Here is a 68,878-nt window from a genome sequence, read left to right on the forward strand (position 1 = left end):
ATGTTTTTATCCTGAATCTTAAGGAGCCTCTCTAGGATAGAATATTTCAAGTTAGAAATTTCTGAGTCATTTTTCAAAGAATGCTATGCCTAAGTATTGTATTTACACCATTTCCACTCTTCCCTCTCCTCCTCCAACTCCACTCACTTCACATGTCACCGCCAACCTCAAATCAAATCATTGACCTCTTCTTTTGATTAATATTATTATGCACACACACAATCTGCTAAGTCCATTTAATGGTGTTCATATGTCAGAGCTGACCACTGGGACTGAGTAACCTATCAGCTGACTGACTCGTCCACAGAGAAGACTGATGATCCCACTCTCAGTAGCTATTGATTGCCTGCAACTCTTCATCTGGTGTTAGGACTGTGCAAGATTTCCCCCATCCACATTGGCATGTCAGCTGGTGCCGCCATCATTTATGTCTTGTCCAGGCAACTATATTGTTGAGATTTCATGGGTGTATCTTGCCCGTCATAAATGGAAGACACAGTCTCACAGCAGATGCCCTGGTCCTCTGGCTCTTACAGTCTTTCTATCCCTCCTTCTGATGTTCTATGAGCCTTAGCCATAAGCGTTATCTTGTAGATATACCAATTGTGATTGGGCACCCCATGGCCTGGAGTTTTCTGAATCTTAACAAGTCTTCCTCCAGGATGGGCATGTTTCAGTTAAGAAGATATTCCTTCACAACAGCCCATCTGACTTATCTCTGTCCTCCAGAGCCAACGAGAGAAACTTCCAGTCTCCTCCTTACGGTGTCTTCCTTCCTGTGATGACAGATAGCCATGGAGCAGGATGCTGCTTTCCCTCACAGGTGATGCAAGGACTACCCCAGCTTGGACATCTTCCCCTAAATGCATATCCACCACAATTTATAGTTAATTCTCTTAATACATGAGACTTCTAAATAGTGACTGAAATAGTTGGTGCACAAAAAAAACTAGACAACTACAGCCCAGCCTGGCATTCTTTAGGGGTGACCCTCCTAGCCTACTGGAATATCCTAGACATGAAAAACACTGATGACGAGACACCTCTTAGATCCCTGGGCACACATCAAACAAGTTATGTTTTTCTTTAATCCAAACCAGGCCCAAATTGACAATGAATGATCAAGTGTATCTATTCCATCCTCCTTGCACCTGAAAAGTAGGGGTAGGAGAGAGATGCAAGGCAGGCATGTAAATATTCATCAAGTAGGGAATCAGTGGATAAACCCAGGTGGAACATGCTGTGGGGAAGATAACTGGGGAAAAGCTGATGATGTACCTCCAATTACATGAACCATCCCAAACACGATGATGCCATGTGTGTGTCTGAGGAAGGGGGCTGACAGCATAAGGAGCAGTGAGCGACCTGAATGCTTTTGAAATAAACTGAAGAAAGCATATGGCCATATCTACCTGTAAATGCCCGGATACCTGGAAAGGCCTGGAGGGCTTCCTGGTTTCCCTCTGAGGAGATAGAGAGAGGCAAGGCAGAGCATGAAGCAGGCTTTTGGTCTATTTTAGGTATGATCACTTCTGTATGGCTTGAGCAGTGAGTTCATGTGACTTTTGTAAGGACAAAAGCAGCTATGTATATTAGGGCTGAGGGAGATGGCTCAGTGATTGACTGTCTAACATGCACAAATAGGTAGGTTCAATCACCACTACTAGGAAGGGGGGAAAAAATAAGAAAATACATGCATTGGTTACTTTTCCCACAGCTGTAATTGGATAACTTCTAAGAAGCAGCTGAAGGAAAGAACTTATTTTAGTTCACACATCATGGCCAGGAAGACATGACATGGGCATAGCTCTCAGCTGTGGCGGCAGCAGGGTATAAGGCTGCTGGCTCACGTCTGGGTGGATCAGGAAACAGAAATAGAATAGGAAGCCTCCCTTCCTCCAGGCAGGACCCATCTCCTAAAGGTTTCCCAACTTCCCAAAAGAGTGCCACCCGTGGGCCCATGGGGACATTCACATTCAAACCATGACATCACGCACTCATAGGTACTTTACAGGCTAATGGGAGTTTTGAGAGTTCAGTGCCTATGCTGTGGGCTATCAGCATTTCCTGAACCTCCCAGCAGTTTCTGCATTGGGACTGCCACCACATCTCCCCAGCCAGGAAGGCAGAAGTACAGAGAAGCTCACCCAAGCCACACAGAGGAAAGGGGATGATTTGGAGCTGACATCCAAGGGCTCTAGTGGGGCCCAACCTCTGCTCCATGCATCCCAGGAATCCCTGTCTGCTGACAACCTCTTCAGCCTGAACTCAGGCAGCTTCCACTGAGTACAAGAGACTATCATAGGTCCAGCTAGCTACTGAAGGCCACTTCAGCCCATGAGGCCACTTCAGCCCTGCTCCCATGGGCACTCTGATTGTGGAGGGGCTCTCCATGCTCATGCCTGCTCACAGAACCTAGCACAGTGCCTGCCGGCAGAAGACTCGCAATAACCTCACGTTCCAGGATGTCTAGAATAAATCCCACACTGGCACAATGAGTTAAGCCTGGTGTTTGTGATTCCTGCTGCTCTCCAACCAGGACTTACAATTCCTCTGGCTTTGGTCAAGACTCTAATACCCTTGCTCTCTGTTTTCTGCTCAGCTGTGCATGGCTGATTATCCCTCACAAGACTGCCCTGAGGTCTGATTCACTCAAGACTGATTACTTGTCACAGAGAAAGACCCAGAATACCAGCGCCTACATATCCAACCTGAGTGTGTATTGTTATTGTTACAATCTCACCAAGGGCCAGAGAAGATATGGTGGTGGTGACAGGAGGAGCCGTCATTTGGAGACAGGTACAGATCTGTAGGCACTTCCCCAGAGCGGTGCCATGGGCAGACTGGTGGGACACAGTATATCATACACACCTGCACCTAACAAGCCACCAGAGCTCCAGGCCTAGAGACATTCCATTTAGAACCTTCTTCCTGTCGTTGAACTTGTTTCCAAATGCACATCAACCTGGGGAAGGATGCTCCTGTGGGAAGACCAGGGAAGCCTAACCTCTCCCCAGTGGAAGGGACGGTTGAGGGGATGAGAACCCTGACTCTGCTCCTCTCTCAGCTCTGCCTCCTACACTTCCCTGCTCAAACACCTTCCTTGGTAGATGGGAGCACCCTGCACAGAACACTCCCGTGCCTTTATAAATGCCACATCTGCCTTACTGAGTTAATTAACAGGATGAAAATGGTGAAAAAATAAACCAAAATGAGCTAATGCCACTCACCACAGCAGTGGAATGAAGAAAACCAAGCCATTCCAAATTCTGAGGAAGACAAGAAAGAGTGAACCCATTTATCAGTGTCTAATTAAATACCCCCCCCATTTCTTCAGAAAATAAATTTCCATAATTCTTTCCTCAATTAGACCAATAAACTGCTACTTAAGTGTTTTTCTCTTAAAAGTTTTCCTAATTCCTCACTCTCGGCTCTAGAAACCAAATGCTCACATTGAGCAGTGTGTGGAGGTAGGCAGGCTAGCGGTGCCATCTGCCTGTCTGTCTTCCACCTCTCCCTGTTCCCCCCATCTCTCCTGGCCCTGGTCTCTCCTCCACTGGCAAAGGGGCGAGTCTGTCTGTAGCTTGAAGTTTGAGGCAGCCTCCTGGAGGAAGGCCCGAGTGACAGTCCTTGTCCCTCACTGACCCGCTGGTATTGAGAGACGCTGCAGAACCTGAGTCCCTCAGGGAAACAGGACAGTGCCCCTTAGTTTTCCAAGAGGATCCAGGGAGATATAATGAAAAAAATGCCTAGATTATATGTCTTATAAGCACCCAAACTGTTCTTGGATCAGATACTCCACAGCTCCTACCTCCCATCACCACCCGGAGCTGGGATGCCTCAGCTCTAAGGGAAAACAGTTAACACTGGCTCAGATCCCTCCCAAGCATCACTCACCCAGACTCAACTCTCAGAATCATCATCACTTCCCATCTCCTTCAGTCTGGCTGCAAGGCTAACATGCACACATCTACTGCTGGCTTGACACCTGGATTGCTCAAGCCCTGGAGCAGCCCTGTGACTACCTCTATGCCTTGAAATATGCCAGGCAGCATGCTCCAGTCTCACAGAGAGGCAGAGCCAGCAGGCAGACTGGCCTCCTGAAGCCTCTCACCCTCAGCTGCCAGCTGAGAAAGACCTAGGAACCCATATTGATGCGGAGCCTTTAATTGCCAACCTTGATGCATCTTTCCAATATTCTAAAACCCTAATGAAGATGTGTGCAAGATTAACAGAAGCAATTAGAAAGAAAGGCCTTTTGTTTCATTCTGTGCAGACTCTGCTTCTTATTGCACTTATTTATAATACCTTCACATTCTCCAAGTCAGGGAACATGGAGATGGAACACAGCACACTCGAGCACATCCCAAGTAATTATCTTTGCAGGAAAATGAGGACAAAAGTACGGGATAAATCTCAGTGCCTATGAATGATAGAAAGCCACAAGAAACAGAAAAGTGCCTCTGGGCTTGTCTTCTCAGCCGCCACCCTTTGTGTTGGCTTCATGAACCGTTTGTGACCCTCAGGAAGGGGTTGTCTCCTGACCAGCACTTCTAACATGAAATAACAGTGTTTACAGATGGATACCAGACTCTCAGCATGTTTCCACAGCCTTGCTGTCTGGGTCAGAAGATGGGACAGCATGGAAGCCTACCACTGGGCACCTGTATCTACAAGGAGGATGGGCAAGAGCTCCCCATGCTCTCTTCCAGGGATTACAAGCAGCCCGTAATGGGCTTGGCTGCTAGCTGGCCACCAGGAGCAACTGATATGACTCCCCCTAGCCAGACTTTCAGGACTGCTCAACAAACTATGCCCATCAAAATCACTCAGCTTTGTGGAAGAGGCTTTTGCCCCATCTGCTGTCCACTACGGACAGAGTGCTGGGGGATGAGGCAACAGTCCAAAGACTAACAGGAAAACAAAGAACACTAGACTTCACACCCCTGCAAGTGGTCGGGGATATGTTAGACAACTAACAGTTCCTGATAAACCTAGGGGTACAGAATGTAGCCTTATTCCTGCCAAGGAGGACATTCCAGTACCAAGGGTCACTGACTAAACCCACGGCTGACCCTGACCTAGGATGAGCATGGGAAGACAACTGGGCACCTACTATCCAGTGCACAGATCACAGAGGGAACTCTGCTATTCGGAGCACAGAATGGGACAGCAGCATGTTGGTACCTGCTGCTGTGTTATCAGCCTGCAGCCTACAAGGCCTGAGTCACTAGAGAGGGAGAGTCTGGACAGACAGAGGAAGGAGAGGCAGAAAGAGGAAAGGGAGAATAGAGGGAGGGAAGGAAGGAAGGAGGGAGAGAGGGAGGGAGAGAGGGAGGGAGAGAGGGAGGGAGGGAGGGAAGGAGGGAAGGAAAGGAAGAAGGAAGGAAAGACAGAAAGAAGGGAGGGAGGGGAGGAAGAGAGGGAATTAATGGAGGAGAGAAGGAGACGTGGAAGGAAGGACAGAGAAAGGAAAGGAAATGGAGAAAGGGAGAGGTGGAAGCCCATGGCCAGTCTTTGAAACAGCCAGACAAGGAGAAAGGACAGCAGGAAGCTTGGGGTCTCTGCACAGACTGAAGGGCGGCCCTTAGAAAACCCTGGCAGGCTCAGCTGCTCCCCCTGTTTGCCCACGAAAACAAACCAAAGGGTCACCCATGTCTCTAAATAGAGCAGGTTGCCACCAAAGAACAATGGGCATTTACTCTCCCTTGCTGGCCCCAGGGGCCCAGGAATCACCCTGGCTAAAGGCTCACTGCAACCTTTGGGGGTGGGGGCTGCCACCTGGAGACTCATAAAGAGCCTGAATTTCTGTTGCCCAATTCTCCCTATAGCAGGACAGCAGCTGCTGGATTCCTGCCCCTCCACCCACCTGCTCCAGTCCTCTGGTTCCTCATTTGGGAAGCAGAAACACAAGTTGGCCTAAGTTCTGTGACATGAAACGAGACAGCACGGAAAATGCCCGGCTAAGCAGCCCAGGGTGGTGTCAGCCTAGTGCAGTGTTGGAGCTGAAAACAAGTGAGCCAACTCTGCAGGCCAAACCTTCTAGAAAAAATTTCCAATGAGATGGCCAGGAAATGCAGAGCAGGATATGCAAATAATCTTTAACTATGAATCTGAGTTCACAAGAAATTAACAGAAATCTGCAGGGGCAAAAACAAGAAGGCGCCACCTCTGTAATGGGTACTGATTAGTGGTCCAGCTCTAAATCCCTGTGGGAGTTAGCAAGCTGTTACAAGGTCAGTGCCTCAGCCTGCCTCAGCAGAGGGAGCTCAGTGGGAAACCCCACAGGTGGAAAATGCTTCCAACCTAGGCTTTCGACAAGGGAAACGCCCCCTGTAAAAATGCAGAGCCCTGGCCCTGTGGCAAGTCTGGGACTTAAATGAGCACTGTGGAGTCTGGGAAAACTCACATAGAAAGTTGATTCGAGTTGCCCCCATGTAGGGCAAGCCTCCCTGCCAGCCCCAGCTTCCAATCTAAAACCCTCACAAATAAAGCTGCCAAAATCCACAAGGAAACAAGACACAGTGAGGGAAGGAAGGTTCAAATTATAGGGTCTGTCTCCCAGAAATCCAAACTGTGCAATTGTAAACTACAGATGCAAAAGCCCTACAAGAAAGATCTTTAAACCAGTAAGAGATGCGTTGGAGGAGGGGCTTGGGCAGCAGGCCAGCAGGCACCCACAGGAGGGGGCAGCCGATGGTTTATGCCCTCTGGTCCCACACTCAGAGGTTCATCCTCAGGAGGTCAGGAAAGGGCTTACTCTCCTGCTCTCCTGCTTGTCATGTCTACGGTGACAATGACAATGGGCAGCCCAGCCTGGGGAGAGTCATGTAGCCCCCTGGAGACTCCACAGAAATTTCAAACCTACTCTTGTGAATCCATCTACCAGGGTGTCCTGATAAAGTAACCCTGAGCTTACAGGAAAACAAGGACATTCAAATAGTGGGTGTTTTTTGTGTCCATCACATAACAAGAACGTTGAACAGAACCTGAGGGAATACTTCAGACTTTCAAGAATCCCTCTTAAAAGGCTACTGAGTGAGAACTTCCTCACGGCAGGTTAACATAAGAGCTTCTCAAACATTACAAACCGATTCAGGAATGAATCAAATCGGGAATGAATAGTGAGTCTCTGCTCTCAATTGCAAAGAGGTTAATTGGGGAGTTGGGAGAAGGTCAGACTAGCTTTTTTTCTGAGATCCTTGGCATGTCAAAGGGCACTAGTATGCTAGTCATGAGAAATGGGGATTGCTTAGAGCTCTTGAAGGAGCTCACAAGACAAAACAGTATGAATACATGTAACACTAAAATTAGTGAAGACGGTGAATCTCATAATACACCTATTTTATCAAATATTAAAGATTTATTTTAAAAATATGTAGGTGCAGGCAATGGCCAAGAAGAGCTTCCTAGCTACTACCGACCAGCACCTTCTCAGTCAGATCCGGACTCCTCTCCTCAGATCAACTTCTCTCCTCACATCCATCTTTCTCCCTCAGATCAGCCTCCCTCCTCAGGTCCATTCTCTCCCCTCAGATTCATTCTCCCTCCTCAGATCCCCCTCTCCTCAAATCTACCTTATCTCCTCAGATCCATCCTCTTCTTAGATCAGTTTCCCACCTCAGACCCATTCTCCCTACTCAAATCCATCCTTGTCTCCACAAATCCACCATCCCAGCTCAGTACCCTACCTCAGATCTACCCTCCCTCCCTTAAGCCTACCCTCCTCCCCTCAAATCCACCCTCCCTCCCTCAGACCCACCCTCTCTCTTTTAGATCTACTCTCCCTTTCTCAGATCTACCCTCCCTCTCTCAGATCTACCCACTCTCCCTTAGATCTACCCTCCCTCTCTCAGATCTACCCTCCCTCTCTCAGATCTACCCTCTCTCCCTTAGACCTACCCTCTCTCCCTCAAATCTACCCTCTCTCCCTCAGATCTACCCTTCCTCTCTCAGATCTACCCACTCTCCCTTAGATCTACCTTCCTCAGATCTACCCTCCTAATCTCAGATTCACACTCTTCAGATCTGTCCTTACTTCCTTCCCTCACCAGTAGCTTACCATTTGTGCTAGTTTACTCATGACTCTCCTGCTGTGGAATATTCCTTTTCACTGTGTGAAGATGTGTCACTGTGATTGGTTTAATAAAAGAGCTGAATGGCCAATAGCTAGGTGGGAGATAAAGCAGGGACTTCGGGACAGAGAGAGCTCTGAAAAGAAGACAGGTGGGTCACCAGCCAGACACAGAGAGAAAGTAAGACATGCAGGAGGAGAGCTAAAAGCCACGAGTCATGTGGCAACAGGTAGATCAATAGAAATGGGTTAATTTAAGTTAGAAGAACTAGTGGGACACGCCTAAGCTATAGGCCAAACTTTCATAATTAATAGAAGGTCTCTGTGTCATTTTTTTGTGAGCTGGTAGCCCAAAGAAAAATCCATCTACATATGGCACTCAAATGTGGGGCTCAAATATCCAAACACTGGGCCTGAGAAAACTAAGACAAGTTCTGGACAAGGAGTGGGATGTGGCTTTCTAGTCCTGCAGTCTCTCAGGTGGGCCAGTGCTCCACATACAGAGACACCACTACCAGCCACTGCCTGAAGGCTGGAGTCAGCCACTAGCACCATGTACCAGCACCATGTGTTAAGCTGACCCTTGCAGCAGCTGATATATCAATTTCAGATTTGTCTCACTTGGCCAGAGAATGCTATAGGTACTCAGTAAAGACAGATCCAGACAGAAAAAAAACCTCTAAGCAGGTTACAGTGTGTTTAAAAACTGTGCATAGGCTTAAAAAAAAAAAGAAAAGAAAAGAAAATGAGTCTAAAGTCATAAAAATAGTTTATAAATAAGATAAAGTCTTTAAAGACAGAATAAAATATAAAAAGGATAAGCCACATAAAGATGCAAAATACACAGAAGGTCTGGTGCCTTGTTAACTGTGAATTTTTTTAATGCTAATAAACAGAGAAGGACAGATGCTCAGAGACACTGGATTGTGGAAGGGACTACTGAATTAAACCAGCCTAGATACTTTAGGGATAGCTTGGCTTCAAAATGGAAGTTGGACAATGTGTTGCATTATGGGAATGGTTATGCCTTTTTTCCACAGGAAACAAAAGTCATGGTTCTCTTCCAAATTAATAAAGATCGAATTTGATCAATGGAGACCATCTGAGGATCTTGGCTACATATATGAGGGGAAAAGCCAAGAAAGACTACAAGACATACGACATATATTTTACCTACTCAAACATAATACAGAAAAATCATCTTTGGCTGGCTTGTGCACAATGTATAGTCCATACTTGTGTTGATGCAAATAGGTATCTTACCTTTGAAAGTTTGTATGTTTTCAGGGGACTAGACACCAATGAAAACATGTAGCCCAGGTGATCCAGCCTCTCAGAATGCCCCTCTATTGCAGTTTCCTCAGAGTTCTATATCCAGAACATCTTCAAGGCTGCTGGTTGAGAAGATCCAGTCTCACAGACTACTCCACCCAGACTTCAGATGATAAGCCCTGCATTTTCCCGTCACACTGAGACTAGACATCAGCTAGCTCTCCCGACTTGAACATTATCTTAATTTTCTCAGGATCCCCTAAAGATGTTGTTGCCCCCAGACAACAGAAAGAAGTCTAGAGAACATGGCGCCCACATTCCCAAGAGGTGGGATGGATGGTTTTTGGTTGTTCGGTAGGTTATGGATGTTTGTCATCATTTAGGGGGGTTGTTTACAAGTTGTTACTGGTCATGATCAGAGAGAAAGCTGAACAAAGGAGATTAGATTCTGGGATCTCTTTCTGAAGGGACAAAAGGGGAAGATATAGTGTAGAAATTATGGGATAAAAGCATGGATAGTTGAATCCACTTTTGAACAACTAATGTCAAATATTTTACATTGGAATGGATTTTTGTATATTGACAGAAATTTAAGGTTACTTCTGCTATACAAATTTAAGGTTATTTTGTTATACACATATATGTTTTTATTCTTGTTTAAGGTATTGTACCTATGCAGCTCATTTAAAAACACAATGTAAAGTTTTAGTCCTTGAAAGCTCTTTAGGATAATACACAAAAACTACAAACTAGTAGTTAGTCATCTATCAAACTTATAGTCACGTTAGGTATGTTTTCAAGGTCATGCAGAGATATATTTTAGATAGATAGGTGATCTTCAAACACTTCAGATACCTACAGACTATGGAATTTAAAATGTTACATTACCATTAAGCTTTTCATGATTGTGAGACACATCTGCTCCTGACAGCACCAATCTACTTCAAAAAAAGATGATGGGCATCAAAGAACCTCCATATGGAGTTTGCTTTCTTTGTGGCAAAGGTAGCCACTGGGCAAAGACACTGCCCTTGCCTCAATTGCTGACAGCTACTGTCCAAATTAGACAAATAGGACACAAAGGAAAGTATCTGCCAAACTTTGTCAAGACAAAGTAGAACAGTCCTTCCAAATTCCTGCTTCACAGAAAAATCTGTCAGATATTCTAGGCCTGTAGGCTAAAGATGGATGCCCCAACACTGCAGAGGAGACTTGGGGTGACTATCCAGGCAGTCAGATGTCTGTCATTTCTATAGTTTTGGAAGTTGCTTGCTCTGCACTTCCTGTTTACTCAGGTAATATTATATTCTTCTTGGGTATTTGATGGGGTTGAAAACTAGGTAGTTATAGTTTTACAGTTTTCCTTGTTAACAAATTCAGAAAAGTAACTTACATAAGAGATATAAAATTTATAGGGTCAAGAGACATAAAAGCTTAAGTTGTTTATCTAAGAAAATGTTTTGAGGTCTAAAAAATAGTTTTAAGATGGTAATACAAGTTTTGATAGAAATGGTTTAGGTATAAAACTTTGGACTCATCAAGAAAGGATAGATTATGAATATTTTCTCTAAACTTGCCAAATATAATGCCAATGGACTGGGCATTGTAAATGTAATTCTTACCTGACAATTGTTTTTATTGTATATAGTTTTACTGTGTTAGAGTTAAAACCTTTCTTTTTTATTTAGACAAAAAAGGGGAAATGTTCTGGAATATTCCTTTACACTGTGTGAAGATGTGTCACTATAATTAGTTTCATAAAAAGCTAAACAACCAATAGCTAGGCAGAAGGTATAGGCAGGAAGAGAGAGCTCTGGGAAGAAGAAAGACAGGTAGCCAGACAGACACAGAGAGAGAGCAAGACATGCAGGAGGAGAGATAAAAGCCATGAGTCTCATGGCAACACGTAGATAAATAGAAATGGATTAATTTAAGTTATAAGAGCTAGTGGGGCAAGCCTAAACTATAAGCTGAGCTTTCATAATTAATAATAAGTCTCTGTGTCTTTTTTTTGTGAACTAGCAGCCCAAATAAAAATCCATCTACACTCTCCTAGCACTAAAAGCCCCAGGAGCTCCCCTAATCCCTAGAAAATGACAAAGCAGTTTTCCTCTTTCAAAAACTGGGCCTCTTTCTTCAAAATTACCCATCCTCAGCTCCCAATACCATCGAATCCCCTACCATACATCCCCAAGTCCCCGAGGCACTCATTTCCTGGTGTGAGCCGTATCTCAGTCACTGCCCACATATTCAAGCTTGGGTTCTATGATAGTTAGTATTAATTGTCAATTTAACAAAACTAGAGTCTTGATGAGGGACTGTCTAGATTAGACTGACCTGTGAGCATCTCTGTGGAGGATTATCTTGATTACATTAATCGAGATAGGAAGATATGCCCACCGTGTGTGGCACCATTTTCTAGGAAAAGGATTCTGAGCTGGGTAAGAATGAGAAGGCAAACCAAACCCCAGCACACCTGCATTAATTATTGCTTTATGCTCTTGACCTTGGATATAATGTGACCAGCAGCTTCAAGTTTCTTCTGCTTCAGCTTTCTTGAAATGATGGACTATAGCCTAGAAATGTAATTCAAAAAAAAACCCTTTCTCCCTTAGGTAGCTTTTATCAAGGTATTTAATCACAGCATTGAAGGCAGCAGGCAAAGGCACCTTGGCCTGAGTACTGCCATTTTGACTTCAGACTCCATTTTACCTGTAGAGTGAAATAAAGTACAGATTCCCAAGCCCTAGGGGAGCTGAGAACATCCCAACGGCTGACCAACCTCCTCCTTAGACGATAGAAACAATCTGTTAGGCCCCTTAGTTCTCTAAGACGTTATGTCTGTTCCCAACCACAGAAAGAACAAATGAATCTGATTGGCTGGACTGAAAGGCTTGCATTGTATGTCAGTTGACAGTGATGGAACACACAAGGAAAGTCCCCAATCTTTGATTCCTGATTGGGTGAAAATTGTAACTGTAACTTGGCAACAAATTTTGCGATTTTTGTGCTTATAAACTCCTGCTTGGGGCTGTCAGGAGAAAGAAGATTCCCAAGTCCTTGTCCTGCTGCCCTGATCGATCAGCGATGATTTATTAAAAAATATTTGGAACCCATAAGTGTTGTCTTTCTCCTTCCTCATGGTGCATAATGGGCTGGGTGTAACAGCATCAGGAAATGAAAGTGAGGCTCCCCTTGAGTGCAATGACAGTGCCTTTACCTTCTCAAGTCTTGGTGCTCCCAGCGAAAAAGAAAGGGACGTGTCCTCCCTTCTCCAAGACTCTGGGTGTGCTCCTCAGTGATAAAGCCGGCTCACAGGGCAGTGGCCCTCCCTTAGCCTCCATGGGCTGCTTTGAAAATACAGCTCCACAAGGAGACTCCCCAAGATCACATCTAAGACCAGGTCCCCTTTCAACCCTGAGTCCAGGAGGAAACAGGCTTGGGGGATATCATCTCCATTTTCCAGAAAATAGAGGCTGTTGCTCAAGGACCAATAGGGTAGCCTGAGAGAGAGCAGCATTTGCCTGAGCTAAGAGCTCTATAAACATCCACATTTGTAGGGAGGAAGGCGTATGGAGAAGCAGCTTCCAGTCCCAGCCAGGGGGCATGAGGCAGTCTGCCAGCACACAGCCTGGGGGACCATACACATCACTGTCAAGCCTTTCCTTCATAGCATTGTGGGTGCTGAGACATGGTTGCTTGAGATGTCCCTCTCACGTGAAGTCAGGTTTGGGGAAGAAAGAGTCCCTTGGCATCAGGGTCCCACTATGAGCATCCCCATCCTGCACAACAAAAGCTTTTATGGCTGGTGTCCAGCAGCTGTGACCTTCCCCTACTCACACAGCTGGCCTCCCCTTTTGGGTCCTTCCGTTATCTGTGAAGATCCCACTGGGAAGGATGTTACTTGGATTCTTCTCTCCATTCTTCTTTTCCTCTTCTCCCATGCCATTTACCCTTCTGAGGGCCCTGGCCCTAAAGAGCCTGACAGGGTGGCCCTCCTGGACAAAGACATTCCTGGGGAACAATGAAAGTTAGATACCTGTTGGACAAGTTAAGAGCAACACAGGGAAAGCAGCAATCACAGGACCCACAGCCATAGTGACATGACAACATTTTATCACCTGACATGACTCTCAGTAAAAGGAACTAAAAACACTTAGAGCAAAGTGTCCCAACCTCCCTTCACCTCCAGTAGCTCCTGTAAGACCCTCGAACATGTGTGTGACTTACAAAGCTCAATGGTCTCCCTTCTGAGCGACATCTAGGCTGAAGTCAGTGCCTCTAACACATGACAGTTCAAAAAATGAAGCCACTGCCAGCTCACTCCTGGTACAGCCCTGTAGAAGCAAAGGACTTCAGTAGCTACCTGACCCCACAGAGGGGCTGGCCAGGTAGGTCACTAGAACCACACAGAGCCAGGGCCCCCGGGACCACACAGAGCCAGGGCCACCGGGACCACACAGAGCCACAGCCTACCCAGGAGCACAGTCTTGTGGCAGCCCCACTTCATTAGAAGCTGGGCTTCGGGGAACAGGGGATTAAAAATGACAAGGTGCTTTCAGGAGTGATAAGATTGTTATATTTATGTTTATGAAAACGCATTCTGGAATGTCCCACAGTAAAAGAGCACTTCCATTAGCCCACTCAGGGCCTCCGGGTTCTGCCTACATCTGTAATGCACCAGACACTTAGAGGTAATGAAGCCAAACTGCCTTTGCAACATTCTGCAGTTCCAACTTCTCACTGAGAACCAGCGAGCTTTTTAGTGGAGCCTCGTCTTCCCAGGCACCTCTTTAAGAGGCTGCTCCAATAAATCCAGTGTGCCCCGAACCCTCCAGAAAGGAACAGCCCTTCCCTAGCACCTGGGGTCATCAGAGCTCCTCAGAAAGCACAAAGGCTAGCTCTCTAAGACTCGACGCCTTTCTCACAGTTTCTATTTTGAGCTACATCCAAAATCAATGACTCATATTTTTTGCAAGGTAACCAAAGATGCACCCAGCTCCATTTTCAATGAGCAACTTGCCCGGGTCATGGTTGACTCTCTGGTGCCTGGGGTGAGGGCTATACCACCATGCTTGATTTTAAAAGATAGCCAGAGATGGGTGTGGCTGCGGTGATGGGTGTGGCTGCAGTGGCATAAGCCTGTTTTCATAGTACTTGGGAGGTGGTCAGAAGGACTGAGAGTTCGAGGCCAGCCTGAATTACCAAAAACACAACAAAAAATAAAGAAAACAAAACCAGTCCTGAGACCTTCACCAAGTGATGCTGTTGCACCAGGTGACATGGCTCCCTGACTCCACACAGAACCTCAGGAGCCAGCTGGGAGAGGAATGGAAGGAAGTAGGGATGCAGGTCGAGGGGCAGCCACTGTCCTCTGAACTGTGACCTCTGTTCGGTGATAGCAGAGTGTTCAGAGGGACGGAAGGGACGGACCAAATATATAGGAGGGACAAGGGGAGAGAAAAACGGGGATCAAGATAGATACCAGCAAGCCGGGCGGTAGTGGCGCACGCTTTTAATCCCAGCACTCGGGAGGCAGAGGCAAGCGGATCTCTGTGAGTTCGAGGCCAGCCTGGTCTACAAAGCGAGATCCAGGAAAGGCACAAAGCTACACAGAGAAACTCTATCTCGGGAAAACCAAAAAAAAAAAAAAAAAAAAAAAAAAAGATAGATACCAGCAGAGAAAGTCAAACAGGAAGAGAGGCAGAGAGACAAAGAGAGGTCTTCGTAAGGAAGGGTGCAGCATAAGGGGACAGGAGTGTGAGAGGACAGCGGAGGAGGGGGCAGGCCACGCAGAAGCAGGCCAGGGTGCAGGGACAGAGGGCCAGCCATGTCTCAGGAGCCACATCTACCACTATCATGGACAGTCCTCTGGATGGAGCCTGGGAGGGGAAAGGAGAGTGGGGTTACCTGTGCCCTGGCCTGTGAGGTTAGGGGAGAGACTTCGTTACCATGGGCCAGAGCAGGGAGTCTCATAGATGCAGCCTGCTCTGTAATTGACTGAGAAAGCAGATGCATGAGCTACACACATGGTCCACATGTAAGTAAACATCATGCACAACAGATAATGATACACAGGACTGGCAAGTTCAAGTGAGGTTTGCAAGTCACATCTAAATGGGCGGTGAGCTGTGTTGCTGTGTTATGGGGTTTTAATTTGCAGGGCCGGGAATAAAATCCAGGGCCTTTGCACTGCGGAGCAAGTGCCCTACCACTGAGCTATGCATTCAGTTTTGTAAGACGCTCCTCTTGGGGAAAACTGGCTGAAAGTCACCATTTCCTTCTGGTCTCTGGGGAGCAACAACCATCTCAGAAAGTTCCTAGGCAGGTAGGGATGTAACTCGGTGGTAGCGTGCTTGTCAGGCTGTGGGTTTAATTCCTAGCATCGGGGGATGGAGTCAAATGTTCCCACAGTCCTCTTGGCTGGTACATGGAGTGTCTGGGCTTTTCTATGGCTGTGATACACACCATGACCCAAAGCAACCTGGGAAGGAAAGGCCTTATTACATCGTACAGGTTACAGTCCTCCATCGTAGAAAACCAGGTTAGGAGCTCAAGGCAGAGGCCACAGAGGAGGACTGCTAACTGGCTTGCTCACCCTAACTTACTCAGCCTGCTTTCTTACACACAGCAGGCCCAGCTCCCGAGAGACGGCTTCGCCCTCAGTAGGCTGACTCCTTCTCTATCCATCAGCCGTCACAAAAATGCCTCCTCACAGGTGTAACATGAACTTCTAAATGGTCTTTTAATCGTAAAAAGCCAGAGCCTGCTCTTGGGGTGAATGCTGAAAGATCAGAGAGACAAAGGAACAAGCCACAGCCACCTCTCACCTCTAGATCTCCTCAGCCTGAAAGGGCTCCAACCAAAAGGGCTTCAGCCTGAAAAGCCTCTAGTTCCTGTCTCCTCGCGCCTTATACACCTTTCTCTGCCCAGCCATCACTTCCTGGGATTAAAGGCCTGTGTGCTTCCCAGGACTGGGATTAAAGGTGTGTGCCACCACTGTCTGGCTCTGTTTTCTCTCCTAGACTGAATCAATCTCATGTTGTCCAGGGTGGCTTTGAACTCACAGAGATCCAAACGGATCTCTGCCTCCCGAGTGCTAGGATTAAAGGTGTGTGCCACCACTGCCTGGCCTCTATGTTTAATCTAGTGGCTTGCTCTGTCCTCTGATCTTCAGGCAAAGTTTATTAGGGTACACAATATATCACCACACACAGGCACACTCACAAGTCAGTCTGGTGTAGGCAATTCCTCTGCTGAGATTCCCTCCTCCCAGGTGTATGTAGGTTTGTGTCAAATTAACAAAAACTAACCCACACATGCAGAAAGCACAAGGCAGCTGAGAATAGCCATGTTGTGCCAGGCTGGGCCAGCGTGGAAAGGAAGCCACATGCCTGGAGAAGGGGTCAAGACCAGCTCAGGATCTATTGGCAATCTGGGGTAAAGAGTGACTTCCCAGAGTCGAGATGGACATAGCTTTGGGGGAGTCCACAGAGGAAGAGGGAAATGAGAAGAGCTCTCCCAAGGACGCCTGGTCCTGGGGCTCTGTCTCCTGCAGACTCTAGGGTGAATTCCCCCAAACAGTGAGGCTGATGTGGAAATTAACCAAACTTATAACTTTGACAGGTCACTTGAGTTAGGGACTAAGCTAGTTTGCCAAAATGATTCTTTCCTCTTTAATTAAAATCCTTTGTTAACTGCCAAGCTAACACCTTCCTCCAAGACAGACAAGATTAGCTTGCAACCATGCCCATCTGAGGAGGCTAGGGTGTGCCCCAAGAGAGCAGAGCCAGCTCCCAACAAAGGACACTCACTGGCACTTTAGATCTTTAGATGAGGCTCCAAGCGCCTAGCAATCAGATGAGAAGGTCTCTACAGGACACCCAGAAGCCCCTGTCTGTGTCAGCGCTACTGGGAGCCAGTACAAGGCATTGAGTATGTGCCCAGTGGGGACCTCACTTGAGAAGGGAAAGATTTGATCAGCTCAGCAAGGGCACTGGCTGGGGCTGATAGGGGAGGCCAACAGGAGACACACCTGTGTTCCAGAAACTCTTGACATGACCACAGCCATTAGAACAGAGAGAGAAGCCGGGCGGTGGTGGCGCACGCCTTTAATCCCAGCACTCGGGAGGCAGAGCCAGGCGGATCTCTGTGAGTTCGAGGCCAGCCTGGGCTACCAAGTGAGTTCCAGGAAAGGCACAAAGCTACACAGAGAAACCCTGTCTCGAAAAACCAAAAAAAAGAAAAAAAAAAAAAACAGAGAGAGAGCAGGGCCAGGACCAGGGACAAATAAAGCCATAACAACCACGCCATCCAGGTCCAGCCCTTCCCACTACAGTGACGAGGCTATGGCGAGTGACCATCCCCAGCTTGTTTTGGCCACAATGTTTATCCTAAGCCAACTTTGGATTTACCTCAAAACAGACAAAAATTGGGATATACACAGAGAGAGAGAAGGGGGAAAAGTGAGAGAGAGAGAGAGAGAGAGAGAGAGAGAGAGAGAGAGAGAGAGAGAGAGAGAGGCCCTGTGCAAAGTCCAACCACCCCTCCCACACTCCTATGATCATGCCCCTCCTTCCCCTGGGCAATGTTGTTAAACTTTTCCTGAGGAGATGTCACACTCCAAACAGGGCACCAACAACAGACCAAAGAAACGATGTCATCAAAGTCTAGCTTGAATAATCATTAAGTTTAATTCGAGTTACTTACAGGAACATGGGCAATTTATGGGCAGCTAGACCTCTGAAGAAGAGAGCCTCCTAAATGATGATCAATTATAGCCTGCTCAGAAGCACAGCCCGAGCCACACCTTATCAACCCCAGCCACTGAGGGAACGTTAGTGGCAAGGGTCTCATGCAGATAATTGCAGCTGCTTATGATTTTGAGACGGCAGTGGCCATGTCATGCCCAGAGAACAGAACTCCACAACAGGTATAAAATACCTGTAAGTACACCCTGATGTAAACAAATAGCTAGACAAATGAATAAGCTGGGGAAAAAAGACAAATACCCAAAAATTTCTGAACAGAAGCCCAGAGAAGTTTTGTAGCTCCCCATAAAAGTACCCCTCAGGTGTGGGTTGTCTCTGTGACTTCCAAACAGTACAGTGTAGAGAGCAGAAGAGGGTCGTGTCACCTGACAAACGTCTTTAGGCCTTGACAGATCGTGGGGACCATAGGTCAGGTCTCATGACGCAATGAAATAGTGGCACCTTACTCAGCGGTGCATCATCCATGAGGTGGAGCCAGGGAGTGGGGGTGGGGTGTTCCATGCATACACTTGAAAGCCTAGACTAGACCGATGGCTACCCAGCAGATAGGTTTCACTCCACGGGGCTGATGCTGGCACCTACAGGGTGCACGGTCAGCAGTGCCATCTAAGAGGCTTTCAAGGATCAGGGGATAGAGGTCACAGGGCTCGGCTCTAATTTTCTAACAGGCAACAGGGCAGGCGAAAGGTTAACAGCCACAGGAGTCTGTGAACTCTAATCCCCAGAAAATCATCCGCAGTCTTTCACACGCTTGATCTGTAAAGGGAAGAGGTTAGTAGAATTGCAGGATATGCGGCCTTAACAGGCGCGCACGCGGTTGGGGAGGTGGGGGGGCTCCTGCCAGTGCTGTGCTCTCCTCGGTCCTCGCGCGCCCCCTGGTGCCCAAGGGCCGCCCCTACAGGAGACACGGCTGATCGGCCCGCGGTGTGCAGCGCCCTCGTGTGGACGCACACGGTCACCACCTGCAGCCGCCTCCTGAAGCCAGGAGTTGCTGCTGACATTCTGAGTCCAGAGGTGACCAGATATGGAGGACACCAGGCTAGTTCCTGCAAAGTCACAGGCGGCCTCAGCCAGACCTCGGAGGCAGAGAAGCTGAATTAGCACAGGAACCGCAGCATTGCCCACCATCACGGTCTTGGGGTTGGGCAGTGACCCATCCAAGTCATGATTGGACACCGGAGACCTCCAGCAGTCAAGGACAGGGTCCCACCCAGCCAGTCCGGGGATCAACCTTATCTTGACGCTGACATCTCAAAACTGGAGTAGAACCAGGACTGTACAACCCCTGGCAGCCACAGAGGGAGCAAGTGGCCAGCCCCGGATGATCATGGATCCTACAGTCTGGGGATGACCCCTCCAACGGTGCATCATTCCCCAACTTATTAAGCTTCAGGAGCAGGTGTTAACGGGGTGGGCACTCTTCTCCACAGACCTCCAAAGCCTACAGCCAGTGCTGGATTCTGCAGGCTGTTTATCACCCCTGTGTACACCAAGGCCCTTGAGGTGAGAGAACAGAACAAAATGCCAAGGAGGTGGCAGTCTGCCCTGGGGGAGAACAGCACCCAAAGGCTCTGGGCACCCTAATTCACTTGGTAGCTGTTTGTCACGGTGACTGGACAGGGGGCATGCGTTTTGTTCCTGTGTTTGGGAACTCAATCCTGCTCCCCTGGCTCCTGGAAGCGTGTGCTCCACCCTCTGGAATTACCTCATCTTTGGCTTCTCTTACTCCAGTGAAGAGGAGGCAGGCCCTCTCATCCTCTACCTACCATTGGCCCTGATCCTCAGGGATTGCAACTGTCCTTCCTCCCAAGCTACACATTTGAACTATAGCTCCACATCCTGTGGGGATAAGAGGGCAGTTGGAGGCATGGCTTGAGACCCAGGGTCAATTCCCAGCTACACCAAGTACTATGAGCTTGAGCAATTTGCTTAACCTGTTTCCCGGCCTAAAGCGGGACTGAAAAGGCAGTGACTTCTGTTGAATCCAATACTTGGGTCACATGTTGGTTGTTGTATGGCTGCCGTAAGTGCAACGTGTGCCCTGGTAAGAATGGCTCCTGAACGAGGCTCGTGACAAGTGACACTGTGGGTCAGTCAAGTGCCGACTCCTCCATGAACCCCTTAACCAGACTTAGAGAGAGGACTGCAGGGAGGACCAGTTAGAAGAGCCCAGCAGGCTGGACCCTCCTCAGGCAGGACACATGATGAAGAAGCAGAACTGCCTCTTTACCTACGGCCTGGAAAACCTCAAGTATGCACTCAGAGGGTTCTGCTGCCATCATCTCCAACCTCCTGTCCTACCTCCAAACCTACGTCGTATGGTGCAGCAGCGGCAAGCTCATGAGCAGAACTCCCTGGATGGCAGTGGGCACATGCCCCAGAGCAGAATCCGAATGGACATGATGTTCGGAAGCTCAAACCCAGAGTAAGACCCAGCAAGGTGACACAGCACGTAGTGTGGCTGGGATTTAGCCCTGGCTCCAAATGCCCTAACCACCCGATCGCCCGCGCCCCCCACCCCCAGGATGTGAGGAGTCAACAGCCCACTTGTGTAACTTGAGAGAGGGACAGTTGCAGTTCTCCAGGGTCAGGGCAGATGCTAGTCACAGGATGTGAGGGGACAGCATGCCACACCTGGGACCAGGTGTCAGCCCAGCAACCACATCCCCCTATCAAGTCATAATGATATTGCACAGAGCAAGAACCCGATCTCAGCAGCCCAGGAGCCTACTACAGAAGTGAGCTGCATACCTTGTCTGAACCAACCTGCCCCTTTCACACAGCACCCGGAAGCAGCCCACCCACCTGTAGTCCGTGTTCTACCCATTCCACACGAAAGGAAGTGTGAAGAGAGCATGCAGACCAAGTGACACCCCACTTTGTGCACTACCCCCACCATTCCCACAGAGGCTATGCTAGATAAGTGTGACACATACACGTTAAACACTCTTGGGCTTGCATTTAACTCACTGTGCACTCCAGAGGGTAAGAAAACACCCATGCTCATGATTTTGGCCTTAATCACGTCACTCCCGCAAACCAAAGCCAGAAGTGAAAAGGGCGCCAGAAGAAAAACTCGATTTCCATATCACCATTAGAGACCTGCTTCCTGATCAAGAGACCCACAGTTCACACAGCAGGTGCTGTATGCAGGCCCCACTGGAATCGGAGGCTCCTTCCCAGGGAGTGGACAAGAACAGCCTTGAAGAGGAACGCCAGGGAACTCCAGGCACTGGGTCTCAGCAGCAGGTGTCAGGAGAGACAAAACCCACCATCAGTCCCCAGAGTGTCCTGCAGTGCCCTCTTCTTTGTGTGCAGACTTACATCCCAGTGTCTTTAGTTGTGGAGTACACACTGGGACAGAACACTGGTGCAAGGCTTCCCTAGAAACTGTGGCCACCACCTCCAAGCTCAAGCTTTCATCCAGGACCAGCCTGGACCCCACTGTCCTCCGCTGCATGTGTACATCTTGTGTACTAGGCTTTCATGATTTGTGGACACGACCCTTCCGACATGATTAGTAGACACAGCTACAGAGGGAGACACTGCCTCGACAAGACAGAAAATCAAAGTTTTAAAACGGGGAGGAGAAAGAGACAGAGGATTCTGAGGGCACCCAAGTTCCTTCTAGCTTTTTAGCACACCATGGCCATTGCTTTGGGGGACAAACTGGGCTTGATAGCATAAAAACTAGTTTAATGCCCACAATTACCAATCCTTGTCTCTTCTCAGACAAGATCTCCAAGCCCAGGTCCAGAACCAGGGTTTGCAGGGAGAACGCTCAGACCTGACCTTGGCTCCATGGCCATCAGCCAGGCAAAGCTCTCCCTCTAGTGTTCATGTGGGGAAACTGCAGCTTCCTCGACAGAAGGGTGATGCTCTAAGGAATTATTAGGAGTGTTTAATAATTAACCACTGCTAGCCATTTAGATGGAAGTGGGGCAGCATTGAAAAGGACATTTAGAGTCAGACTATACCAGGTCACGAGCTTTTGAAAAGCCACCCTACTCCTCCTAACACAAGAGTTAAACACAAACACACACACACACACACACACACACACACACACACACAAACACACACACACACACACACACACACACACCAGTATCAGAAACCAGAGGCTTTTCCATCTCTGCTAGATGGCACAGCTCTCCTACAGAACATACACAGTGCTTCAGACATAGCCCAGGGCTGGACGTCAGGTGCCTGGTTTGAATAGCAGCTCCTACCAGACCTGATGGCATACACAGGAGGCAAAGGCAGGAGAGAACCACCAGTAAAGCATCCTGCCCCAGCCTGGGCTCCCTGTATGAAAAACATAGTAAGTAGAGTGCTGGAGAGATAGTTCAGTAGCTAAGAACACCCGTTGCTCTTGCAGAGGACATGGGTTTGGTTCCCAGCACCCAAATGAAGGTTCACAAACATCCCTAACTCCAGTTCCAGGGAATCTGACACCCTCTTCTGATGGATGAGATAATTCTGTATGCTGTGAACATGTGTTGCTCTGACTGGCTGATATATAAAGCTGTTTGGCCAATGGTGAGGCACAATAAGGCTAGGTGGTACATCTCAGCTAGAGAGAGATGAAAGAGAAAGGCAGAACAGAGGAGACGCTGCTAGCTGCCGCCAGGAGACGCAAGATGTAAAGATACTGATAATCCACAAGCCACGTGGCAAAGTATAGATTTATAGAAATGGGCTAATTTAAGATATAGGAGCTAGCTAAAGAGAAGCCTGAACCATTAGGCCATATAGTTTGAAAATAACATAAGCCTCTGAGTCCAAGCGGCTGCAGGCCTAGGCGGGACCAGAGAAAACTCCAGCTACACCTTCTGACCTCCACAGGCACCAAGCACACACATGGTACCCAAATACACATGTAGACAAAACAGGTATGCACATATAATATACAAATCTAAAAGAAAAAAACCCACAGCTCCTCACCATGGGCCTGTGCAGAGGATCTTACAATATTATTCCTGCAGGGGTGCCAGGCTTGGGACAAGGGGTCCATGATGACCTAGTCTATGTCCAGCCCTTTAAAGTCCCTAAAACCAGCTTACCTGAAGCCCTTCAATCTGAACATCTGTGACTATGCGACAGCTGTGACAACTACTCTTCACACTGTGAAGCACGATGCACCACTCAAGTGGGTCACTTCCGCTGGACCATTGCTACAACTTAACATCAGATACGCGCAGTGAAAGGGGGATGTGTTTACCAAGTACTAACTCATTTCTATCCAGAAATGCCTGAATTTGGTAACAAGTCCCAGCTGTCCATTTTCAAGAAAAATGATTTGAAAACTTATTCACCCCCTCTGCATCCACTCTCCTCCTCTTCCTGACCCTTCTTCCCACCCAGCCCCACCTCCTACCCTCTTGACTGTAGTATCTTTCAGTTCCTAGTACTTCCACACCCTCTTCTGGAATGTTCTCTGGGCCCTGGAAGATGTGGCCCCATTTGGGGCCCAGCACTGAGCAGTCACTTAAATAATGTAGTTATATTAAATGACAAACTAAAATATATATGTGTGTGTGTGTGTGTATATATATATATATGCTTGCTATTTAAAAAAAGAAAAGAAAATCAATCTCAACTTCAAACTCCTCAGCAGGATTAAATAAGCACTTTTGTAAAGACTGAAGATACCAGTGAGTCTTACCTACTGAGAAGCCAAGGCTACGGACTTGACAACGAAGACAGTGGATGGGGAGAGGCTTCCACCCTGGAGCTCAAGGGCAGCTCTGAAGGTGCACTGTACCACACACCTCAGAAACTCCAGTGTGCCCTATGGGGTTCATCTTGTCAACTTGACTGGATTTAGAATTACCTAAGAGACACAACTCTGAGTGTATCTGTGTTTCCAGAAGGTTTAACCCTGAATGTGGACCACAGCATACTGTGAGCTGAGCTTGCAAACTGAAAATATTGGGCAGTGGTGGTGCACACATTTAATCCCAGCACTCAGGAGGAAGGGGCAGGCAGATCTCTGTGAATTCGAGGCCAGCCTGGTCTACAAAGCGAGTTCCAGGATAGCCAGAGCTGTTACACAGAGAAACCCTGTCTTAAAAAAACAAGAACAAAAACAAGGAAGAAAGGAGAGAGAGAAAGCCAGTCAGGTGAGGACCAGCATGCATCTCTCTGCACTTCCTGAAAGGAAGTGCTTGTCAGGTACTCCATCACAGTAACCAGGAAACTAACTGAGTACGGGGCAGGTCCACACATTCAGTTACAGGCAGAACAAGGTCAAACCAACCATGACCTTAGGAGGTCACTAGTAGTCATAAGAGCCACTTGGCTGAGCAGGACAAATGTGTCTGAAGGCCAGAAAAGAGACAAGGGCAAGAACTTTGGAATGGCCATGAGTGACTTAACACGCATCTTTGCCAGAGAGTGTGCTTCGAGTATGTGAGTCACACCTACATGGAAAGCCCTCTCCTGATGGCTGCAGGTTAGTGTCCCCCAACTCCCCCAACTCCAAAGGAAAACCTCGCCACCAAGATAGGCTTTCATTGCCTTGACCCTCCTACCCCACAGTTCCACTCCCTACTTATTACAAAAGCAGAGTTGAGGGGAAGTCTGTACCAGACTTTCTCTTTCAGCCACCAACCTGCCCCCAATCATAACATGGAGACTTCTTCTTAGCTATGAATGCTCTTTAGGTACATTTCTGGCTAGCTCTTTTAACTTAACCTGTTTTCTCTTTACCTTTTGCCTTGGGGCTTTTTACTTTTCTTTCCTTCTGTATATCTTACTTTCACTGCTTCTGGCTGGCTGGCTAGTGGCAGCCTGGCTTCTGGCCCCAGGCATGTCCGTCTCCTCCTCAACGTCTTCACACTTCTTTTGAGCCTAGATTTCTCCTTGTATTCTCTCTGACTGCCAGTCCTGCCGATCCCTCTCCTGCCCAGCTACTGGCCGTTCAGGTGCTTTAGGGAGGAAAGGTGAAACACATCTTTTCATAATTAAACAAATGCATCATAAACACACCTTTACACAGTTAAAGTAATATTCTACACCACAAACAAATGTAACACATCTTTACACAGTTAAATAATCCACAACAAAAGTCCATTCCTACAGGCTTATCTCCCAAAGCAGACACAAATTCCTAAGAACCCTTCTCTATCAAGGAAGTTATTTTCAGATATAAACACACTGACTGACCAGTAGTTAGTGTGAGGCCCTCTAATTCCTACTTTGCCAGCATCTTCTAGGGGAATCCTGCTCATGGGGGAACTCGTTTCCCTGGTGACAGGTAAATTAAGCCACAGTGGCATGAGTCTCTGTTGAGAGCCCCTCCCCAGGGCTGGCAGTCCTTAGTGCCTCCAGACTTCACTCTCAGCCCCCAATCATGATGAATCCCACATCACACCCAGGAGGCTGCAGAAGCCAGCCATACCAGATCACCTAGGACCACTCCCTAGGGACACTGGTGTCCCAAGACATGTCCAAACTTGCTCAGCTCCACACAGCACACACTTGGCAGTCTCCTCAAACAGGCACCAAATAAAACATCCAAACAATACTGCAGCCTTTCCCCAGGAAGTAAGTGAATGTCGCTGGACTTCAACTTTGACAAAAGGTGTCTACAAAATCAGGCTGTCTTCAGCCCATTCACAAACTCTCTTCTGCTAGAAAGTCTGACAACAGAAGTTCAACTGGACCCCCCAAACTCTTTACTTCCAAATTATATCTAATAAAACCAGGCTAGGAGCAGCCACCAGTCAAGATCTCTTAATCACCCCAATGGCTCCCTGCCTCACTGTTACCACCTACTTATCCTGGGGTCAAGAGAACAAATAACAGATTTTAAGGAATTAATAAAATAAAATTAATTAGGAATTAATAAAATAAACTAGGGTAAGATAATAAGGAAGGGAGGAGAGGGAGAGAGGGGATAAATAAGACACAAAGAAGCGGGCAGGGAGGATGGGTAGTCCTGGAAGGAGTTGGGGAGAAGAGTAGAGGGCAAACATGATCAAAACCCGTTCTATGAAATTTTCAAATAAAAATATATTAAATTGGTTTGGTTACTTATATTAAAAGTTAGACATTTTATTTCAATGTGGGGGAACACTATATCAATCTAGTCACAAAGGTACGTGTTGACGAGTCTTGTCAATCACCTGAGAAGAAAATCTACGTGAGGATTTTCCAGTGTGGGTGTGTGTGCAAGGAATTGTCTTAATTAGGTTAGCTGAGGCAGGAAGACCCAGCCCACTGTGAATGGCACTGTTCTGAGGACTGGGCCCTGAACTGTGTAAAAGCCACAAGGAATGCACGCATGAATTCTCACCTTGTTCTTGCTGCTTGCTTCAAGCTCCTGACCTGACTTCTGTACAATAATGAGCTGTGGTCTGGTACTGTAACCAAATAAACCATTTCTCACCCAAGTTAGTTAGTTTTTGTCAGGGTGATCTCACAGTAACAGAGATGAAGCTAGAATACTTAGGATAAGGTGGAATAGGAGAGCATTTGTAGATTTAAAAAAAAAAAAAAACCCTAAAAGCCATGTACAAATAATTTCAGTTTGGGAACCTAAGAAAACCTTCCTGCAGATGTCCCCATGGTCTCCAGCTTTAGCCCTTCATCCCCAGTTGATGGTGCTCTTCGGGAGGTTTAGGTGGCCTTGTGTGAGGAAGTATGTCACTGGGGACGGGCTCTGGGAGTTTAAGGGTTACATCATTTAAGTCCTCTATCTCTGCTTCATGCTTAAGGTTCAAGATGTGAATCCTCAGCTTCTGCTCCAGACACCATGCCTATGGCTTACATCATAAATCCCTGCCCAAATAAATCCTTTCTTCTATAAAATGCCTTGGTCACAAGTGTTTAACTCAGCCACAGTAGAGTGACTAATATAGTCAGACCTCCATGAGGTACACGGGAAGCCACACCTTGGTAAGAACATCTATCTGCATTTAAGTTTTACTTACACACTGATTTTCATTTAAGTGGAAATAAAGAGCCTTGTTCTCCAGAAAATCCCCTCATAGGCATCCTGTCCTAGAAAGCCAGGCCCAACCACCTTTAAAACGTGGGCTACTTCAGTGCCTCCGCCTTGCACATCACAGGGCCGAGGTTAGGAGCAGCAGCTCAAGAGCTCTGGAGAGGCTGGGTCTGTACTCCCTCCCTGGCTGTGTGCATTCCAATTACTGGACACACCCTTTCCTTCTTACAGACAGTGCTCACAGCCAGAGCAGCAGGCTAAGATCATGTAAGAACATCCCACAGGCAGCAAATGCCCAGATCCCACAGCTGTGAATTCAGAAATCCTAAGTAAGGCTTGTGCCAGCAAAGCATGATGGGACAAGGGTTTCTCACATATGTAAAGTCAGGGTGGAAAAATATACATTTAAAATTCAACTCAAGAATAGATAAAGAAAATGTGGCACATATGCACAATGGAGTACTCCTCAGCAGAAAAAAACAATGACATCATGAGGTTTGCAGGCAAATGGATGGAACTAGAAAATATCATCCTGAGTGAGGTAACCCAGACTCAGAAAGACAAACATGGTATGTACTCACTCATAAGTGGATACTAGATGTGAAGCGAGGGATAACTAGACTGCAACCCACAGCTCCAGGGAGACAGGCTGGTAGGGAGGACCCTGGGAGGAACACAGGGATCGCCCAGCGATGAAGGGGTGGATGGGATCTACATGAGCAAGCTGGGGGAGGGGGAGGTAATGGAGGGCAAGGGATGGGGGAATGAGAGCTTAGAGGAGCAGGAGGTGCAAGCTGGATCAGGAGCAAAGTGGGAGAGCAGGGAAGGAGATACCATGATGGGTGAAGGCACCATGGGAATAGGGAAAAGCAGAGTGCTAGGGAGGTCCCCAGGAATCCACTGGCAGTAGTCGAGAAGGTGCCTGAGCTGACCTACTCTGGTGATCGGATGGCTGAATACCCTAGCTGACATCACAGAACCCTCATCCAGTGACTGATGGAAGCAGATGCAGAGATCCACAGCCGGGTCCCAGGCGGAGCTCCAGAGGTCCAATTGATGAGAGAGAGGAGGGATTCTATGAGCAAGAGATATCAAGACCATGATTGGAAGGAGTGCAGAGACAACTAGCCAAACTAGTGGAAACACTTGAACTGTGAACCAACAGCTGAGGAGCTCCTGTGGTACTGGACTAGGCCCTCTGGATAAGTGAGATAGTTGTTTGGCTTGAATTGTTTAGGGGACCCCCAGGCAGTGGGATCGGGACCCGTCCCTGGTGCATGAGCCGGCCTTTTGGAGCCTGGTGCCTATGGTGGGACACTCTGCAGGGACAGGGGCTTGGACCTGCCTCAACTGAATGTACCAGGCTCTGCTGACTCCCCATGGGAGACCTTGCCTTGGAGGGGGTGAGAGTGGGGAGTGGGTTGGGGGGAAGGGCTGGAGGTGGGAGGAGGGAGGATGGGGGAATCTGTGGTTGATATGTAAATGAATGGAAAACTTAATTTTAAAAAAAAGGAAAAAAATTTCATGGCTCTTGGAATATTCTCTACTTATCGGAAGGCATAATTAGTATATTCACTGCAATGATCAAAATAATTTGTAGTCCTGTAAGACTGAAGGGTGCTTCCTTACTCTTGGTCACTACTGTTCCCTCTAATGGATGTTGGGACAAAAGTGTTCTGGCTTTCTGAAGGTGGTCTGGATAAACATCATCGCTGTCAGCAGAATAAGCCTTTTGGTTGCATTTTCCAAGGCTGTGAAGAGCTCTCTGGCCAGTGAGGGGAGCCATTGGGCTGGCACAGGAGTTTGCTAAGCTCTACTGCACACTGCTTTCTTTGTGAGAGGCCCTTATTTCCTGACGGCCTTTCCTAATTGCTACAAGAGGCCCATGTGTTAAGAGAGAGCTTTAAAGGAATTAGTGACAGTGACTGTACGTTACAAAGACACTCCACACATAAATTCTACACATAATCATTTTTAGCTGAATCTGAAGAGTTTATTGCCTTCTATGTTTCATGGAAAATGTAACATGTTTCTTCAGCACAGCTCTGAAAGGCAGAGCATAGCTGGGTGAGACCAATTCCTACTCCTAGTCCACTTCTCAGGACCAAACCATCAACTGTTCCACTGTAATTAAATATTTCTTGTAGTCCTTCGACACCATGCTTAACATTTATTAATTTTCTCCTTTCAATATAGGCAGCAATTCACCGTTGTCTTTCAGTTCCTAAAAATTAAAAAAAAAAAAGCAGGTATGCGTGAGTGTACAATCATGAAAAAAAAAAAAATGTATCTAAGCAATAAGCTTTTACCCGTATCTGACACCAAAAGGGTATCTACTGAGCTAAACTTGCAAGTTTTCAACATGTCAACATTCTTACACCATAAATCAAAGTACAAGGCACAGCAATAGAGCACTGGCCTAACATGCCAAGGCCCTGGGTTCAAGTCTCCCTCTTCTCTCTCCTCTCCTCTTTCTCTGCACAAGTAAAAATGAACATAAACTATACGTTAGAATTTATTTTAAAGCAAATACAGCCACCTTTGTATTCATGGAGACTGACTGTGGATTCACTACAGACCAAGAACAGTCTTTACAGAAGATGGTGTGTAGAAGACACAGTCCACATCACTCGAATGCTGAACTTGGTCTCCAAGTTATAATGTGAATGTTATTATGCTGTGTTGCTTGGGAAATAATGACAAGGAAAACACTGGTACATTGTTGGGAGCATGAAGGTCCGTGTACCCACAGATCTCCAGGGAAACTAGGAATGTTAAGCGTGCAGGAATGCTTTTTTTGTTTTTTGTTTTTTTTCAATGTAAAAGATGGAAAACCTGTTCTTCTATTCAGAAAGCTGGGAAGTGGAGGTGATTAATAGCTTGGTGATCAGCGTTATCTGTTGTGCCAGGCCATATCAATCTTCTACAACTAGGACCAGAGGTGGCTAGTAATCTAAATGACCATTATATTACTTGTATAGCCATAGGCTCCCCAAGCTCCCACAACCAGAACCTGAGATACCTAATAATCTAAATGGACCCTTACATTATCCGTATAGCCAGGGGCTCCCCCTAGCTCCCATAACCAGGACCAGAGGTGGCTAATAGCCCAAATAACCTCTTTGCTATCTGTATGACTGAACCAGGCTAGATCCTTCCTTAGGCCCTTAAGCTAGCACAGGTAGCCTGTCTCTAGAACCCATCTTCTTGGAAGAAATGACATGTGCTTGAGTTTCGATGCAATTATCTTCACTGTGCACCAGGGACTGTATTACACCAGGAACTTTTTTCTAAATTATACTGGGTTTAAATACATTGGCAATAAACCGCCCAGCATCAGACTCCCTGAAGTTTGATCCAGGTTGACAAGTCAATCTGAACCAAGTTTTCATTCTCCCTCTTCTTGGTTTGCTTCTCTGCCCGACATGACACCTGCAAGAACTCCCTCAGTACATGTTCACAACAGACTAGAAAATGTTGAGACAGTGTCTCATTATGTAGCTCTGGCTGTCCAGAACTCACTATGTAGACCAGGCTGACCTTGAACTCAAAGAGATCTGCCTGTCTCTGCCTGTCAAGTGCTAGGATTAAAAGCATGTACAAGTCCAGCTTCGAGAGAGAGAGAGAGAGAGAGAGAGAGAGAGAGAGAGAGAGAGAGAGAGAGAGAGAGAGAGAGAGAGAAGAAGAAGAAGAAGAAGAAGAAGAAGAAGAAGAAGAAGAAGAAGAAGAAGAAGAAGAAAGAGAGAGAGAGAGTGAGTGTGAGTGTGTGTTATCTTCAGTGGTTGAATCTGCACATCTAGAATCCAGATAGGAGGGTTGGCAAAACAATCTCAGGTTACAAAGTTAACCACTGAGCCTAGCCAGCCATAGTTCAGGCACACAACAGATCAGGCAGCCTTCTCTCTCTTCCTTGTGTACAAGCTAACAGTCTGCTGCACCATAGTCCATTTTTCTAATCTCCAAGTTTATAACTAAGCAATGGTGAGAAGCAGATGAACTCCACATAACAATAAGAATCTTTCCCTCTGATTCTGATACACTGAAGAGCTTCTCTCTCCTCTGAGAGCAGACAGCTCAGACATCTTCGCTAGACATTTTAAATCACTCAAACAAAGGCTCCAAGTCCAAGCACTCCTCACTTCCCCTAGTATCTGTCAATAGCAGCCTTTTCCAGGACACCTGACTGAACAAGTCAGAGTTACTGACCCAGTCAACAAAAACAAAAAGTACCAAAGCTCTAACAGAGGCTAATCAGAATTAACATATGGAATGTACACTAATGAACAGATGAAAAACTGCACTCTAGGAAATACAAAGCGACAGCTCCAAAAACCTTCAAGAAAAAATGGGAGAAAGTAGCATCAACTTGCAAATGCACATGTTCTGAGCAAAGATCATAGAGTATTTTAAAACTACTAGAGTAGTTTAAAACTACTTCCTGGTCTCCCAAGACCTCATGGCTAAGGCATGGGCTGTGAGACATTCAGACAACAGGCTCAAAAGCATCTAGAATCGAAAGACAGTTTGTATCTTACTAAGATACCTACCTACTTTTGATGTGTATGCACCTAGATATTAAAGTAACAAACGCACACTTACCTTGTTGCTTCAAGGCTACTCAAAAGCTACAGTTCTTTTTTTTTCCCCTACCTTATTTTCAAAGGGCCATCAAATTCTACACTGGGCAGGAAACAAAGCAGCCCTGAACCAGCAAGACAGAGCAGCCCTGCAGCTGCCTAGGGCCCTGATTTCATAGACATGTTAGCTGGTCCAGATATTGAGTTTCTTCACATTGTGAAAGCCTGTTTTTCTGGTTTTTTGGTTTTAGTTTTTCGAGACAGGGTTTCTCTGTGTAGCTCTGGCTGTCCTGGAACTAGCTCTGTAGACCAGGCCTGCCTCTGCCTCCTGAGTGCTGGGATTAAAGGCATGTGCCAACACCGCCCGGCAAAAGCCTGTTTTTAAGGCTTTTATTTTATAATGTTTAACTATTTTAAAAAATTGTTTTCCACTTGAAACTCAGAGAAACTTTCCCCCAAACAATCAGAAGGCCTGAGGGAAGTCTCCAGCCCTTGAGGAGAAGCTGCCCCCACTGTCATGAGTCACACATGTCCCCTCAACACACTATCCAAGGCAGTGGGATGAGATGGGTCTACCAAAGCTGCAGCTTTCCTTTATATGTTTACATTAACCAACACAGCTAATAAGTAGTTACTAGTAGATGAGGCCACCTTCTAGCACAAAAAAAAAAAAAAAGGTAGCTCCATTTAAAAGACAAGAAAAAAGTTTTTTAACTGCCTAATAACCATTTATCAAGTTCCTAAAATAAACAGAGCATCAGGAAGGATTTGAAGGAATGTAAGGCCAGCTCTAGCAACTCACACCTGTAACTTCAGCACTAGGAAGACAGAGACAGACAAAAAGACTGCTACAAGGCCAGCCTGGTCTACAGAAGGAGCTCAAAGACAGCCTGGACTACAGAATGAGATCTTGTCTCAACAGAAAAATAAGAAGCATGTAACATTCAGTACCTACTTTAAACAGAATTACACTCTACCAGCTAACAGTCCTGTCACTTGGCAGAGGTGACCCGCAGCCATATGGCATGGGGGCCAAGAGACTCTTGCCTCAGTCTCCTACTCCTCATCCTCACTCCTGTACCTGAGGTAGGATAGGGAAAAGGAAAATGGCCCAGAGAAACAATTACAATAACAAAAAACGAAGGAGCTTAAGAGTTTTAGGACAGCTATGTTTCTGGCAGGGAAAGTATACAAATTTACAAGGAAGTTGGACTCTGAAGGATGGAGAAAAAAAGATTTAATTACGGATGATACAAGGAAATCTAAAGTTGGGGGAACCGAGTAAAGATGGCTAATAGACAAGAAAATAGGGAAGGCGGCTATGCTGCAGTTAGCACCGCAGGGTCCTGAGTTCATCTGGACCTTCAGCTGTAGAGTTTAGCTCTCCTTGGCAGCTGGCAGCATTCGAAGGATGTGAAGACAGGTCAGAGCAGGAGTAAGCATGAGACACTAAGTCACATACACAGAGGATGCTGAATGTGAGGATGCAGAAAAGATGAGCCAGACAACACTAAGGCTGGATGCTTAACAACTCTAATTTTCAGTTCTTGAGAATAGCAATGAAAAGCACTTACCTTAACAATATCCAATCCTCCAACAAGCTCCCCTCTCACATACAGCTGAGGGTAGGTTGGCCAGTTCGAGAATGTTTTTAATCCCTGCCGCACCTAAAGAAACGACAGGAATCCTGAAGTCATTCCACCAGACCCTGTGACTAAAGCTAAAACATGGGATGAAACAAAAAACCCAGAACTTACTTCTTCATCCTCCAGTATATCAAAAGTTTCATAATCAACCCTGAAAAAGGGAAAAAGCTTTTTAACAGGTGCTCACTTTAAACAAAAAACATAAAAACCTACCTAATGTTTTTAATATAGTCAAGAAAAGCATTCCCTGCTAACAAAACTTACTACAGAAAGCCTACTATAAAGCAAGGGGAATGACTTTATCATCGGGCTTGTCATCCTAAGACAAAATTACTAGTCTTTGATGGACAAAACTAGCTACAGCAGGAGCTAACAAAATTCTCTTATGTATTTATGGGGATAGTGGAAGGCCAAGGCATTTGTGTGGAGGTCAGAGGACAATCTGTAGGAGTCGGTTCTCTCCCTCTATTTGTGTCCCAGGGATCAAGTTTAGGTCATCAGTCTTGGGGGCAAGCACCTTTACCCTCTAAGCCACCTTGCTTGCCCCCAGCATTTCTTAAGAAGAGCCATTTTTTTAAAGGTTATATTCAGATTGTGCGCTTTACTGCCTTCCATCCTGATGCAGATCTGCAACTTCAGAGAATAGGTTATCTATTCAAAGTATGATCAGAACACACACTGCAATCTGAAGCAATCATGAAACAGTAAATAAACAAAATGTTTGAAAATCCAAAAGAACATGTGCTAAACATGTCCACATAAATGGGTTTGTTTTAACCACAAAAAAAATCAATTGGGGAATCCCCACCTGGCAGCCATCCCAGCAGCTCCACCACAGGAACAAAGACTTAACAGCTCACCCTACTCCAGGCAAATGAGGCCAGATGCCTCACACCCCCAGGACCTGAGTTATAGGCAGCTGTGAGATGCCTAGTATGGGTGCTGGGAACCCAACTCTCACCTTCTGCAGAGCAGTACACACACAATCACTAAGCCATCTCTCCAGCCCTGAAAACACAGGCTTCTAAATAACATTTAGAATATATGAACATCTCCCTGCATGTCTTTATGCATAGTGAGAACAAAGGCCAGAAAATTCCAATTTGGTCTAAGTTAAAGCATTTTAAAACAACAACAATAACAAAAACCACTATTAAAAATGGACAATATATGTCAATAAATAAATACCATGCAAGTAGATTTGACATTAAAACTCTAATGTATCAGTGGCAGAACTGAAAAGCTGCATTTTTTTTAAGTATACTATTTGAAAACAAGATTTACATACCCAGTACTATTCAGTATTTCCAGAATTTGTTTGCTGAATCCACATTTTGCTTCCTAAATTACATATATAAAAAAAAGTACATTGTACATTTTTTTTCACAGACTCAGTAAGTGTGGCTGCAGCGAATGCTCAAGTTGGCACCCCAGCCACTGTGTTTACCCAGCTCCCATGCTTCTTCCATTCACTCTGAAGTACTGGCCCAGGCTGACATCATCCCAAACAACTTACAGACTGACTCTGGCTTTAACCTTATAAGATGAGGGACACACAGCAGCTGAAAATCCTTGAGGTCAGAAGTTCCCCTCAGTCAAACCCAGATCATCTACAGACTCACCTGACTCTTTCCTTGCGTTATGCAAGGTGATAGGACATAGTCAAGCCAGTGGCAAGAACTAAACTAATTGTTTTCAGATCCCATGGACCTTTAGTCACACCTTTTATACTTCTCTTTGCAATGTGGCATCAGCTCATTTGAAGTGATTGAAAGCTTATGCTTTATTTCAGGCCACAGATTCCCCAAGCCCCAGCTATCTTGGGAAAGAAGCCTGACAATACAGAACATCTTAAAAGCTCCCAGGACACCATTTCCAAAAAATGCAAATTCTTCCTGGACAGCCACAAGAAATGTGGAGAACCAAAGTCAGCTTTCAAAATAATGAGCAAAAGAGTGCCAAAACAATGGAGCAAAAGAGTGCCACTTAATCACTAGTATAAGTTATTAACATCATGTTTATTTTTAATAAGTGCACTGTCCCAGTCACCAAGTTTATGTCCTAACACAGTGCTACCAACATGCTAAAATTGCATTGTCTTATTATTACTTCCATCATACTAGTTACATTAACTAGTTAGTTGTTTTAACTAATGGGCTTCACTGTGTTGGTACCACAGCAACCCTTACAGCAACCTGACGTTAAAACAGTCCTATGGCATCATTAGGTCTGTTCACAGAAAGGCAAAGGGAGGCAAAGGCCTCTTGTGGCATCACCTGCCCAGGGTGGCTCATCCAGAACCGGGACAGACCCTCACTCCACCACCTCACCCTTCTGAGCTTTAGTCTCCTTATCCTGAAAGGAAAGCAAACTGCATAGCTTTGCCTGCCTAAAGCTGAACAGCTGAAACTCAACTGTTAAAACTGTAAAATGCGAGAGAAGTGATAGGACAAGCTTTTCAAAATTACCAATCTAATCCCAATCCAGAAGAGAATAAGCTCTTCGCCAACTGATGAGTGCAAGGGGAACTATCAAACTAATGAGAATTCAGTATGTACTGTCATCAAGCACAAGAACCATCGTATTACAAATGAGAACTGTGGTAGTGTTACTCACTTCTCAAGCAGGTACCACAGAGCACAAGGGCCACTGTCAGGGTTTATTTCCTACTCTGAGGACCTAAGGACCTAAACCCAAGAAGCTCAGGACTACCAGGAATGTACAAGCACCCACAGTCCACACTTTCAAACCAAAGGGACTGGGACAGCAATTGAGAGAATCAGCTAAGTGCTCGCAGTGTTGACCACTTCAGCGGACCAAGTTTGGCAGCAGAAAGCAATGCACCCTGCTGAGACGCTGATGATAAAGTCAAGCGAAATGGAGATTACTTTGTTTGATCTCCATAAGCAGCAATTAAGGCCTGGATAACTTCCTGATACCACTACAGCTTCATTAGCTAAACTAGAAAAAAAAAGACTTAACTGTCCCCTTGCTGCAGATGTTAACATCAAAAGAAATTACAAATAAAACCATTTTTGAGTTCCTTACCTGTTTGTTTCCTTTCATAAAGAGCATCACAGAAGCTTTATTGGTCAGCACTTTGAGCCTGAAGAGAGAAAATTGATATCAAATGGCTCAGCTCAATTATTACCCACCACTTCTGCTCTGCTTCCTGAGTAGCAGGCATATCTGAGGGAGAGCAGGATGACAGCTCACAGCTTTGAGTGGTATTCCAAAAGTAAACGCACTGACACTCTCCTTTATTTCCTTCTCTCCCTGAGCCACTGTAAAACATAATGTGGCTTTTTAAGGCAATGAATGTTCCTTCAAGTTGCAATTTAAGCCCATCAACTTGTAGTACTAAAAAAATAATAATAACCAATTCTGTAAGGAATTATTCGATGGGGGGGGGGGGGGCGCTACATATTGAGCCATCTAGAAGTTCCCAAGATGGATCAGTGAACATTTTCCCATCACGATGCTGCATAATGCTCCTCAGCCCAGAGCAGGGCTGCCAGCCGCAAAGGTAAGAAGGCCACTCTTAGCCCTCCAACCATCGCTAACTGCTGAAAATAACAGTTTTCATTTGAATTTAATACTTCCTGTTTTATATGCCACCTGTCAAAAAGCACACTCTAACTTGCTGTCAGGAATGTTAATCACCCAAATTTGAAACAAAGTTTAGTCGCAAATCTTTAGGGAAAATCAGTATAGGGACAATGGGTCACATCATTTTCTCTTCACTCTCTTCACATTATAGAAGTACCATGGGTCCAAACTTCCTTGTAGAATAAAACTGATGCCAGTCAAGTGACCAGATCACACAGGCCATGACACTATGTTCTCCATAGTCGCTAAACTGTGCTAAAACATCTCCAGTCCAAAACAGAGAGCACCCAAGTTTCCAAGACAAGATGCTGAGGAACAACCACCAAGTTATGACCCCAACAGGCAAACACCAAATGCTTGGTGTCTACTCAGAAAGGTCAATGCGGTAACAGGATTTATAGGCTGTGAAGACACTCAGGGCACACTGCTGTCAGCTTTCTAGTACTTACCTCTCCTCTAACTTGGGAGTTTTGGGACAAATTGTATCTAGCTCTTCTGATGCTTCCAGCTCCTGAAAGAAGGACATTATTACAACATATACCACCTTGACCACCTCCAATGTGAAATACTGACAAATGTCTATCAGAAATACTGTGTTCTCCTTAGTAAATCCTTAGGTGCAATAAGAAAACATGCTTTCAATTTATTACAACACTTTAGAAAAGTGTGCTCGAAACAAAATGTCTTTATAAAGACTCTAACCTTAATTATGTCAAGTCCCCCTATGAGCTCTCCAGAAACATAGAGCTGAGGATAGGTGGGCCAATTAGAGTATGTTTTGAGCCCCTGTCGAACTTCTTCATCTGAGAAGATATCAAAACTGCTGAACTGAATATTGTGTTTGTGAAGGATTTCCACCATCTGCTTGCTGAAACCTGCAACAGAACAAGGAAATAAGAGAATTCAGCATCCCTTACATACCACACTGTATCCAGGGGACAGAAATGCCCACCTTGCCTGCACAGTGATTAAATCAGCATAACTGGATAGTTTAAGAGGAAAATAAATGCTAAAACCCCTCATATGACTTAAAGCTTCACAAAACGAGAATTTAACATATATGTTAACATAACTGCAGTGAAAAGTGGGCTGTGTATTTATCAAAGCTGCTCTTGAACTGGAGACACTGCACTGGCCGAAGAGCAGAACCCCGAAAGCCTGGCAAGGCTCCACCCTGACATGGGACAAAGCCCTCCATGGCCGCCTCCCTCCCTCTCCATCAGAGGACTGACCAGAATACCTAGGACAGCTATTTTAACCACAGTGAGACCCAGGTGTAGTCCTTCCTACCACTCTAGTGAGCCCATCCACACACTTTTGCAGGTGCTCTCCTCTTCACCTCTGAGCAGGATGGATGGGAATCAGAAGTGCTCTCTTTGGGTCTGAAGTGGGCACAGTACAGTAAATGTTGAAGCCATCTTTGCTGGTACATATGAACTGTCTATAGACTGACACCATTCCTTCTCAGCTTATGTTACAACCTGACAGATGTGTTCCTAAGATTATTCACATTCCCCACAGTGTGTAGTATGATTTTTTTTTCTACACTATAGTGACAAATTTATGTCCCAGGAGTTTATTAGACTTTGGTGAAATGTTCACAATGAAGAAGGATGTGAACATGACTCTTATCAACCTGAAGAAAGGCTGTAAGCATCAGTGTTAAGAACCTATCAGTCCAGACTGAAAAAAAAGGATTACTTTTCTTTCCAGATGCTAATTCTTATCAATTACATCTCCAAGTCTGAAGCACCTTCTTCTTCCTCACTTCACCTTTCTCTGAAACATATTGTTTAATTCACTGGAACACAACCTATTCTTCCAATTAAAAATTCCTCTAGGATTTCCTCACATCAGCAATTATTTTCAAATAAAATCAAATCATAAAATCCAACATAATATTAACTGCAATGGTTTTACCTGACGTCACCCAAAGTGCATTTACTATTAAAAGCACAGATCTAGAGCTGAGCTCCAGCCGCTTCCCGGCTCTGCAGTCGGCTGAGATGAAGCACCAGGATGAGTGTGCAGCACATAAGCTGCTTTTCCTACAACTCAAGTGTGGTGTTCATGCACAGCCTGAAGTCAAACACTGTTTCTGAATGTTTGCACTCATCTGGGAGTTCATTAGTAAACAGCTAACGGCTGACTGCTGATGGTTATTCTGCTCTCAATATATTAGCTCGTTTCTACTGTAACTGGCTGAGAAAAGGCTTTATTTTGGCTTTAGGCAATTACATGCAGACTAGAAAGATTGATTGGTAGGGTTTCATTTTTAAGGGTTAAAGTGGCAGATTGGAAATGTTATGCTTAAGGATAAAGCAGTAATAGGGCTTTATTCCAATAACAAAATATTTATACACTCTTGAAGAAAAAATGCATGCATGCAATAGAAGCACTTAAAAGTTAAAAAAAAAAAACTCATTTACCACAAAATCACCATTTCTATCTGCAGTCATTTCCACTCATGACATGAGTAATAAGCCTAACTGCCACATTTAATAACTACCTAAAATAGACCCTTAAGAGGATTTCTGCACTTGTGCCTTGCATCTGACTCTCACTGTTGAAGCTCCTATAGCCAAACACCTACCAGCTTGAGCTGCAATAGCTACAAGATTCCCCCAATAACCTCATTACCACACTGAAGGACCTCAGTGCTTCAGGAAACTTCCTCAAAGGTAAGCAAGCTCTCTTCCTATCCTCATGAGAAACCAGAAGAGAAGAAATGCAGGTCTGTGCCCTGAGACTTTCTCAATCCCGGCTTTTAAGTCACCATAAATTCTACAGATGGAGCCTAAAAGTACAGCAGAAGGTGGAGCTGGGGCCTATACTAGTTCTAGGACAAACAGGCTCTCCCTCTCTCCTGGATATACACTGTAAATGTTATTCAAGTTTTCTGGGTAACACAAAGCAAGGTCAGGGCTACCATTCCAATGCAAGTGTAGCTCTCCTCCACTACAGATGCTGACCAGGAACAAAGCAGTGCTGACGGCAGAGCACTTTAAAGAGCACTCTGCTACATGAGAGAAGCCTCCCGAGCTCACAGAGACGAACTGTTTTAAGGAAGGCCTAGTCTACTCTCTTCACTGACTGTAAATATGGAACACAAACAGTTCTACACCAAGCAGGCTCAGAAAGCAAGACCAGAAGGGAAGCCGCACATGAAGAAGACAACACATAACAAGAAAGCAAAAGATCAGGAAAGAGAAACCTACTAGAACTGTTTGAAAAGTTACGAAGATGGCATCCAAACAGAAAAAAACTGCAGTTTAAAACCTTATGCATCTAACAATCTCTTTACCTTTTTTCTTTCATTATCTAAATATCTATAAAATCTTGTTTTCAGATTGCTCTAAAATGTTTAAATCTTTTTATTCTATTTGTAGTCTAAATGTCACAACATAAAAACTCAAGAAATAGGTCATAAATTCGGTTTAGTGAAATAAAAGACTAATTCTAGATAAGTCAAATTCAGAAAGACAAGTAACACATTTTCCCTCGTGTGCAGAAACTAGATTTAAAATTTTGTGTCCATTTGTGTATGTGTACACACACCTGTGACTGACTCTCTCTCTCCCTCTGTCTCTCTGTCTCTCTCTCTGTCTCTCTGTCTCTGTCTCTCTCTCTGTGTGTGTGTGTGTGTGTGTGTGTGTGTGTGTGTGTGTGTGTGTGTGTCACAGTACTGGAAAGGGAAGTGGGGAGGGAAGGAGGAACTCTAAGTGGGTGGGAAAGAGAGGGATGAAGTACAAGCAACATGAAAACCTGCAAGGAACTACCAAAGGAAGGAGGAGAACCAGCTGGAACCGGAAGGGACTTGAGATAGTGTGGGGGAGGGGAAAAGATGATATCACAGTCTAATGTATGCTAACCTAAAAGTTAATTTTTTAAAATGACTATTTCTATGTTTGCCACTAATGTGTTTGAAAAATGAGACAGCTGCTGCACTGAAAGGCCTCGCAAGACTAACCCCACCCAGCACCTGCAGAGCAGCTGAAAGCCAAGGGGTACCTGACTTGTACCCAGTTCTTGATCAGGGCCAACTTCAGTGCAGGGCTGCAGCACAGCAAGTGACACAGAGCCCCTTCTCTGCTGCCTGGCGACACTCCCAGTCAATTCTGCCTCCTGCCAATCTCACTAGGTTACTAGAAAAGATTAAGAGAGTGCTACTGTTGGATTTCAAAAAAGAACAGGGTACAGGATTGACTCTAGCTTTGTATGGATAGCCTGCCATACAGGCTTGTACACGTTTTACAGGCCTTTTTACTGTCCTTCCAACTAGAATGAAGGTAAGTCCTTAACTAGACTACATTAAGCACCAGAGAGGGCAACAGTTGCAACCTCCATTCAAAATAAAGTAACAAGAGAGCACTATGAAGACGGCCTGTTTCTTATCATTGCTTAACTGGGAAATCTTTCAGGCAGAACTAAGAGAGAAAGGGATCACTTCTTCATCTTTTTAATACAACTTAGCATGATGCTTTACTGTTAGAAGTAGACTGCCTCCTGACCACAGAGGAAGAGTTTAACCTGAACACTCTTAGAATGGCAGCATGGCTCTTTCCGGTCACACTGGACACTCAGTAATCCTATCAACAGCATACCCAATTTTACTGCTACCTATCTTAATAAATCCCCTCCAGTGCAGTTGAAACAAATATCCTTAGAGTCTCAACAGAATCATCAAAAGGCATTAAAAACTCAATTATGCAGCATAATGTTGTAGTAGGCACAGTAAAAAGAAAACAACATAAGCTCAATACCAGAGGGGTCAAATAATTACCAAACTTATTTAAGGGTAAAATTACAAGCACCCTCACGCACAGAAAGTACGTGACTATAAGCCAAGACTCAGTGATCTTTAATCTACTAGCAGCTATCAACCAGAAGTGACAGCAGCAGGTGAAAAATGCCATCAGGCAAGCTCAAGAGAGAAAGAAAACAAGAAGACACAGGGCGGACCCAGGCCCTAATGAAAGCCCTCAAGCTTTTAAATTACTAAATCTCAACCAAAAGATGAGGAGACCAGAAGACAACTGTTCACAGCGAACTGCACAGCCAGAGATGCCCAGGAGTGAGGGTGCTCGGTGCACAGCCATCAGGACTGCAGGTGTGTCCCAGCATGGATATAACAAGCCAAGCGTCCAGTCAACAACTGTGACTCCTGCTCCCGGAGGAAGGAGACAGGACTACAACTGGGACTTGACAGCCTAGCAGGTTCCACACACGGTGCCTCAAAGAACAGTGGAAACAAACACCCAATGCCCTCCTCTGGCATGCACATACATTCATACAGACAGACCAACAGACAAGTAATTAATTATCTTAAAAGAGCTGGAGGGATGACCCAGGGGTTAAGAGTGCTTCTTGTTCTTACAGAGAGTTTCATTCTCAGCACCCATGTTGGGGAGCTTACAACCACCTCTACTTGCAGCTCTAAACAATCCAACTTCTTCTGGCCTCTTAGCCTACATGCTATGCACAGACAGACAGACAGACACACACACACACACACACTTCATACCTGCGCTCTCTCACACGAATCTTAAAAAAAAAAAACCTTATACAGGTCAAAGACCCATTAACAAGCCGGGAAGTGGTGACACACACCTTTAATCCCAGCACTTAGGAGGCAGAGCCAGGCGGATCTCTGTGAGTTCGAGGCCAGCATGGACTACAGAGCGAGATCCAGGACAGGCACCAAAACTATAGAGAGAAACCCTGTCTCAAAAAACCAAAAAAAAAGAAAAAACCATTAACAGAGACAGCAATATAACAGACAGCTGGAACCTAATGCCTCCCAGCTCTGCCACCAGGTGAACAAGTTACCTTCACAGTTGAGAACTCAGATATGAAACACAGAAAGCATGAACCTGGTGATTTCCAAAAAAGATGCCACACACACACACACACACACACACACACACACACACACACACACCCCGGACTCCCATGTCCTCCAAGTCTATAGTACACGCTGACAGCTACCACTGCCTTGCATGATGACACCGGGGAATGTGACCCGCCTAACTCCACACACATCCACAGCATCCACTCAGGCAGGAACTCTGTTCTCGTCATTAGGATCGGCTTCTTACCACAGCGTGGTTCTTGAGGTGTTCCCTTCATGAACAGCATGCAGGGGGCAGCGTGAGTCAACTTTTTCAGGCGAAGGTTGAGATCTTCTTTAAGATTCTCATTAGCACTAGGAGGAAAGGATCCACTAGACACGTGGCGCTGGACTTTTTTGGTCAACTCTGGGGCATGTGCACCATCTAACCGGTCGACTTTCTGAGAATTCTGAAGTTTGAAATGTCATTTAGAATAAAGTGGCATTCCTTCACCATTATCTATATTTTAGACTCCAAGATTATAGGAAATACATAGCTCTAGCCAACTTTTAAAGGCATCCCTGTTGTTATTGAAATGAAAGAGTCTGGTTAGCAATTGCTTGTACTACTTCTCACTTAGAAACACTCATTTTGGAGCATGTTTGGTAAGCACTGACATCTCAAAGCAAGACCAGCTTGAATGGACCTACTGAACACAAATGAAGTTTTGGAGAGCTGTGTAATACCCATGGGTGCCCTGAAGCAAAGATTTACAATCACTTCCCAAGGAGTCATTAATCAACTAGAACCAGCCAGATGCCTCTTCACATCCAGGCATGTGGCCTCAATAACCCACTTCAAACCTGGGTTAGGGAGTACTAAGTCTGCAGGAGAAGTCGGGATTCTGGTCAGGAGGCTCCAGGTCTGTGAACTGCCTACTGCTCATGGCAAGCAACAAGCATGGTCCTCATCAGTGCAAAAGGAGAGTACCAGAAAAAGGTACAAGGCCAGGAACAACCAAAGAGATGAGAAAAGGATAAAAGACTCAGAACATACAGTCCCAGGAGCCACTTGGATGGACCATCTATGGTGCCTCTTTCATCCTTACCTTGAAGAACAGGAAGGTGGGAACAGAACTAATTTCATATTTTTCAGATACTTCAGGAACAGCTTCGGCTTCCAGCTTTAAAATAAAAGAATCCAAGCTTCATTATTACTGGTCCTTTCTCTACTTTGCTATGTAAATCAGTTTCACATGCACTGTCCCTTCAAGTTCATGGTATTTTAAGACTATAGGACAAAAGTTTATGACACATTTACATTTAAATGAGACTCACTGGGCTGGCATGTCATCCACGGAGTCTGCAGTGTCAAAACAGGTTCAGAGGTTTTTATTTTGTTGCACATTTCAAAAGATGCCTGGAGGCTGTGAATAAAATTTTTGGTGCACTAGTGACCTAGTAAATTTTCAATCATATGCAGCTACTACTATATTGAAATCCATAAATCACTGACCCCAGTTATGTCATGATTACAGTGCTTATTTTCTGCCCACAGCAATTCTTGCTGTTTGCTCTATTGACTAATTTCAAGAGGCAGTACATCATGACTGACAGTTGCAGCTTTCTGCAAATTATGAAGCAAAAAGGAGTATTTCTTCAATAAACTATTGATGTCTGATAAATTTTACTTTTAACCCCTGCATGGCTGCTGGACACTAAGCAAACAGCCTGCTTGGTTACTTGCTCTCCAGTCTATTCAAACATGTAAACTCATTTTGACTAAGATGACTGTATTTGGTCTGATCATTTCCTTGGGGCACCTCATCAAACAATGTATGATGTGGTATCTGGCACATGGGCTTCAAAAAGATTTAGAAACCCAGTTTCTAAATAATTAGACCACAATTACTATAAGCTATTTACGTAGGTCTTTATAAATATGCTTTGAGGAAAAACCAAGATATATTATATTTTTCTCTCATAGGACTGTCAATTTAATATAAACTTTTTGAAACCAATAAAAACCTGTATTCACATTATACCTATAGGAAATAAAATTTATTGATAAATTATATTGTTAAATGTGTTTAAAATATATATTCTGAATTTCTCCAAGAGTGAAAGATTTCCACTGGGCTTAAAATGTGATTTTCACCTCTGTTGTCCCCAGTCAGGCTACCTGTGCTGAAATGATGCCTGGCCTGTAGACGCACTGTTCAGCCTGCACGGTCTCCTGCTGGCTGCCTGCCTGCCTCACATTTTCACAGGCTTTATACAGATACTGTCAGCGCCTTCTGCAACAATGTTTTTAATTGTTTCCATTTTTCAAATGTACTTAATGATAAGGTTTTATACCTTCAATTAGCACCAGTTGTCCTCTCATGTGATAAAAGAGCAAAAAGAGAAAGCAGCCTGACATAAAGGTTTAGAACAGACTGCAGTTAGAAACATGTGTGCTATTCCATACTCAGACCAATGGTGCCGGTAAAAGCTGAGCTTTCAAAAGCATGCCCACAATGTCACCCAGCAACTCACTCTTTTCTTTAACTCTCTGACGAGCTGAGTGTCACTCAGAAAGAGACCTTACCTCCAGTGCACCTGAGCAACATTAAAAGGACACATGTTCTTGGACCAGAACAGACAGCACCCTAACTGTTAACGCATGACTACAGGTGTTAACTAGATCTCTGCTGCCATTCCTGCCTGAGGATCACTACAAGTGCCTCCCTCAAACCAGCTTCTAGAAGACTAGCTCTTCCTCACAGAGGCCATGGGAAGAGACAAACCACAGAAGAGGGACAGGATTTCCACTAAAGCCACAACAGTTCTCCAAAACATTAGCACCATTTGACGGTCTAACACCTCTGTAGAGCTGGGGTAGAGGCTCCCTGGATTTGTCTAGCATGCCTGTAGCCCTGGGTACAATCCCCAGCACCATAGAAAGAAATCTTTGCAGCACTCAAAATCCTTTGAAAATATGGTTCTAATACCGTGTAATGGTCTTAGTAATGAAAATAGAAAATGTTTTTAAATGCCTGCATGTATAAGAGCTCAAAGCTACCTTTCATGAACAGCCAGCTCCATACCATGAGCCCTTCTACAGACTAGATGAATAGGCCTGATAACCAGTAGACCATCATTAGCGGGCATGCCTATAAAGGTGTTTCATCTGAGAGACAGGCTGAATAAGGAAAACTCACTTGTCCTCAAAATGTGAGAGCATCACCCAAAGGAGTAAGGCTTCAACGGGCAAAAACAACAAAGAAGTGGTGAGTTCACTCTCTTGTTGGGCGGCTGGAACACCCATCTCCTCCCCTGGAATAAGAGACCCACGTTATTGAGCCTTTGTGCTCCCACCACTGGAGCTCAAGCTTTACACTATCAGTTCATTGGTTCTCAGGCCTCTGGCACAGACTGCACAGCACCAACCCTGCTTCTCCAGCCTGAAAAGGCTTCTAAAGTTCTGTGGTGAGGTGAGCCAATTCCTATAACAAATCTCCTTACTTATATGCATCTCCATGTCCCACTGGCTCGTTCTCTAGACAACTCTGGCTAATGTAAAAGGTAACTTGGATGACTTATGTTCAAATATAGAGAAATGGTACAGCTCAGAAATGAAGTTGAACTATAAAATCTGTGCTGTCATTATGCCACATGTAGCTTCCTACTACTACAGTCACAAGAAAGACTGCACTTTAGGGATTGGATTTACCCAGACTGCATCTTCACAAAGATGCCTATGGTGGGAACCACTTGCTCCCTACCCCCAAGGTCTGCAGAGCCTTCCCATGGTGTTCCCAGGAGAAGGGGTAAGAAGTGAGTAGATAGAGGGTCCTCATTCTTTTGGGGGAATATGAAATCGGGGTTCCCTATGAAGCCTTGGCTGGCCTAGAACCTGCTATGTAGAACAAGATGGCCTCAAACTCAGAGGTCCACCTGCCTCTGCTTGAATGCTGGGATTAAAGATGTGTGTCACCATGTCCAACGGGGTCTTCACTCTTCTACTTCAGTTTACCAGGTCAGTGCCACAGAAATGGCTCACAGCTGAGTTACTCTAAGCTAGATAATGCCTGGTGTTTTGTGCACTAATTCATTTACTCCTGGCAATAACCAGCACTGTTATCTCAATCATTTCATACAAAGCAATTGTACAGGCATCTGAAAACTAAGCAGCATGAACTCTGTCTTTAAGACACTTGCCTATGTCAGAGCAGGAATCAATCAGATATTAAGGAACCTATTTTCCCTTTAAGATTTATGCATTTTTGTCATATATGTATGAGTGTTTGCTTGAATATATATATGAGCAACATGTGCATGCCTGGTGCCCACAGAGGTTAGAGAGGCAGTCATATGCCCTGGCACTGGAGTTACAGGCAGTTAAAAGCCACCATGTGGGTGCTGGGAACTGAAACCAGGTCCCTGGCAAGAGTATACAGTGCTCTTAACTGCTGAGCCACCTCTCCAGCCCTGAAGACTCTGACAATAGGCCTCAATGTAACTTAGTAGTAGAGCACTTGCCTACCATAAATGTGAGGTCCTGAGTACAGTCCCCAACACTACAAGGGAAGGTGAGGGGCTACAAAACACAACAATTTACCTTTGTAACTCCTCCATACCTTTGACTCTCAAACACAGCAGTCACTATACCAGTGGTTCTAAACCTTCTTAATGCTGTGACCCTTTAATATAGTTCCTCATGTTGTGGTGATCCCCCAATCCTAAAATTATTTTCGTTTCTACTACATAACTCTAATTTTGCTACTGTTATGAACCATAATGTAAGTATCTGTTTTCTGATGGTCTTAGGTGATCCCTGGAAAAGGGTTGTTCAACCCCCAGGTTGAGAACTACTGCACTCTACAATGAAACAATACTGACTAGAGCACCATCATAAAACTCTTCCCTAAACAGCTGACTCTAATCTCTAAAGGAGTTTATACTGAAGCGGCATGGTTAGTAATGGTCAGTGTTAACTAACTCTCATCTTGACAAAAGTTCCACATACCTCAAAGACTGGTCTCTGGGAATGACTGTGGGGAGACTATCCAATTTAACTTGATGGCACTTAGGTGGGAAGGCCCATTCAATGTGGGTGGCACCACTCCATAAGCAGGAGAATCCTAGGCTATGTAAGTGGACAAGGGAGCCAAGCATGAGTGTGCATCATTCTTGTTCTATTTCTGAATAGGAAGGTAATGTGAGCTGCTGCCTCAAGCTTCTACAGCTGACTTCCCTGCCACGATGGACCTGGAATTATGAGCTAAATAAACTTTTCTCTCAAGTTGTTTTTGTCAGATTATTTTATCACAGCAATAGGAAAGCAACTATGACACATGGCAAGTGAGAAATTTAGAAGGGGAGGACAGATTTCCTACAAACTGGAGCTGATTTTTTTCCCAAAGCATTCAATCTTTTCATCATTGACAAAGCCTTAGATAGACCTTCTTCCTCCTTTGTACTTTCTCTCCCTTCCAAATATCATATTCTGAAAGATTCTATCAAATAATTAATTGATAAATGTTTTCCCACTAGAATGGTATCACAAGCCTGTAAACTCAACAGCTGGAGGCTGAAGCAGAAGATCATGAATTCATCTGTCCACCCACCCATCCCCATTCACATGCACAGATCAATCAAGCATACTTCCATTTTAGGTAGAGAACAACTATATATTTTGAAAAGAAAAAGTACTTAATATTTTAATTTGCTATTTCACCCTATTCTAAATAAGCTTGAATTTTTTTGTAAGGCATTTAGCAATGGAAGTAACTCATGTATTTCCTCAAAGTTCTTAGATGTGAAAACCTACAGAGGGACCCAAGTTTCAGGATCCAACTGTATATAGCAACAATTGAGACAGGGAAAGACATAGCCCATCATAAAGATAACACCAGTGCATCTTACAGCCACATCACAAGTCAGGGAACAAGGGACTCGCAGGGAATGAATGTGAAAGCCTTGCCTCTCAGCTTTCAGTGGGAACAAGCTTCACAACTGACTAGAAACATGTGGCTAATTTCTCGGAGCTGGTATCTTATCATTTAGAAAACTAAGTTCTTGGTAGTTAGTTCATTTAAACACCTTATTCAAGGTCACCTAAGGCTAGGGGTGTAGCTCAGTTGGTAGAGTGCTGGCCTACCATACAGGAAGCCCTGGGTTGACCCCCAGCACCATATAACCAGGGCATGGTGGCAGCCACTACAATCCCATCACTCATGAGATAGAGGCAGAAAGATCAAAATCTCAGTCATTCATGGCTACATAGTAAGTTCCAAGCCAGCCTAGGATATATAAGGCCCTGCTTCAAAATAATAACAATTTCATTTATTTTGATGGCCAACCAAAAAATTGATTTAAAAAAAAGATCACTTATTTAAATGACTTTATGTGAATCTATCACCAAAGAACGGAACAATCACTTTACTTCACAAGTCAAAAATGCCAAACTACTACATTTCTTTTAAAACTCAAATAAAAGGAAAAGTAGGTGTAGTAGGACATCCTTGAGGTGCCAGCTACAAGAGGCTGATGTAGGAGGCTGGCTTGAGTCCAAGAGTTTGAGACTAGCCTAGATAACATAGTGAGACTCCCAACTCAAAAAGAAAAGATAGCTGGGCAGTGGCGGCGCACACCTTTAATCCCCGTGAATCTCTGAGTTCATGGCTGGACCGGTCTATAGAGCGAGTTCCAAGACAGCCAGAGCTATGCAGAGAAACCCTGGCTCAAAAAACAAATACAAACAAACACACACAAAGAAAAGATAAAAAGACACTGATGGGGTAGAACATGATTAGCCTTACTCCAGAAATTTCCAGAAGTCCTAACTAACAGAAGTACTGCTGCCATCCCTTAAACATCAGGTGCAGTCAGGCTTAGGTATCCCTGACAATCCAGCAGTACTACACAGCTCCAACTCTTGGCTCACAGCGACACTTAAGCACTTGAACAACTTAAAATCTCACTGCCAAGTCTGGTACCAACGTGAGAAGCAATTCTATAGTCACTTTAAATAAATCATTCAGATGGCAGCTGAGAACAGTGTGTTACCTAAACCAGTAACATTATACGTATGAAAGAGGACATGGAACAATTACCATCATCCTGACTAATTCTATGATTGAAGTGTTTAATCATTCATTTCACTTGTAGTCATTATCTTTTATCACTGACCAAACATGCAGTTTTAATGTCCCCTTCTATTATTTATATTGGACATTTTAGGGTTACCTTCTAAGGTTACATTATGCATTTATCAGAATTTTAAATAAGTCCTTAAATTTTAAAAAGCTGACTATTATATTCATATTTGCTCTATCTGCATAAAGAAACACAGAGAGAATTCATACAAAATTAATACAACTGGTTACTTATGGGGAAGGACAAAGGGTTGGCAGGGAAGACATGGAGTGAGCCTTCTCAATGTCCACCTTGCTATACCGCTTGGCATTTTGAGCCATCAGGATATAATACCTATTCAAAGAACACAAGTACTGTCTATACAAATGACTATTAGAAAACATAATCACCTACCACAAAGGAATTAAGGAATTAGACACCCAGAATTTCATATGGTTTCTAACCTCATATATGGGTATATATGTCAACATGTATTTTTAACTCACAATTTATAGTTTTAAAAACAAGGTTTTGGACTTTCTTTTAAATCCTGAGGATTCAGCATTGGAGCACAGAGGCACAAGGTGCTGATCCCAGCACTTGGGAGGTGAGAAAACTAAGATCTTGAGGCCAGCCTGTGCTGAGACCCTGTCTCAAAGTAAATAAATAAACTCTAAGAATTAAGACGTGTGAATACAGAGTATATCTCCTTTCCCAATAATTCATTATTCTCAATATATATTTTGCTTTCTTTTTTTAAAGCTAAACCAGTTTCCTAAATTCTCCTGACTAGATTACAGGTGTAAAAGCCAGTAGGCTAACCTCCAGCACAGCCATCAACTTCCTAGAGTCTACCTTCTCAAAAGACAGCAGGAATGTAGGACCCAAGACTTGAATAAAACAAGGGGCTCAGTATAGACAGAAGCAGCAGAGATAGCAGCATCTTCCCGAGGACCCCAGCAACCTGTTCATACATACACTTTCTAGGATCATTTTCCACATCATAGATATTTTCTCAATGAAGTCTTAATTAACTACTATCAAACCAAAATTATCCAGTGAATTATCTGGTCTGCTTTTACTGTCAAACATTTCTGTCCTTTGCCAACTCTGTAGGGATTTTTACACTATGTGAGAAATGCAACATTAAACGATCTGTCAGAATAACTTAATGCAAATACAACAGAATTCAATACAAAGTTCAAGTATTTGGAATTTCATAGCTTCTTCCTTTACATTTTAAAAATCTAGTTTACCTCATATGTCAGAAATCAATAAAAAACATAAGACTGAAAATATATAGTACCTTCACAAATGAAACATGAGGGTGTTCTTTAGCTAACTCTGCCATGACATCGTTCATCTGTACACACTGTGGAGCCCATGGTGCCCAGAAATGGACCACAAGGAGCGACCTGTAAATAAATAAAACACATTTTTTTCAAATTATAATATAATTCTGGAAGCAAATACTGGTGTAGATTAAATTCTCCAACCTAGGAAACTAAGAATTCAGCTGTATAGCGCAGAATCACTGGCAGTCTTCAGACTCTTAGATGAATATTCAAGTTAATGACATTTCCTGAGTCAAGATTAAGCCCCATTAAGTGGTTCTAAATGTCCATCCATCTCAACTAACAGACATGTCAATTATGTTTTCAAACCCATGATGAAAGTGGAAACTGAATTTCTATACAAGAAAGATGCTGCTTAGAAATGGCTGTGGACACGTTATTACTATTAATCTCACATAGTATTGTCACAAAAGGGTACAATTATAACCAAAGAAGAGCAAAAGTCATAACAGTTAGGCAAGTCGAAAGAAAGCAGAGCTGAGACCACTGCTCATACATGCCCTCTACAGTTACATTGCCAACGGACCCTCTGAGCATCTCCATAGGAACTGGCAGTGGAGCCATTAGGTTGCTCACTTCCTAGACACCTCAATGTTACCAATCTCAGTTATTTTCATACAAAACTATCTTCACAAAGACATATCTTTGAAACCTCAAATTTAACTGAAACTTGAATTTACAGAATTCTAATTTCAAATAAAATCCTCCTCCAAGGTGGGGGGAAAAAACACATAAAAATGTGTTATATAGAGAAAAGATGCAAACATATTTACCTATAAGCAAGGACTGGAATACGAAATGACAAAGGGGCTGGGTGGTGGTGGCACACACCTTTAATCCCAATACTTGAGAGGCAGAGGCAGGCAGATCTCTGAATTCAAGGGCTACATAGAGAAACCTAGTTGCTGTGGGCCGCAGGAATATATCATAAGAACTCAGCTGGTTATGGCAAAGTTACTACCTGGAGGGATCAGGGAATTCCTCCAGATGAAGCCAAATTCCAAGGAGTTTTTGGTGTTATTTGGCTTGTTATATATCAGCTGTCTTCTGTTATGAAAATCATGTGTGCCTTCATAGCTTTCCCAATTGACTTTTTCCTAAGAAGGGCTAACAGTGTGGACTGATCACTCTCTGGACATACACATTCCAAGCATTTGGAGAACAGCCTCAGGAAAGGATTTCTCTGGAATCAGATATCTCCCTTGGCCACTTTCAAGGACTAGCAGTAATAACAGTCCACATGCAAGTCTCCTGGTTTAAGATAAATTCCACAAGGAGACACCGACTAGGTCAGGTGGACGTTAAGTAATAGCTTTACACAATTTAGCTCAGACCCTCCTTTCTTACAGCCTTACTAACTTTATAGACCTCTAACTTCTTACCTAACCACTTCTAGGAATATTTAGATAACCTTCTGCGCTGACAGCTATGCTCAGCCCAAACCCCAGTTCAAGCCTCCCTGTAATTATCATCATTGGCAGCATCCGGCCAGGTCCATTCCCAGATGGAGGAAAGTACCTTATCAGAGATACCTCTGTACTCTCTAAGAACAGACTTAACCATCCAGGCTACCTGTTTGAGAAGGCCTGGCAGATGTGCCAATTAAGCTTTACTTCCTCCTTTCCCAAACCTTACCTCTAGTTCCAGACCTCCCTTTAACTATCTATCACCAGAGGCATCTAGCTGTACACAGGTTGCCTAGCGACTGAGCACACTTTCCCCCACCCTGCAGAAAAATGGCAGGTAGCTTGGACAGATATGAGCCACAGGAAGAGAAGACAGTTTTATGTTTTCCCATTGACCTAGCAACTTATAGAGTCTTAACATTTTCTACTAATCACGTTTAAGACTATAGTTGAGCACATAAGATCCCTCTTCTTAGATATTACCTGAATTTAGCCTTTAGTTAATTCATTTCCCCATTGGTCACTTCTCTTTGGGGTTGCAAATGATAATTAACTATGCAATGATAATTATTGCCTCTCTATGTGATTCTTATCACCCCTCCGTTTGACCCTGGAAGCCTGGCTTTGCACTGCGAAGGGAATACTGCTTGTAAGTGTATATATACCAGGACTTCCAGGGCACGGGGACGGAGAAGAGAAAAGAGAATGGAAGAACTAGATGGGTAAGAACTTGAGAGGAACAGAGATGGGAGAGGAGATGATATGGGAAAGAACAAAATAGATGAGAACCTAGAAGGGGCAGAACTAAGATGAAGGAGTTAAGATAGAACCTAGAGGGGACCACAGATAAGTATAGAGAGAAATCAGGAAAGAAAGGAGCTAAATATGAGAGTAGAATATAAGCTTGTAACTGACACAGAATAATAAAGTATATGGACTAAGGAGTTTCGTGTACATAGATTCATTTCTTTATATCAAAGATTAATTATCAGCTGGTTGTAGATTCTTCCCGGACCCTGGGAGAGGACTATCGAGGGGCTGGACCCCCATAATCCACGATACCCAGTCTTGGAAAAAAAAAAAGAAAGAAAAAGAGAAAGAAAGAAGGGAGGGAGGGAGGGAGGGGAAGGGAGGGGAGGGGAGGGGAGGAAAGAAAAGAAAAGATAAAGAGGATGAAGAAATGGCTCAGCACTAGGAATCCTTGCTGTTCCCTCGTGAGGACCATAGTTCAGATCCCATCACTCATGCATGTCACACAATTCACAAAGGTCTCAAACACCAGCTCCAAGGTTCTGGCCTCCACAAGCCAGAACACATATACATGTACTCACACAGACACAGATATAAATTAAACTAAATCTTAAAAAAAACACAGGTGGGACCCTCCCTATACACAACAAAAGTTCTTCTCACACACACAAGGTCAGGAGGAAAGTTTCAGCCAGAAGGGGCAGGAAAAGGTGACAGACCACAATCTAAGGCTTAGACACTGATGTCAAGTGTCATACTGGGAGGAAAAGAAGTCTACTGGAATATTAGTACCAAGGCTCAAGCTCAGCTGAGGTTCTCTACAGATCTGGCAATCGAGAAATACAGAGCCAACCATGTCACAGAGGACAGAGGAGACTGGAGGTCAGTGTCTCTGGGTCTCATCAAGTCAGGCCGATGGAGGAAAATAAAAGAGGGATGGCTTCAGGAGTTTAAGTCCAGAGTCTTGCAGAAGTCGAGAGTAGAGTGGCAAGAAGGAAGGCGTAAGAACCATGAAAGGTAGCAACAAACAGTGAATGACGCCAACTGCTAATGAAGCAGGAGCCCCACAGCAGTACAGTGACCTATCTGGAAGTGGCCACAGCAGAAATCAACCTCAAGAGATCTGGACTGCACAGAGGAATCCAACAGCATGGAGGGCCCAGCCTGACTTCAGTGAAAAAAAAAAAATTATTTTCAATTTCCAGATACTTGTATGGTGCAGGGACAATGCCAGTGCAGACAGAGCGCTGAAAATCTGAGGCAACTGTAGGTGTAAGATTTCCAAGAAGCTGGGAAAGGAAGCCAGAGCAAAGAGAACAGTGCCTTCCAGTCCAGAGCCAAGGAATTAAGAACGGCTTAAAGGACACGTCAGAAGTAGGGATGGAGAGGGCTTAGACAGGAGATTCCTTAAGTCCTGGTTTTGCTCAGGTGTAAGCTAGGTGATATGCTGAAACAGAAATGGAAGGAAGCCCAGTGTGAAGCTTCATGCTTGTAACCAACCCCAGCACTCCAGAGGCTGAGGTACGAGAACGATCAGGGGTTCAAAGCCAGACTGGATACACATCATTGTAGTTCAAGGCCAGGCTGGGCCAGTCAGACCACCTCAAAAATGCCCCCCCCGCCCCCCCGCACACAACCACAGGGACTAGTTAAAACTGATGAAGACAAAGCCTTCTAAGAGTCCACCTAAGGCAAAGAAGGGCACACTGTCCTCCATTCACTAAATGGGTTACAATTTATACCAGACAGACTTGTATGTGGCAGATCTTACAAGAGTGAGTTCTTAGGCCTCAGCCGATAGCAGACTACTCTATCAAGCAATGTTACCTGTTTCTCAGGCACTCAACTAGACATTTTTTCAGTCCTCCTTAAAGTTGTCTAGGGACCTGAACTGAGTTTTAGCCTATAGAACACTGAAACCCTCCCTCATAAGCCTGTGTAGGCTGTGGCCACATCTCCCAACCCAGTAGAGCATCTAAGAGAAGAAAAAGCAGGTCCACAAGGCCTTGTCAAAGAACACACAGCAGTCTGATTTATAATATACCCAAATGTCCACAGATAGAACAAAGCACCTTATATTCCAACAATGACACACAACTCAACTGTATAAAAGGACTCTCTAGCGATACATACAACCACACAGACAAGCCTGGAAAAGAAGCCAAAGATGCCAGATTAAAGGAATATCATAATACCCAAGACTGTGTAGAGTGGCGAGGGCAGCAAAAGAGGGAAAAGCTTGGCTACACTCATTTAGTGCTGTCATGCAATTTTCACTCTGACATGCTTAAATCAAGCTGGCCATTTTTTAAAAGGGGGCTTTTAGCCGGGCGGTGGTGGCGCACGCCTTTAATCCCAGCACTTGGGAGGCAGAGCCAGGCGGATCTCTGTGAGTTCGAGGCCAGCCTGGGCTACCAAGTGAGTTCCAGGAAAGGTGCAAAGCTACACAGAGGAACCCTGTCTCAAAAAACAAAAAACAAAAAACAAAAACAAAAACAAAACAAAACAAAAGTTTAAAAAAAAAGGGGGGGGGGGGCTTTTATCTTGAGAACATGCCTGGAGTTGAGGGCACTGAACTACCCCCCACACCCGCACTCTTCCTGAGCATGACAAACCACGAACAAATACAACTTAATCCGTTTGTTTAGAGAATGTGACAGAAACCGAGAACAAGCATGGTCATGATCATCTGCTAAAAAATGACCTGAGGTAACTGCTTGAAAACAGCAAGATTCCAAAGACTGTGAAACTGGCATCACTGCATTCATGACTCAAACAAAGAAAAGCTGGAGCAGGGCCTCCTTGAGGTAAATCCTGACCTGGCTTCTGAGGAACAAAGGTGATCTTGACGGGCAGAGGGAGGAATCAGAGCACAGATAAAATCCTTACAAGGAGAGGGGGAAGTGTATTAGTAACTGGTCCAGGTGGGCAGAGGTGGAACACCTGACAAAGAAACTTAAGGGGCTTACTCTGAGGGAAAAAAATTAAGGAAAAAAACCACTTTGCTGCCATGGTAGTGCACACCTTTAGTCCCAGCAATGGGAAGCAGAGGCAGGTGTGGAGTACCAGGCACATTCAGGATGGGTCTTCCCACCTCAATTAACCTAATCTAGATCCCTCTCAGAAATGACCATGGACAGGTCTCCTGGGGACTGCAGCTGCTACCAAGGTGAAAATCACTGTCGACCACCACAGAGAACAGGAGGACCGAGAATGGAATGGACGCAGGGTAGGAACTGTGTAAATCTACACACATAAAGGCCAAGCATAAGGCGAGCCACAGTGACAGATCAGTGGTTGGAGGGGTTCCAGGACCTCAAGAGCATGCTTCCAAGACAGCTACAACCACTGCACTCTATTGCTACACAAGAGCAATAGTGCTGGACAGTGGTGGCGCACACCTTTAATCCCAGCACTCGGGAGGCAGAGGCAGGAGGATCTCTGTGAGTTCGAGGCCAGCCTGGGCTAGAGTGAGTTCCAGGAAAAGCTCCAAAGCTATACAGAGAAACCCTGTCTCAAAAAAAAAAAAACACGAAAACAAAAATTTAAAAAAGAGCAATATTACACTTTTGAATGGTAGGATGTACTTTTCAGTTAGGAATTCAAAAAAGTGAAAAAAGCACGTTCTTACCCTGCTGGAAGAAATTAAAACCAAGACCTTCCAGAAAGTACATACCCATAAGGTATTATCTAAGAGTTAAAAATACAAAGATTTATGAAGGCAGCTATCTTCCTACTACTACAGAAAATAAGTAAAAAAAAAAAAAAAAAAAAAAAAACACACACACACACAAAAAACAATTATCTAATAATAGCGTTTAAGTAGCCAAAACAAAATACTTTAAAATATAAAAATATTTTTAAATATTTAAAATCCATTAAAAATCAAATTTGCAAATAATTTTTAATGACATAGGCAAATGCTGACAATATTGGATTGCTTCTTAAAATTGCAATAGGTAGATAGAGATGTAGCTGAGTGGTAGAGGTCCAGGGCTTAATCCCAGCAAAATAAAAAATAAAACAGGCGATCAGACTTTGTATGAGCTCAATGTGAAAAAAACACTCAGAAAGTGGATGCAGAAGATCAGGAGTCCAAGGTCATCCTCAGCCACATCTTGAGTTCCAGGCTGGCCTCCATTACACAAGTCCCTGTTTCAAAAAGAGGAGGAGGAGAAGGAAGAACAAAGTGTGCACAGAGCTGAGCTCTGTTCCACTGGCATTAACATGACTGAATTCTTTGAACTCCCACAACTATAAACAGTAATAACTCACATCCCAGGATGCTGGAAAGATCAAACAAAATGTGTTTTGATAACATCATTGCATGCGTTTAATGTGAGATATTCTTCTATCTGCATGCCTAGCTCTTTTTTCCATTTAAGCATGGAATGCCAATTAGAAGCACATATATATATGATACAGAGATATCATCCTCTTGTGTAGTGTATGCAACCACTCCCTACCTCATAATAGGCCAATATGCCCAATGCATTGTTTGAGGACATTTATGGAAAGATCAAGTTGAAAAATCTCACTAACATGACTCCCTCACCTCCTGCACTGGTGTTCAAACCTAGGGCCTTTAACATGCACCCCACCATTGAGCTGCACTGCACCCCAGTATATCTGAATATTTTAGCAGACATAATGAGTCTCAATTTTCCATCAGTGAAACAATTAGCGCTCACTAACCATGTGTTGTTCTACTATAATATTCCACTACTCCAGTTATTCATCTGCAAATTATACTACCACTTACTAAGCACTATCATTCTGAACTCTAAGTGGTTTATGAATGGACCAAACCTCTAAATTACTCAACAAATGGTACCAGTACCCACCTCCCACCCCCACTGTATAGACAAGAGCTAAGATTTCAGTAATTTAATACATATATCAGATTAGATGACTTTAATATAAAAAGCAAATTTCTGAGCCAAGTGGTGGTGACACACACCTTTAACTAGAACTCCAGGCAGAAGCAAGTGGATCTCTGTGAGTTCGGGGCCAGCCTGGTCTACAGAGTAAGTTCTAGGACAGCCAAGGCTACACAGAGAAACTCTGTCTCAAAAAAAAGAAAGAAAGGAAGGAAGGAAGGAAGAAAGAAAGAAAAGGGGTTTGGGAGTAGATGACTCAGTGATTAAGAGCACTAAATGCTCTTCCAAAAGACCTGGGTTCGATTCCCAGCACCCACACAGGGGCTCACAACAGTCTGTAACTCCACTCCCAAAGGATCCAATGCCTTCTTCTGGCCTCTGAAGGCACTGCGTGCATATGGTACACAGACACACATGCAGGCAAAACAGCCATATGCATAAAAGAATGAAAAAAAATTAGTAAAAGTAGACTTCAACCCACATCAAATTTTAAAACTGAGAAGCAATAATGTGGAGATGACTGCATCCCAAGTGCTATTTAGTATTCTTCATGACTTCCATATCCGCACAAAGAAGCTCCCTCCCAGGGTATCACACAGCACTTCCCATGACGCCCATTCAGATCAGTCACTGCAGAAGGGAACAGTATCTCCTGAGTGAGTCATCTCAGGCATACACCAGTGTCAAGAATACATGTAAATGGGTTTGGGTTTTGTTGCTGTTCTTGTTGGGGTTTTTTCCCCCCCTTGGGAGGAGTGGATGTTTGTTTCCTGGTTTTTTGAAAACAGGGTCTCCCTATGTCCCTCTGGCTAACCTAAAGCTCACTATGAAGACCAAGCTGACCTTGAACTTGCAGAACAAATGGCATATAAACTTTTACCCACTAAGACCTATTTAAAACATGAAATGTAAAAACAAGGTAAGCTCGTGATACACACACACACATAAAAGAATCTTCTCAGATGATGTGATGTAAGTTCAAACTTTTAAGGGCATGTCAACACAAGCCCTCATCACTCCATGAGGCCATTGCCAGCGTCCTCCACAAGGCCTCCGCCTGAAGAATGGTAGATACTGTTGGATCAATCAGAACCCAGCTTCTACCAACGAGTAAATATCATTCTTTTTCCTTTTCTTCGGAAAAAAAAAAAAAAAAGTACCAAGTAAACCTGAAATTCAAAAGCACTGGAAGGTTCTCGGTGCTAGAGCCTGACCTAAGGGCTTCTTGTATGTTAAGCACTAGGTGGACACCGCCTGTCTCTGGATGAGCTATTCTAATTCTGCCCCGTGCTGCATGGAGGAGCAGAAATCAGCCAGTCACTCTCCCACCTGCCCACTCTGCTCTATGAAGATACCAAACCCCACATTAGTGGAGAGAGCTTCCGGTACGCCAACCACTGCAGCACCTTAACGGAACCATCACAACAACGCTGGGGACACCGGCCCATTCACCCAGGAGGAAGCTGAGGGTGAGGTCAGGAAACCTGCCCCCGGGTGACTGGCAGACAAGCGGCTGAGGGAAGGTTGGGGGATCCCAGGCAGTCATCCCTGGAACTCCCCACTATTCTGCAGCCCAAGGCTGGGGCGGCATCCCAGGGAGGGAGCCACGTGCACGTCTTCTCCGAGGTCCTCGTTTCCTACGCATCCCGGGACTGGCCTTTGGAAGTCTTGCCCAAAGGCGAGCGGCACGCGCCCCCGCCCCCGGCCGCAGCAGACCCTCCCTAGGCCAGCTGGCGATTCAGGAAAGCCCCGGACGCCCAGCTAGGCCTGTCCTTCAGGAGGCGCCACACACGGGTCTCCGGGAAGCGGATCCATTGTTCACGGGGGCCGCCGCGCCGCGCCGCGCTGCCCTGCCCTCGCATGCCCGGAGCGGGTCCCGCCGAGGCCCGGCCAGGGCCGCCGTTGGGCCGCGAGCTCAGCTCCGGACGTGCCGCCCTGGCGGGCCGTCCCCGGATCCAGAGGCCCCGGCCCGCCACCCGCCGGTCCCCCGGCCCTCTCGCCGCCCAGCGTACTTGGCTTTGAGGCGCAGCAGCTCCTCAAACTGCCGGGCCGAGCCGACCTCCGCCACTGCCGCGGCCGCCTCAGCTGCTTCAGCCGCCCCCGCCGCCATGCTGCCGCCGCCAGACACCAGCAGTCGAGCGCCGGAGGCTCGATAGGGCGGGACGGACGCGCGCGAGGAGGCTGCGCACGGGGAAGCCACGCCCCCTGCGGCCAGGGCACACCCCTGGTCCACTAGGTCACGCCCTCCGGCACTGTACGCCCCGCCCCCGGGCCGAGAGGCACCACCCATGGCGCTGAGTCCCGCTAGTGGAACCCTCCTGCCTTGTGTTTCTGTGCTAACTAGCTGGATGTCTTGGTCCCTGACTGTTGTAGCTCAGGACCTTCCCTGGAGCTCATAAATCTGCCGTACGCCAGGGGTGTGATCGTGTGTGTATTGTAAATCCTAGTGAAGTCCGATTAGAACATTTGCAAGCTGAAATCTCACATGAAGCGGCATAAAGATGAACTGGGAAGTCTTAAGAATAGGAGGCAGTAGTGTCTGAAGCACCACCCTGACAGCCCTTGTACCTCAGTCCTGGAGGAATCTCAAACACCTCTGGAGTTCTCTGAATCCCAATATCAACCCTGGGACACCTGTTACCCTTTGCAGCCTTAGCACAGCAAGGCCTGAATGGCCTCATTTCCTCTCAGTACCATTAGGCTCCTTTTCAGAGCTCCTGCAACCTTCCCACCCAGGCCCAGCCTCCATGCCCCTCTTACTTGAAGCCTTCCCTGGCTGCCCTTACAAAATCTCCTCCCTTTCCTGGGCAGTGACTCTCTGGAATCTTCCCCATACCTTTTCCCATGCTAAGATAGGAAGAAGCCTTAAGTTTGAGTCCAGCCTGAGCTGAACAGTGAGTTCCAGGTCAGCCTGAGTAACAATAGCAGATGACGTGTTTGAAATAATATTTTATTTTGGACGTATTGGAAATTAAATTTACATTTTTTTACTTTTGTTCGCCAGGCCATTTTAAATTATACAGAAGGATTCCTTGTCGTGGCTCATTCATGTTCTCTATTGACCCTGCTCCTGTGGTTACAAACAGCCCTAGGAGCCATGTCGCATACGTGCCACACCTTGAGAAATGCAGCTACTAAAAAATGTAAATCACAGTATTCCAAATGCAACGGGACAAACTGTTTTGCTTCTTTGCCGGGGTGGTAGAAACCCCAACCTAAGACTAGAAAGACATAACCATAAGCTGGTGGTGGTAGCCCACACCTTTAATCTCAGCACTCAGGAGGCAGAAACAGGTGGTTTTCTGTGAGTTTAAGACCAGGCTGATCTACAAAGCAAGTTCCAGGACAGCCAGGGCTACCCAAAGAAACCCTGCCTCAAGTACCAGTAAATCTACAGAAACCTCAGAGAGACAGTTGGTCATACACAGACATCCACATCAAATATGAATATTGTATTGCATGGTTACAAAGTTTTACCACTGGGAGACAGTACACACAGTATCTCCGTATCTGTCCCGCCCTGCCCTGGGTTTATTTTGAAACAAGTTTTCATGTAACCTGTGATAGCCTAGAGCTCACGGTGTAGCCAAGGCTGACCTTGAACTCATGATCCTCTTGCTTCTGGCTCCCAAATGTTGGGATTATTTGTATGTGACACCCTGCCTAGTCGATAATAAATGTATTACTATTGTTACTGAAAAATGTTCTCAAGTAGCCCAGAATGGCCTCCAGTTTCCTGTGTAGCCAAGCTTCGCTGTGCTGGGATCTCCTGATCCTCTTGCCTCTGCCTCCTAAGTACTGGGATTCCAGGGAATGGTGGGGCAGGTGGGGAATCCCAGCTCTCTGGAGGCTAAGGCAGGAGGTTCAAGAGTTTAGGGTCAGCTTGGGCCACATAGTAAGTTCCAGAGAGCCTGGGTTTCAGTGTGAAACCCTGCCTTAATAAAAGAATACAAAATAAAATACCTGCTCTGATTTCTATTTTAAGCATATAAATCTGAATACGGCATAGAAAAGGGTCTCCAAAAAGTTCCCCAAAGTGTGAGAGCATGCTAGCAAAGAATGAGAGCTGGGGTGATAACAGGAGGCCCTTTATCATCTAATTCAATGGTTTTCAACCTGTGGGCCATGACACCTTTGGGGTGGAATATAAGGTATTTTGTGTTTCAGATATTTCGATTCATAGCAATAGAAAAGTTACAGCTATGGAGTAGCAATAAAATGATTTTACAGTTGGGGGTCACCACAACATTGAGGAACTGTATTACAGGGTCACAGCATTAGGAAGCCTGAAAGCCACTGTACCACTGTGCCTGCTTCTGCCTGTCTTCAAAGAGCTCAGACTGCCTCTGTCACATGAAATTAGTAAAATCGTAATTCAGGGAGATGTGTTATAGAGTTACATTTTTTTTAAGGAGTCACCTGCTTCTCATGTAGCAGTTTCACAAATTCTGATTTTCCCTCTAAATGGAATTTGCTGAAAGTGCCATATACCAGCTGCAGACAGGCTCATCATTTTGGGAGAAAGAGCAGGAAATGTCCTGGGGAACTCTCCAGCCTCCCTTTCTGCAGTTACCACAGCTAATGTTGGTAAACCTAGCGGGCAGCAGGTGACTTCATGCCTAAAAAATGCTGACTTCAGCATCTAAGACTAGTGAGCTTGGGATGGGCCAAGCCGCATCTTGGGAAGCTAGCGAACCCAAGTTATAGCTGTATGTGGATCCATACTGGAGGGTAGAACTTTTCTGCCTCCCAAAGCAGTTACACAGGGTGCATGCTTCTCCCTCAGGATCCAGCTGATAGAGAGTATACCATCACTGCTCCCATCCCATTTACCGCTAAGGAAGCTGCCCACCCACAGCCGTGAGGACAATGCCAGGATCTCCCTCTTAACTGTTGCAAATTCTCCTCATCTTGCTGCTCTGGAAAGTCCAGCCCTTTCCTTCTGACAACCTTAGGGAAACACTGGCTACTTCCAGAGTCAATGGTTTGGGCCTGTTCGGAGCACTGCACACTTAGTGTGCTGGCTAGTTTTGTGTCAACTTGACACACACTAAAATCACTTGAGAGGAGGGAGCATCAGTTAAGAAAACACCTCCTTAAGATTGAGCTGCAGGCAAGCCTGAAGGGCATTTTCTTAGTGCCCTTTTTTTAAATTTATTTTATTAGTGATTGATGGGGGAGGGCCCAGCCCAATGTGCAAACTGGGGGTCCTGGGTTTTGTAAGAAGGCAGGCTGAGCAAACCATGATGAGCAAGCCAGTAAGCAGCATCCCTCTATGGCCTCTGCATCAGCTCCTGCCTCCGGGTTCCTGCCCTGTTTAAGATCCTGCCCTGATTGATAAGAATTCCAACCACGCCCCATGGTCGTGCATGCCCAGCAGGACACTTAGTTATCTCCACCTAGTCATTTCCGGTCATATGTCCTGCATGCCCCATGCCCCATGGTTACGAGGTCACATAGTTGCGCAGACGTGACTGTGATCTCTGCACATCAGCCTGTGTGCACAGGTGCATCCTGGCCTTTATAAGGCGCCATGTTCCCTGTCTCTCTCTCTCTCTGTGCCTCTCTTTCTGTGTTTCCTCTCCGACAGGCCTGTCTCTCTCCGTCCCCCCTTCCCCTCCTCATAAAGCTCTAAAAGGTACCACTGGGTTCTGTTGTGATCGTGACCTTTCCACGGGGTAACCAGCGGCAGCCACCAGCTCCGTTTTCCTTTCACTGACTTCCTTCAGGGATGAACAGTGATGTCAAACTGTGAGGGAAATAAACCCTTTCTCCCCTAAGTTGCTTTGGTTTTGGTGTTTGATCACCGCAAAAGTAACTCTAACTGAGACACTTGGCTTCCCTCTATGCAGGAGGGTGCTCCAAATCTAAGTAGAAAGGGAAAGCAGGAGATTGGGGCTGATTTGGACCCATGCCCCTTGTAGGCTCATTCTGGGCACTGACTTCTGCTGATGTCACGTATAAACATCACTCACTGGTGTCTGATGCCTTCTTAGGAGCTGGGATTCCCACCTGAGAGCCAGTGACACCTGGACCTTCGATGTCCTCTGATGAGATACCATCCTGTGCTGTTGGGTTTGCCTGACCAGGAACACAGCAGCTGCTTCTAAACCTTCTGCAAATGAGACAGTGAAGCTGCCCCGGGGTCACCGTGAGGTACTTCTGGAGCATAGGAACAGGATTCCGGCCAGGGAGCTGAAGTTCTTGCCTAGGAAGGAGAAAACTTCAATGAGGAAGCAGCCAAGAAACTCCATCTCATGTCGGCAAGTCATCTATGGCATATGTGCATGTGTGTGCACATTCATTCATGTAGAGGCCAGGAGACAATCGTGTATGTTGTCCCTCAGGAGCTGTCCACCTTGTTTTTTGAGACAAAGTCTCAATGACCTGGAACTCTCCAAGTAGGTTAGGCTGGCTGGTCAACGGCCCCCAGGGATCTAGATGTCTGTCTCTCCTTCCCAATCCCCAGCATTGGGATTACAAGCCCGCTACCACAGCCAGCTTTTTTCCAGTGGGTTCTGGGGATGAAGCTTAGGTCCTCGGGTTTACAAGACAAGCAGCAAACACCTTGCTGACTGAGCTAGCTCCCAGCCCTTAACGGTGTTGCAAACTTGTGAGGGTGGAGGACGTATTTTCCTGGGCGGGACACTTACAGCTGATATTTACTCCTCCTAAACAGCCAGGGTAATGTTTTTACAAGGTTTTAATGATGTGTCATGCATTCCTATGGCCAAATCTTACTCAGCATGCACAGTGCTATTCTGCAGAGGACCACACCCAGTCAGCCGAAATGAAGCCGAAAGTCCAGTTCCCTCGCATGGGTAGAAATCTGGAAACCCTACTTAGAGAAGGGAGAAACATAAAGAGATGTTGGAGGGAGTTGGGGGAGGAGAAAGCATGGCGCTGAACAGGGCTGCCACTCGAGCAAAATGGCCAGGGTTCCCTTCTTTTAAGAGAGACTCTTAAATTCCAATTACTCTGCCCCCAAAGACCAGTTGAGAATAACCCCAACTGGAGGGAATTAATTTCCTTAGGAATTTCACTGGTGAGAGATTAATGGAGCCCCCCGCAGAGCAGCGGTAAAGCTGTTAGTACAGGATTTGCACCTGAAGGATACATATTTTAATTTCAGTTCTCAAGCTGCGATAACATCTTCTGAGCTACCATAAAAGCATAAATGAGCCCCAATGAGCCCTGCAAGTCTGCTGAGGACTGGCAGCTCACAGCTCCTCAGGAGGAGCCTGGAGCTCACTTGGCCCAGCAGGACTTCGCCCCACCCCTTCACCCCCCATGCTGCCCCCACAGTTTGGGCACAGTGAGAGAAGCCTGGGCTCTTAGCTGGGAAGGGCCTGAACGAGCCTCCCTCTTGCAGGGTCCTGGAAAGGTGAGGACCAGGTTGACCCAGGCCCGAGCAGAATCCTGAGGTGGGAGTCTCCTAAAGAGGCCATCCTTGTTCATGCACAAGTACAGCCATACCTTGTGTGACAGCTTGCCTGAACTGATAAGGGGGGTGCCCGTAGGCTGAAGTCCTCCCATGTCCCCTCCAGAGAGTCCTGTAGGGAATTTTACCCCACAATGGACCTCGGGAGGCAGGTTTCACCAAACCGTGTAGAAACATTGGACACCATGAGGCCAGACTCCTCCTTAACCTGTGGCCACCCTGGCCGTTGGACTGTTTGCCTGCCACTCTGACAGCCATTTCTCTTAGCACGGAAGTGGAAGTAGCTATGAGCAGTCCTCTGGACCCTCAGGAGGAGGAGCTCCATCTAGGGACAAGACAGCCAATTTCCTCACTCCCTTCTTACCGGAGGTGCTTTTATTGGCGCGCTCGGTGTATAGGCTTGCTATAAAGGTTGTTTATGCTGTCATAGCTAGATGTTTATTGGTTATATTTCTGCTGCACTTGCTTGAAAAATAATTATTTCCAAAGAAAAGAAGAATTACATATCCAGTAAACTAAATAAGACTCAGTGTTTATTAGGGACCTCTGACAGCTCTTCAAACGCAAACAAAAAAAAAAAAAAAAAAAAAAAAAGGCTTCCGAGCAGCGAATGGACAATTTATGTGCGAGTTTATTTGTAAAACAGATTTCAAGACATACTTCATCTTGGCTGTGCCAATAAAATGTGTTCCATTTCTTTTCAGGAGCGGGTACTGTCTGACGGCTCCACATAATCTGGTTTCCCCTAAGAAGCTAAGACGGGCTGGATGAGCAGGCGTACCCTCCAGCAGGAGCGTGGGTTGAACATCGGGGCTGTTATGGTGAGGACTGAATGATCAGATCCCAAAAGGCCAGCTCCGAAAGAATCCATCAGTGAGAATGCAGCTCAGCAATCTTAACTCGGCTGCTGCACTTTCCACAAATTCTTCAGTTAAAACCATTTTAAACTTGTTTTTAATGGGTGTACAGTTCTTCCATCCCCAGCCTGAATCCCCATCTTCTCTCTCTACCTAGGCCCAGGAGGAGCTGGGTGGGGTAGAGAGCCAGTTTCCAAGCTGCAGGTGACATCAGCCTTCTTCTCTTCAGACTGGAGTGCCTTCGTTGAATGGATTCTCTAAGTCCACTTAGAGAGTCTGGGAAGACTAAACACAAACCACTCCAGGGCTCTGTTGGTTCTTGCTGTATGTCCTACTGTTTCTTGACCTATGAAGTTTTAATGCCTTCACTGGCCCTTCTCATTCCAACCAGCTATATAGATCTTGCCCGTGTCACCAGGTCTAGACTGTGCATTCGAAAGCATTGCCCGCACAGGGATGGGAGGGGTGGGTGGGAGAAGGAAGAACTATTTGCACAATCACTGACACACACATTTCCACACACATAACTACCTTCCAGGAGTCCATGCCCAAGGAACCACCCCAGACACTTGGTTCAGGACACTCCATTAGCCTGAGCATGCAAAATTACCTAACAAGTGTTTATATGTGGCTGTGCATCCTGTCTTTTCTGAGTCGAAATGTTTTACATATAAACAGTGTACAATGTATGCTCCGAGTCCTGTGAGACTCAGTGTTCTATTCTTCTTTGTAAGTCTTGTTTCTTTCTTTCTTTTTTTAGATAGAATCTCTCACTACATAGCCCTGACTGTGTTGGAACTCACTATGCAGACTGGGCAGGCCTCAAACTCACGGAGATCTGCCTGCCGCTGTCTCCCAAATTCTGGAATTAAAGGTGTGTGCTAGCTGTAGTTTTTGTTTCCTATCTACAAAACTAAGGACATGGGTGAACCTGCCTGCATCACAGGCACTAGCTTATGGAATGGCTTGAGTCAGGAGTTCCCCAAAACCTCCACTGTTGGACACTTTCTTGGCTGCCTGTTCATGGGCTTTGGGAATTGGTTGGAATAACTCCTTCATGGATTCTAAATATGATGCACTATTGAGAGGTGGAGCCTAGTAAGGGACATGCCCTGGAAAGATGTACCTTATTCCTGGTCCTTTTTGCCCCTCTCTCTTTCTGCTTCCTGGCTGCTACAAGCTGCTAGGCTCTGTCACGACCCCACCCCCACCCTGATGCACTGCCTCACCAAAGGCTGACTCACAGTGATCACAGGCCTCACAGCGATGGTCCCATTGGACCACAGACGTCAGCCTCTGAAACCATGAGCCCAAAGCAATCTTTCCTCTTTGGATTTTTTTCACTCGGGTATTTATCACAACAGCAAAACGCAAACTTACGCAGCCTGTGGAGTAATTCTTTACAAGGCTAAGAATCTCTAGCCAGCCAAACTCAGGCTAGGTGGCTCAAAGAGTTCCCATCCCTGTCAGAACCTTCCAGACATAGCGTCCTACCTTACCACGCTGGCTCTCTGTCCAGAGCTCTCACTTGCTGTGTGGGCTCAGAGATGCCATCTCCCAGAGAAGATCTGTGGAGTAGCCAGAGAAGACCAGGCACACTTGCCTCCTCCTGTTAGCAGAAAGATTCAGGATAGATATTTATGAGGAATACACACACACACACACACACACACACACACACACACACACACACTCTCTCTACATGATTCTCTATGTAGCAGATGCTGTCCTAGCCTGGAAATCAGATCCACTGAGTTGAGTTAAGTCCATGATCTCAGTCATCGTTGCCATATTCTTCGAACATCCGCTACACCCACAAGGGCTTCCTCCCTAATACACAAGAGATGTTTCTCTCAGGTACAAGAAGAGAGACAAAGGCTTCTTCTTTCAATCCTAGGACTAGAATCCAGGGCTTCAGCATCCTAGGCAAACACTCCATCACTGAGCTACAAATCCAGCCATCTTACCCTGTGAGATAGGCCTTACTTCCAAGTTGCCCAAGATGGCACTGAACACTCAATCCTCCTGCCTCTGCCTCCTGGGTACATAGCATTTCAGGCTTGTGCCACCAGGCTCAAGGAATGCTGATCATTTGCTACCCTTTTTTTTTTTTTTTTTTTTTTTAATTTTCCGGAGCTGAGGACCGAACCCAGGGCCTTGTGCTTGCTATGCAAGCGCTCTACCACTGAGCTAAATCCCCAATCATTTGCTACTTTTAATCATTGTCATCTGAACTCCTACTCATCCTGAGCTCCTGAGGAGTCTGGTGGGCAGAGTGGGCAGGAATGTGTGGTCCTTAGCCCTCTTCATGCAACTCCATGGCCTCTGAAACGGC

General features: G+C 45.4%; 1 protein-coding gene across 1 annotated transcript; it reads right to left on the minus strand.

Moving 5' to 3' along the window:
• Positions 1–29,038: 29,038 nt before the first annotated feature.
• Glrx3 (glutaredoxin 3) lies at positions 29,039–60,409 on the minus strand. Its single transcript, XM_059265065.1, has 11 exons — positions 60,258–60,409; positions 51,161–51,269; positions 43,842–43,916; positions 43,001–43,202; positions 37,605–37,777; positions 37,352–37,413; positions 36,342–36,399; positions 34,582–34,634; positions 33,405–33,444; positions 33,222–33,314; positions 29,039–29,294 (listed from the first exon to the last, which is right to left on the minus strand). Exons 1-11 carry the CDS (start codon positions 60,353–60,355, stop codon positions 29,244–29,246), a joined length of 1,014 nt encoding a protein of 337 aa, XP_059121048.1. The 5' UTR covers positions 60,356–60,409; the 3' UTR covers positions 29,039–29,243.
• Between the last annotated feature and the right edge of the window lie 8,469 nt (positions 60,410–68,878).

This window comes from Peromyscus eremicus, chromosome 1 (genome assembly GCF_949786415.1).
Source record: "Peromyscus eremicus chromosome 1, PerEre_H2_v1, whole genome shotgun sequence".
In the NCBI taxonomy this organism is placed as follows: domain Eukaryota; kingdom Metazoa; phylum Chordata; class Mammalia; order Rodentia; family Cricetidae; genus Peromyscus; species Peromyscus eremicus.

What these genes read in the sequence shown, in the direction of transcription:
- Glrx3 (XM_059265065.1), bottom strand. Translation starts at nt 60,355, where the DNA reads ATGGCGGCGGGGGCGGCTGAAGCAGCTGAGGCGGCCGCGGCAGTGGCG. An exon ending in CCACCTTCCTGTTCTTCAAG is followed by an intron (nt 43,203 to 43,841) that starts GTAAGGATGAAA and finishes TTCAAACTTCAG; the next exon opens with AATTCTCAGAAAGTCGACCG. An exon ending in GGGGACTTGACATAATTAAG is followed by an intron (nt 37,414 to 37,604) that starts GTTAGAGTCTTT and finishes TCCTTCTTTCAG; the next exon opens with GAGCTGGAAGCATCAGAAGA.